Here is a 69,837-nt window from a genome sequence, read left to right on the forward strand (position 1 = left end):
GAGTTAAATATAAATAAGCAACATGGAGTAAAATGAAAATCAAGTCAATTAAAGACTAGGCTTGGCGACTGAAAAAAAAGCGAGTGCCTCCACTGTCATGGTCTTCGGGAGCGGGGGTAGGCCTCTTGGGTTGTCCCTCTCCTCCTCTTCCTCTCAGTTCCCATGCTCCGTTGGCTCTGGACCGGCTCTTTGCTATTTCCCTGTAGGCTGCAAGCAAACACTTGGGGGATCTGCATTTAAACACAGCTAGTGAGCAGAACCCTCCAACCAGACCCAGATGTTGATTATGTGAAACGCCTCCTCCCCCATCCCCTACAAACAGGAAGTGCCACTGGCCTGGGCTCTCAGGTTCACCGGGAGCTCTCTGCCCTTCCAGATGCTGGTGAGACCACTTCGCCGGTCAGCAGAAACGCCCCATGCATTGGTGTCAGAGGCTGACGTGTCAGAACATGACAACCAAAGCTCCTGCGTGGGAATCAAGGGCACCCATCTTCTTCCTGTGGCAGAAGACAGGCTACTCAATTTACAAATCCATTGCCTATTAAAATGAAGACTGAACATGGACATTGTAGCATCTCCGTAAAGACCTGGAGACACTTTGCTGGTTTTGTGTGAATTCAATGCATCAGCATTGCTTGGAGACCATAGCTGGCAGTAGCTGGGCACTCTTAGCAGCACTGGTTAGCTACAGTCAGTGGCATGCACGACCAGATGATTATCACTGAACACTCAACAAAGCTACATTCTTCTTACGGTACAGTAATCTACAGCTGTATTGTTGGAATTGACAGTGATAACAAGAATGTAGTCTGACCTTTCCCAACTCCAGAAGATTACCACCATTCACACATGTGCCAACATGTGCCTCATTTCTGCTGAACCACTATATACACACACAACACACATTTGAATTCAATCATTTTAATCACTGTAATTCTGTCTATTCATAAGTAAACAAAGATATCCGGATTGTTTTGGACAAGATCCAGCAGTTCAAAGTATTTAGTCTTTAAAAAGCTACCTAAAAACATATCAAAACAAAATACATTTACAGATATAGCACCATTCATATGCAATCAGCATAACAATTCTGAAGACGTGTACCTCCAGTTCAGACTTGGATAGCAAACTGGCGCCGTGTATGTGGCTTACATGATATATCACTGTGTTTGTATCACTGCAGAATGCTCCATTTTTCTTAAAACCATCCCACATGGTTTTAATTTGTGTACTTCTAAACAAGTAAATTTTGCTTTTTTAGGAATAATACTTTAGGTCTATAAAATCATCCTATCCTTTTTTTTTTGTCATTTTTAATTATTCTTTTACATTTATTCAATATGCTTTCCATTTGAAATCTGGCATCACTTAGTCTTTCTGAGAACCTTTCATCCAGTGGTCACATGGTCTGTCTCTCTGAGATCTGAGTGAGGGGGACTCCGTGTGTCAGGGGCCTTTATTCGCTGAGCACACTGCCTTCACCTCTGGACAAGGACAACACGTGTCATTCCACGTGCCATTTCAGATGAGAGTGTCCTCCCAAGGTGAAGAGCCATGAGGATGGGTTATGGTAAAGTAAAGGGTGGAAGGGGAGAGTGCTCTAGTCCTACTAGGCCTACAGAATGGACACACACACACACACACACACACACACAAAATCAATATTTGCTGGGATAGAAAAGGCAAAGATTGAACCCTGATCTGTGGCCTTGCACTGAGATGCTTAACGCATACAGGTGGCTCAGTGTGGTTCTCTTTGGCTGTAGACGACAGAGCTGAGCACCTGAGCACAGAGCAGAAATGACCAGAGGACCGGGGGGAAACCCTCTGAGTCAGAGAGACTCTGCTGCCCCAGGCCGCGGCCGATCAGGCTTCATGAGCAGACAACTTATTTGCAACAGGAAATGAGACACAAGAGTGCCCGTGCCATGGCACGAACCGCATAGCCGACACAAGCGGGCAAATCCAGTCGCACATGCGCAAGGTTTCTGAGATTTCATATTTCTGGACTTTCTGATACAGGGGAGGTTTGGCGGAATCACTTTTGGGAACACCGGCCCGTGATAAGTAATGATAAATGGACGCAGGTCTGTCAGAGAGGAATTACGCATGGTAAATTATGTGTCAGACACAGCAGATGGATTGTTACCATTTCCAGTATGCATACTATGAGTCAACCGTCCCACTCACTCAAACACGCACACATAGCGCCCCCTCTGCTGGACACATGAGTGAGGTGCAGTTTGTTAGACATGAGTATAATTCCTCGAGGCCTAAAAAATTAATACATACATACATACATACATACATACATACAAATCTCAGTAAGGAAAATGTTTTTTAAAACAAGGAATATCAAGTTGAGGTCAGTTAACAATCTGATTACTGTTGTTCAATTGTTAACAATAAAGTCAAAAATGGCACAAATGTGCCAAGACTCTTGAGAAGCACCTAAACGCTCACACAAGCATGTCCGCTTGCAATAGTGCTGCAAGTTCTGCAGCAAGGGCTTTGAAGAATCCACACAAGTGAAGAACTCGAAGCTGCCCAGTATGTCAGAATCCACACAAGTGAAGAACTCGTAGCTGCCCAGTATGTCAGAATCCACACGGGTGAAAGACCCTGTAGCTGCCCAGTATGTCAGAAGCCATTTGTGCAGGTGAGTAATGAGCCACATTTATACCCATTTGGATGTTGGGAGCAAAACAGTTGAATACACGAACAGTATGTTAATAGTCAAGACTCGATATATACAGTTACAAACACACTACACTAACAAAGACTGCACACATTGACACGGGTTTAAATACACAGACAAGACAAGGTGCAGGAGTGTGCAGACGTGGCCACAAACATATCCTCCCAAGCCACATGGCGGGCCAAACCCCGTGACTCACGGAAGGCGAGCGTTCCGTGACAAAAGGGAACATAAAATTAGCCTCTAGATTTATTACTAGCCCTCGACGCCGAATTCTGGATTAAAATATGTAATAATCATTACCACATGACAGCAACACTAACCTACAATGCATTCAGTACAAAATAATACATAGATTACATTATACTACATATTGGATGTTTAAAATTGGTTTCACAAGCTCAGCAATCTGTACATACTTTACTCCAAACACAGCTGACGATTACATTCACATCGTGTGGCAGAGCACACCTATCAAGCAATTTTGGCAATAAGTCATCACACACATGTCCCATGATTTAAATAACCCTATCCATCCAACACCATCTTTATGTCTCCTAGGAGACATATCAACCAATATGACAATAGTAAAAAAGGGGGTACTATATATAACATCAATAATTACAAAATAAAAAAAAAGAAATCATGAATTGCAAAACAAAAATAATTAGTAGTGTCACCCAATAGAAAAATCTATTAAGAGACTACATATTGATGGAAAAACTCTCAGAATGAATGAATGAATAACAGAACCACTAATGTACATATACAGTACATGTACATATACAGTTGGACATACAGGTACTCACAGATATACATACATACATAGGTAAATACATACACACACATACATCATTCCCATAATGGTGCAGGTGGCTATTCTATATACATTTCGCATTTGTCTGTTTGTCTCTATCCGTCTTATTTTTTCCCTCCTTCTCCTATTCCCGTTTCCCCCATGTTATTTATGTCTGCTCATATGTTTTATACCGCCCTTATAGTTGGAAACAGTGTGAAGTTATAAGTAAATAATTAATAAACAATAAAGTTCTAAAGTTCCTCCGATGGGGGGAAATAAATTAATGTATTTACTTCTCCAGATTTCTAACTCTGAGAGAAAAAGACATCCTTTCACAAATTACACCTCGTTGTGGAACTCTACTAGGTTTAATTCCAGGCGATTATTTTCAAGTTATAAATAATAATAAAAATAATAATGAAGGAGACATATTGACCAATATGACAATAGACACAAACCGGATACTATATATAACATTACTAATTGCAAAAAAAGAAACCATACTCATGAATTGGAAAACAAAAAATAATATTAGTGTCACCCACTGGAAAAATCTATAATAGACTATATAACAATGGAAAAATTCTCAGAATGAATGAATAACAGAACCACTAATCTAGACCTTTGATAAAAACAATACAGAGCCAGTCCATAAACGAGAAATATCCTATTGTCTGTCTATTTAAACCCCTGTCAGTCTGTGCACTGGGGTTGGTCATTGTCGCTACATGTGTGTTCAATTAGATCTTTGTGGCTGTAATGTTCATTTGTATAGTCCCATGTTAAAGTGAATGTGTCCTCCATTTAGTGTTAATTGTATAGTCATGTTCATTGTAAATGTTGTATGTGAGTGCCACCTTTGTCTTACATGTTTAATGTTAATAAATGTTCTGCACTACCGAGGAAGTCTGTACGTCCTGCCTCGCGCCCTGCGGTACCCGGGACAGAAATGTTACAGAAAATAATTAAATAAATAATTAGCATTCACATAATATTTACATTTTTTAAAAGAACTCTTATTGAACACTTATTGAACTCTCATTGAACACTTTGGTCAGTTGACACCTGCCTGTCGGTGTTGAATTGCTGGTTCATTTTGGAAAACTTTTACAATTCATGTAGTTAGATCATTTCGTTAATTTAAGATTTTATTTTAATACAGTGATTTATATCACAATGGCTCTTTGTAAGACAATTAGGATTGTTCATTTACTACTTTTCACTACGATTTCCAGAGAGGTTGACCGACGTGCCTCACAAAGATGAATCCAAGTGCTCCAGGTTATCCGATGGCCTCGTTGTACGTTGGTGACCTTCATCCAGACGTTACTGAGGCCATGCTATACGAGAAACTGAGCCCTGCTGGCACAATTGTCTCCATCCAGCTTTGCAGGGACATGATGACCAGTCACTCAGTTCGATATGCATACGTGAACTTTCAGCAGCCGGTGGATGCTGAGCATGCTTTGGACACTATGAACTTTAACGTCATCAAAGGCAGGCCTATGTGCATTATGTGGTCCCACAGAGACTTGTCTCTGAGGAAGAGCGGAGTTGGCAACATCTTCCTCAAGAACCTGGACAAGTCTTTTGACAGTGGAGCTCTTTACGACACATTCTCCACCTTTAGAAACATCCTTTCCTGCAAGGTGGTGTGTGATGAGAATGGCTCTAAGGGCTGTGGCTTTGTGCACTTTGAGACCGGCGAGGCTGCGAAGAAAGTCATTGGGAAATAAACGGCATGTTGCTCAATGACCACAAAGTGTTCATTGGCCGCTTCAAGTCTCGCAAGGAGCGTGAGGCTGAGATGGGGCCCAGAAGTTCACCAGTGTGTACATCAAGAACTTTGGAGAGGACATGAACGACAACAAGCTGACAACAAACTGAATGAGATCTTTAGCAAGTTCGGCCCAACGCTGAGCCTTCGCGTCATGACAGACGAAAGCGGCAAGTCCAAGGGCTTTGGCTTTGTGAGCTTCGAGAGGCACGAGGATGCCAAAAGGGCTGTGGATGAGATGAACGGGAAGAAGTTGAATGGGAAGCAGCTGTATGTGGCTCGTGCCCAGAAGAAAGGCGAGAGGCAGACAGAGCTCAAACGCAAGTTTGTGCAGATGAAGCAGGATGGCACGACTCTCTACCAGGGAGTGAACCTGTACATAAAACACCTAGATGAAGGGCTGGACCACGAGCATCTACGTCAGGAGTTCTCTCCATTTGGGACCATCACAAGTGCCAAAGTGATGATGGAGGACGGCCACTCCAAAGGGTTTGGCTTCGTGTGTTTCTCCTCACCGGAGGAGGCCACCGAGGCAATGAAGGAGATGAACGGGTGCATCGTAGGCACCAAGCCGCTGTACGTGGCCCTGGCGCAGCGCAAGAAGGAGCGGCAGGCCCACCTCACCCACCAGTACATGCAGCGCATGGCCAGCGTGAGTGCCGTGCCCAATGCAGTGCTCAACCCCTACCAGCCGCCCCGCTCTCCGGCTACTTCATGGAAGCTGTTCCACAGGCTCAGAACTGGGCTGCCTACTACACGAGCAGCCAACCAACACAGCTCCATCCCACCCCCTTGGGCCACACAGAACGTCCACCCACAGCATTCCCAGAACATGCGGATTGCCATCAGGTCCACCACACCCAAATCACTGGGCCAGGAACCTCTCACTGCCTCCATGCAAGCTGTGGAACCTCCACAGGAGCAGAAGCAGATGCTGGATGATTGTCTGTTCCCCATGATCAAGAACATGCACCCCACCCATGTAGAGAACCCACCCATCACGGGTATGTTCCTGGAGATCGACAGCTCGTAGGTACTGCATATGCTGGAGTCTCCTGAGTCTCTGGACTCTAAGGCAGATGAAGCAGTTGCTGTGCTCTAGGGCCACCAGGCGAAGGAAGCCACTCAAAAATCTGTAATCAGTGTTGCAGTTCCCATGGTGAAGAAGGGAAACCATCAAAACTAAAATAAACACAAAGGATAATGCCAAATTTCCGATTACAAAAAGCAAAATTCATAGTAGGTCAAAATAGGTCTAAATTACATAAAGTCATCAAGGATGTCAATCTGAAATAGATATTCAGATGCAGGTGTGATGTAGCAGGGTATCTGTGTATCATAAAATGGTGGCATCACTAGACCTTCATAAGCAACATCTGAAGTGATATTAATTTATCTATCGCTCTCACAATTAGACCTCTGATAAACAGAATAACACAACAACTGCATAATGCAAGTAGAGCTATCCCTATCACTGCACTGGAAGAAAACACTTATGTTTCCATTTTCCAAACATTTAATCAAACCATCCAGTAATACTGTTATCAAGACCAGAGTTCCCAGCTAATTCATTGCGTAATTACTAATAACTTGGACAATGCTCCTGTAATAGAATCATCAGGAGCAGTATTATTTGGAATAAATGTACAACATAACTCACCAAACATAACACAAACACCTCCTCTGTCAGCCAACAGCATATCCAAAGCCACACCATTTTTGCTAAGCAATTAGTGAGAAGCATAGCTGACAAAGCATCATGGGTGTAATTAATAAACTGTTGTTGTTGTTAATAAATATAGTTAATGCAGGCAACATTCCTATTAATGGTAACCCACCAAAACAAGGACAGCTCAAAACCTGCTTCAATCTGATTTCTAGCCTTAAATTCATCTGGCACTCCCCTAGGAACCCCAATGGCATCTATGTATATTTTATCATCTTAGCTATGTAATACCACAGCATGCTTATGAATAGGATGAGTTTGAATGCCCTGTGCTTTAATCAATAAATTGCTATCTATAGATTTATTTCATGTGTTCTTCAAAACCAAAAATTCTAAGCCATTTAGATAACCCAGTACACTATTTACTTCAATTTAGACAAACAAAATGACAAACAGACGAACACTTTTGACAAACAAAACAAATTACATTTAACATTTATCTCTTTGCATGCTGTTTCCTTTTTACTCTGAGCTCTTTTGTCTTTTAATCTCTCTCTGCGCAGTTTCTTATCTCATAGTTATCATAGTTTTTATCCATAGTTTTTGTATCACTTATTTTCATTTTTATTTCATGGGTTTTAAATACAATTATTTTATTTATATTTATATAACATGTATTTGTCCCACACAGTTATTTTCATTTTCATGTCGCATAGTGATACCCAGACATGTGTACAGTCTCAGATTTGTCTCTCACTCAGCCACTCACACATCCCTCCCATTGGTTGATCCTCTCAGAAAGACACACCTCCTCTCAACTCCTCTACCCATGCTAGAATACACCTTCTGACAAATATGATGTAATGAATTTTGGCCAGAAAGTTCAAAACTTGCCACCTTTTTTCTCCCCAACCAACCAGACCTGTGTATGAGAGGATGTAGGATTTCTTTAATATACTACAGTGTCATATGCTACCATTCTGTATTCTCTTTCTTCATCTGTTCAGTGCCCTTCTCTCTGACACACACACCCACGCTGTAGTCAGAGGTCAGTGACCTCTCTCTCGCTTTCACTCACTTACGCGACTAGACTGACTTCACTGTATAAGTTTTATCACACAAGGGTTTTCTCCAATATCACACGTTGGGCCTTACTACTTCATTACATACCACAACCAAGAAGGGTGGGGGAATTAAATTTGTGACATTTATCCTAAAATGCATATTTTCCCCCATTGAACTTTCCTACTTAAAGGGATGCCTCACTACACCCACTTCATTAATTAGCACACAGCCATAATTGGAAACGAGCCAGCTGAAACTTTGCCAAGACCTTGGAACGAAAATGGACATGGATCAACCGTTATCCATTTTTTATCAACAGGTAGGCAGTGGTCCTATTTATCCATCCATCCTATACGTTATTTTTAGTATACGTTTTAAAAGTTTCTAAAACGGTTGACATGTATTTAGCTATTTGTTTCGCTAAGGGTTTAAATACTTAATCGTGCGTTATTTGATTTAGCTCGGGGCAAATTGCATGCATGTGTTGAAAACGGGTATAGGAATGTTAACATGAATGTACATGGTAACGCGCTCAACTGTACGATTGACTGCGCATGCTCCGCAGGTTTTTTAGTGCTGTGACTGAGAGAAAGAGCACAAGAGAGGAATGTGTTTTTTGTAACTGCGCAATAAAATAAGAGAAGGGTGTTTTCCAGTTCAGGAGTTGATACCCATGTCGAGTGGTTTATTTCTTTTCGCTAACTGTCCACATGGAAAGTGGCCTAGTGTTGTAATATTAATGACAGGTCTAGATAAAACATGCAAGGTCCACAGCCTGTGCTCTCGGGGCCTAACAGGGTTTGACAATTACTAATCTGGTTAGAAAATGAATACGTGAAATCCGCTGGTGAGTCTCTCTTTATCCCCAAGTATTAGCTAAACTAGTGTTAGATAATGTTATTTTAAGGATGTATTTATTTCTGAATTAGCTGGTTGGTAATCTACCCCTGTTGCGTTTTATAACTTGGCTAATTGTATTTTTATCAACAATCAGCACGTATTCTGTACTGCTACAAGCTAACGTAATTATTCTTTGCGAGCTAGCTAGGAAAGGTTATTGTGAAAAGCTGTTAAATGTCTATATTCTGATGATTATTGGTAAATCTCTGATATGACCGCTGTATCATAGAATTGCGGTTATAAGTACGTGAAACATTTGGATCCACTGAAATGTAGACGTATGTACATATAATATATTTGTGATTATGTAAATCATACAGCTATTCTTATTCTCGTGGTTTTCAAGGCATTCAAGGTGTATATTCATTGGTATACAAAATTACGCCGTTTCACATTGTGGAACTACAAATATGGCGGTGTTTTTTCTTCAGCGTAGTATTGACGTAGGAGCTGCACTCATTTGTTTCTTAGTATCTGGCCCCATCTAGTGGTCATTAGCGGTTAGTCTTGAATTGATTTTTATCGTGTAATACTTTGGATATAAATGTTTATATTTTCTATTACAGAACACGATAGTATATAGTCAACTAATTCTAACCTTTTGAGAAAAACTTTAACTTCAAAGTAGGTGAATCTGTTTACTTAAATTGAACCAATCAAATCTCAGTTCATTTACATAACATCAATGCTTTGAGTGCTTTAGATATGAGAACATCATGGTGATCTTTCTGCTCACACATCAGTCAGTCTATAATTCTGTACTATGTGTTTCTATAACTTCCAACTTTCACGAGTTCCTTGAATCTGTGGAGTAAAGTGCCAACCAAGGTTGTTTCTTATTTGTGAACTTTTATACATTTTATGTAATTTATATAACTATCATTTAAGTTTTTCATTACTTCTCATTTGTAGATATAAGGACACAAAAAACAGTTCATATAATGAATGAATTGTTACCAGGTAGTCTTTTGAATTGTAGTCTTTTCTGGAGTGTGTCTTACCAGTTAAAGGACTGCTTTATTTCTAAAAATTTATGCAGTGTGTTAATTTGTCACACCGAGGCAGAAGGGGTGAATCTGATATACCCCTCTTCCATTGTCAATTATTCATCGAGTCCTCCACAGATTTTTCAGAAGACCTCATACAGCTATTGATACGCATACAGAGGTCACTGGGGGTTCTAAGTTACAGCTAAAGAGGTCTAGATCTATACACACTGTTCCACCCGAGGTAATAAAATGTTTTGGGGTAAAGGAAAGGCCAAACGTTATTCTGTATTTTCATAAAGTGATCTAATTATAATAGGCTTTGAAGCTCTCTAACAGGTACAGATTGGTGCAAGACTGCGTTTGAAAGCATAAAGATGAATAATGTTTCTGGGGTATCTTAAGGTCAGAGGCATTTTTGGGTCTGTAAGTGCATTATTATTGGGAAAGATCTCTGTTTTGAAAGATCTGTGGCTAAGTAAGGTTCGTTATCTTACTACAAGGGCAGGGTGATTCAGACCTACAAATTTATCTTGCAGGTGTTTGGTGGTGTGAGTTGAGATCATTGTTTTAAAAAAAGGAAAACCTTCCAATGGGAAATAATGGTGTCAAGCTTCAATTTGCATAATGATGGATCTCAGTTTGCGTATATTGAATAATGTATGTTTGGACATAGTGGTGGAGCTTTCAAACACCAGTATGTAGAGATAGTGTGGCAATCACATAATCACTTCTGAAAACTGTATAAAAATTCGTCTTTGTGTGATTGTTAGACATATTCCTGACTATGTCTCATAGGTTTGGGCTTCTTGTTATTTTATTACTAGTGGTAACTATTATACAACAACCTGACCATCCTCATACTGCATTGAGGGGTGGTGGGGTGAGAGTACAAGATGTTTGGATATGTGGTCATGACGAGTTGTATGTAACTTTGGTAGTGGGATGGACATTGATTACCGATTCCCTTTTCTATATGGCTTCTATCCCTGAGGTTGGATTAAAAAGCACAGTATATTCATCCTGTTCATATGCGTGTACGGTATTGGGTAGCTTTGACGATAAGGTATAAGGATTGGGGATAGCACTATTTGCAATATGCAGTTGTGTTATTCTGTGTATCAGAGGTCTAATTGTGAGAGCGGTTGATAAATCAGTATCACCTCAGATGTTTGTTGCTTATCAAGGTCTAGTGATGCCCTCAGTTTATGATGCACAGATACCCTGCTACATCACACCTGCATCTGAATATCTATTTCAGATTGGCAGAGGTCTTGATACCTTTGATGGCACTGTGTGCATGTCATTAGTGACTGGTGGATGGTCTGGAAGGGAGAGTGCTTTCTTGGTGGGCAAACTGGTATGGAAGATCTAGGCACCGGGCTGACATCACCTGAGTGATGAGTGAGTGAGTGACGATGGTCAGCCGAGGAAACGTGACCGAGGACGGGTAGGATCCTGGGTGTACACTGGGACGACCTAAGGCAGGCACTGCCGCGGTACTGGCTTGAGCTCCTCGTGGCAGCCCGGGTCCACGTATCCCTGTATGGCCCGAACAAATGATTCGTCTGAGGGCTTGTCCTTTGTGCCTCAGTTTCGGAGGTAAGGCCTACGTGTTCAGCAGTCTCATGAATGCAGTGGATGGGTTCTGATAAAGAGGAGCAAGTGGAAATGAGGGATGCGCTTTATCAAGTGTTTTTGTTCATTTTGTTCTTTTTGTTTATTTGTTTCTGAGAGGTTAGTTTGTTCATTTATTTTTGTTCCTTTATATTCACGTATTTTTCAAGTGCAGATGTTATTCAGTTAAAAACCATCCATATATTATGCAATTACAGAAACTGCATGAGAGCTCTCTGGACCTGTTAAGCTTCAGGAGACCTCAGTGTAAGATATATTAATAATATTATTTTTTATATGTAATTTTTTTTTTTCTTTTATTGCCTTGGTGAAGCTGACTTGCAGGTTTACTTATTCTTCCATGGGACCCGCAACACTGGTTACAGATTTTTGAGTGGCTTCCTTCGCCTGGTGGGCCTGGAGCACAGCGACTGCTTCATCCGCCTTAGAGAGACTCAGGAGACTCCAGCGTATGCAGTAGCTCCGAGTTGTCAATCTCTAGGAACATGCCCGTGATTTTCCCTGCAAGGGTGGGGTGCATGTTCTGGATCTTGGGGAACAGACGATCACCCAGCATCTGCTTCTGCTCCTGTGGAGGTTCCGCAGCCAGCATGGAGGCACTGAGAGGTTCCTGGCCCAGTGATTTGGGTGCGGTGGACCTGATGGCACTCAGCATGTTCTGGGAATGCTGTGGGTGGACGTTCTGTGTGGCCCAAGGGGGTGGAATGGAGCTGTGTTGGTTGGCTACTCGTGTAGTAGGCAGCCCAGTTCTGAGCCTGTGGAACAGCTTCCACGAAGTAGCCGGAGAGCGGGGCGGCTGGTAGGGGTTGAGCACTGCGTTGGGCACGGCATTCACGCTGGCCATGCGCTGCATGTACTGGTGGGTGAGGTGGGCCTACCGCTCCTCCTTGCGCTGCGCCAGGGCCACGTACAGCGGCTTGGTGCCTACGATGCACCCATTCATCTCCTTTACTGCCTCGGTGGCCTCCTCCGGCGAGGAGAAACACACGAAGCCAAACCCTTTGGAGTGGTCGTCCTCGAACTCCCGACGTAGATGCTCGTTGTCCAGCACATCATCTAGGAGTTTTACGTACAGGTTCGCTCCCTGGTAGCGAGTCGTGTCGTCCTGCTTCATTTTGTTTGCCTCTTGCCTTTCTTCTGGACATGACCCACATACACCTTCCCGTCCATCTCCTCCCTTTAGGCATCCTCGTGCCTCTCGAAGCTCACAAAGCCAAAGCCCTTGGACTTGCCGCTCTTGTCTGTTATGATGCGAATGCTCAGCATTGAGCCGAACTTGCTGAAGATCTCATTCAGCTTGTTGTCATCCATGTCCTCGTCAAAGTTCTTGATGTACACACTGGTGAACTCCTTGGCCCTGGGCCCCATCTCAGCCTTACGCTCCTTGCGAGACTTGAAGTGGCCAATGAACACTTTGTGGTCATTGAGCAACATGCCGTTTATTTCCCAATGACTTTCTTCGCAGCCTCGCCGGTCTCAAAGTGCACAAAGCCACAGCCCTTAGAGCCATTCTCATCACACACCACCTTGCAGGAAAGGATGTTTCCAAAGGTGGAGAATGTGTCGTAAAGAGCTCCACTGTCAAAAGACTTGTCCAGGTTCTTGAGGAAGATGTTGCCAACTCCGCTCTTCCTCAGAGACAAGTCTCTGTGGGACCACATAATGCACATAGGCCTGCCTTTGATGACGTTAGTTCATAGTGTTCAAAGCACGCTCAGCATCTGCCGGCTCCTGAAAGTTCGCGTATGCATATCCAACTGAGTGACTGGTCATCATGTCCCTGCAAAGCCGGACGGAGACAATTGTGCCAGCAAGGCTCAGTTTCTCGTATAGCATGGCCTCAGTAACGTCTGGATGAAGGTCACCCATGTACAACGAGGCCATCGGATAACATGAAGCACTTGGATTCATCTTTGTAAGGGACATCAGTGAACCTTTCTGGAAATCGTAGTAAAAAGTAGTAAATGAACAAAATAAAATCTTAAATAATTTAACTAAACTACACGAATTATAAAACAGTTTTCCTAAATGAACCAGCAGTTTAACAGAGCCAGGCAAGTGTTGACTGACTAAAGCGATCAAAGGAACACTTTAGCTTTAGAACAGAGATACATGACAAATTGGTTGTTACATAAGAGTTCTTTTAACAATGTTTAATTTTAAATATTATCTAAATGCTAACTATTTATTTAATTATCTAAACTGATAGCATTAATAGTGTGAATGAGAGGCTTTAACAACGCCTTACATTTCAAAATATTACCTAGTTAAAGCATTTTCCAGAAATCGTCCATATGCTGGTCACACTGGATCATTTACTGCATGTCTTAAAATAAATTATCTTAGTTTGATAAATGTAGCAACATTAATTTTCTTTAGCCTAATGCTAGGCAACATAAAACATTAAAGTTAGGTAATGGGATGAAAGCAGTTTACCTTGGAGAAGGCATATGTTCTTTGACGTTAAAAATACTCACCTGGAATTAAACCTAGTAGAGTTCCAAAACGAGGTGCAAAAGACGTCTCTCTTCTCAGAGTTTTAAATCTGGAAAAATAAATACATAAATTACTTTTTTTAATATGTAGGTTAGAAATCCAAGTATAAAGAGCATATATATTATCTGTGCTAATTAATGAATGTATCACAAGTAAACATTTAGTAGGCCTCAAAAATATAACTCGTATGTAAACCAAATCTAAATATTTTTTACAGTAAATTACATGTGATATATTGAAGATTTAAATATTTGTGGCCGCTACCACCACCCCACCTCGTTGGGAACTTTTAGAACTTCATTATTATTTTTATTATTATTTATAACTTGAAAATAATCGCCTGGAATTAAACCTAGTAGAGTTCCACAACGACGTTTAATTTGTAAAAGGATGTCTTTTTCTCTCAGAGTTAGAAATCTGGAGAAGTAAATACATTAATTTATTTCCCCCCATCGGAGGAACTTTAGAACTTTATTGTTTATTAATTATTTACTTATAACTTCACACTGTTTCCAACTATAAGGGCGGTATAAAACATATGAGCAGACATAAATAACATGGGGGAAACGGGAATAGGAGAAAGGGAAAAAATAAGACGGATAGAGACAAACAGACAAATGCGAAATGTATATAGAATAGCCACCTGCACCATTATGGGAATGATGTATGTGTGTGTATGTATTTACCTATGTATGTATGTATATCTGTGAGTACCTGTATGTCCAACTGTATATGTACATGTACTGTATATGTACATTAGTGGTTCTGTTATTCATTCATTCATTCTGAGAGTTTTTCCATCAATATGTAGTCTCTTAATAGATTTTTCTATTGGGTGACACTACTAATTATTTTTGTTTTGCAATTCATGATTTCTTTTTTTTTTATTTTGTAATTATTGATGTTATATATAGTACCCCCTTTTTTACTATTGTCATATTGGTTGATATGTCTCCTAGGAGACATAAAGATGGTGTTGGATGGATAGGGTTATTTAAATCATGGGACATGTGTGTGATGACTTATTGCCAAAATTGCTTGATAGGTGTGCTCTGCCACACGATGTGAATGTAATCGTCAGCTGTGTTTGGAGTAAAGTATGTACAGATTGCTGAGCTTGTGAAACCAATTTTAAACATCCAATGTGTAGTATAATGTAATCTATGTATTATTTTGTACTGAATGCATTGTAGGTTAGTGTTGCTGTCATGTGGTAATGATTATTACACATTTTAATCCAGAATTTGGCATCGGGGGCTAGTAATAAATCTTCCTCCCATTGTCTCGATGGGAGAGTAATTATGCAATTTTATTTCGCTATTATTTTGTATAGCTTGGATAATAGTTTTTGTATTAGGAATGTTTATAAATTCTGATTTGGATGTAGGTAAGTTTAGCGTATTTGAATTAATTTTTTAACCACTGTCAAACTGTTGAAACTTGGAGGTTTTTGATTTGTTTGACTGATAAATGGTGGGTCTGCTATTTTTATGTCTCTCCATATTCTGTCTTATACACTGGATTGTATCCATTTTATTACATATTGTAGTTTATTTGCAATATAATAATGGAAACAACTGGGGGCCTCAATGCCACTGTGTGACTTTTGAATTCTGTAATGCTGAGTTTGATTCTAGGTGATTTTATTTTTCCAGTAGAATCCAGTTATGATGGCAGCCAAAGATTTAAACCAGGTTGGCGGGGGCTGCATCAGAATCATTGAAAAATATTACCTAAAATAATTTATCATTTTAATTGGCGCTATTCTTACCTGTGTAAGGGGCAATTTGTCCATCGATGAAGTTCGTCACTTATTGTTTTAATAGCTTGATTGATATCAAGTTTGAATATCTCTGACAACTGGGGGGGAGGGAGAATTTAGTACCCAGATATGTATTGTGTTTGTAATACATGGGGAATGGGGAATGCTTTAATTGCATCACAGTTTTCTCATGTTTAAAGGGATGATGGTAGATTTTGTAAAACTGATAGAATATTGGAGAAAACCACAGAATGGAACATCACTGTGAAACATCCTGATTGCCACCCTGGGCATCATGAACTGTACAACATGACCCTCAGATAATGTTCTCTGACAGAAAACTATAATCTGCATATTATTACTTTCTCCACCAGTTCATTAGATGAGATGGCATTAAGTAAGACCCTTTCTATTTTTAACATAATTGATAAAAACAGACAAAAAAACTCCAGAAAGCGAGACAGAGAAAGGAATCCAAACTTTAAAAAGGTGCTGCCCTCTTGAGTTACAACAGTAGCTTGTTGAAATTATTACAGATGCCTGATCCACATAGGGATTGTGTCAGTGTTTAACTGGTCAGTATTTCATTTGGTATACAGTTTAAGCAGACTATGGTTAAAAAGAACATCACAACAATAAAGCAAACACCAATATAATCTTGAACCACCCATTCCACATGAAACATTAGATTACTGGGACAAAATCAGACTAACAGAACAACTTTTTAACCAACAGTGCAGGTGCACTTTTAGTTTTTTTGGGTCATCTGTATTTTAATCCACTAAAGCTTCTCACTTGATCTAACATTACATTTAAGACCGATGCCCTGTTATGTCTCTCAGAAGATTCCACTGATTAAGCTGCTACTTACCCATCCTGATCTCTGTACACTTTAGTGATGTCTTTGCTGCCAACAAACCTATATTAATTCATCAGATAGTAACCAAATGCTTCTTAGCGGCAGAGCACATAAATCATTCAAATTCAGGGTTCTTCACCTGTGTGGAAGTGGTTCTGGACCACAGATAGATAGCGCTCCCATGAACAGTGCAAGTTTCTGCTGTGGCTATGAGTCCTGCTTTAAAGTGCAAAGCTCGAACTTGAAGTCAGGAAAACCAGCAAAAAATGAATGCATGACCTATGTATGTGAATAACCTAGACAGGCACCTGTACATCGCTGCTGCCTGTAAAGTCAATTGAATTGACGTTAGTTTTTTCCCCGACTAGGTTTGCCGCAGAGTAAGAAGGTTTGATCGGATAATTACATATCCATACAATAACGTTACTTAGACGAATAAACCAAACTTGAAACTTGAAACCAACTGTATAAAGAGGATTTTTTTAATTTTAAAAAAAGTTAGCTAGTTTAATCAAAACAAGCCCTATTAAATTACCCCATTAAATGACCTAAACTTCCAGTTGCATATTTCAAAAATAATAGTAAGACTAAATTAAATATGCTTTATATGCTACAGTAAAGATGAAATAAATTGCCTAAGGTCTAAGAGTGCCAAAGCTAACTTGCAGTATTCTTTAATTAAAAAGATTTAATTGCAGAGATACATATGGTAATTTGTTTTTTAAGTATTCAAAGATGTACAATTATCATATTTAATTGAATGTGAAAGTTACGGATTACAATGGCAAGTACAGAATATCAAAACTACCACAAATAGCACCCCAAGGCATTAAAAAGATCATTCATTATTCACAATGGATTAGGTTTGTGTCATCACAGCATTTATAATCTCAAATTTAAACAAATAGCCTGTTATCCATCATTGTAGATCAGTTTCCAGTTTTGTTTGATATGAGGTTTTAAATTAAACAAAGACATTTTATAGGTGTTTTGGTCAGTACTTTGCAAGTGAAGTGGTTCCTTAGCATAACATCTATACCAATACTTCCTTATACAACATGAAACTCAAGTAAACATTTGTAAAAAAAAATAATAAAATCTCATTTTACTCACTTCTGATTTTGAAAGAATCTTTAACTGTACTGAAGTAACATTTCCATGTTAGCAAAACGCTTAGTCTTTATAGTCAAACCCACAGGATGAATATGTCCCTACATGTCAAGCTATGAATGGCAGGAATATTACACATATATGAGTATGGAAGTCCATCTTAAACTGTTGTTCTAATCCACAGTTAAAACCTTCATTAGACCTGCTACATTAAAAATGAATAGTTCAGTGCCTCATCACAGCACAGACATCTTTAATAAAGAAAACTTCACTACCAAAGATTGTTAAATAACTCCAAATCGTTTTGCCACCTTGAACTCTGAAATAATGTGAATGGCAAGTCATACCACATTAAGCAAGACCCTGATCATCTTTTGTTTTGTGGCTTTTCTAACGGCTCACTTATATCCTGATGGTGATTGCGAACATGAACCCTGACGTGATTGAACTGAGTGAACCGTTTGCCACAGATTGAACAGCCGTAGGGTTTCTCCCCTGTGTGGATTCTTTCATGTTCCTTAAGATGGCCTTTTTGATGGAAGCCCTTACCACAAAAATGACAGCGGAAACGTCTTAATTTTTGGTGCACAATCATATGGTTCTTCAGGGTCACACGATTTTTAAAATGCCTGCCACAGATCTGGCAATAAAAAGGAATTGGCACACCTTCATGAATAACCAAATGTGATGCTAGCAAAGACGACTCTTTAAATGATTCCTTACAATAGGGACAGTAATGATCTTCTGTACCTTCTTTTGTCCCTCTCTCACAACCTCCACTCCTGCTTTCATTTTTCATTGCATTTGAGTTTAAGTTGTCAGGAGTGCGCTGAGCATCACAAGGTACCAAATTGATTGTGAGATAAGAGTTCATCTGTAGGCCTTCATTGTCCTTCGTTATCGCAGGGAAGGTCCGAGTGACCTTCTCAGCATCGATTTTCTTCGGGGAGGGGTTGAGTCGTGTCGGTGCCTCTGGCAATAGCTCTGCCTCTTCATCATCATCTGGCTCAAGTGTGCTAAGCTCTAATTTCACTCGTATTAATGAAGTGTCATGTGGCTCATAGTCAGAGTTCTGCTGTCCAAGAGCAGGTCCTTCTGGATGGCTGGTCTGTGCATCTAAAATGGATGAAAAAAAAACATACATTTAAAAAATAATAATAATTTAAATCAATCAACTGTGATTTCGCAGGGCTAAGCACGGACGAGCTGAACCCCAAATGATGTCCAAACTGAAACGTCTGTCCGAGACCTCTAAGGGACACGGAAGATGACCGGGCACCAACACTCCCCCCAAATGTGACTTCTCTTATCCAGCATCCCAAAAGCACTTTAGCTATTGCTGGCACTTGCATTGCAGCCCTGTGGGTATAAGGCAACTCATCCAGTGTTTTACATTGTTCGGCAGGCTGCCACACTCACTGCTACAGCTTCAATAAACACCTTCACCTTCTGTCTTCTCCCCAGCCGACAGTCCCCACAACAGGCTGGCAGTACAGACCAGGACAGACTAGCTAGCCCACCTCAGACAGCTGGCTGACTAGCTATCCTAGCAAGCCACAAGCGAAAAATAAATCCAACGCTGCGAGATATGCGGGCTTCTTTTGTCAGAGTTAACCAAAGTTTGCCCGGCTAATTAAAACCAGTAACTAAAATCTGTAACACAACTGGCACTGAAAAGGAGCTCGTTCTGTTTTTAGCCCGAAACAGCTAAGATAAGATAAGACATCTAGCATTACCCGTTCCCGAGTCTCCTTTGTTGGCGCTAGCTTCCGCCAACATGCTCCTCAGATTACGATTTTCCTCTTTGGTGCGTTTGATCTCATCCTGTTGCTCCAGCAGGATTGTCTGCACAAACTGAAGAATGTCTCCAGCGATGCTGGTGAAGCGATTATTGAGGAAGGAGTGAAACGCTTCAAGCGCAGCCATGCCGCACGCTCACGCCGCCAAACTTGATTTTTTCTTTTTTTTTTTGCGTTTAGAAAACGTCGATTTCTTCCATTACCGCCACCTACAGGGATTTCTATATTTTCACAATCTACGCCGTCAGAATACGGAGACAACCACGTAAATTACACATAATACATGACAGTTAAAACAAAATAGATACTATACAACAGGTTACTATACGTTTTATTATTAGTTTTTATTAGTTATGCAATTATCATGTGCAAATGTATTGGCCAGCCAAAATAATCAAAACATGAAACAAAAGCAGTCCCGCATCTGACAGTAAAGTCCATGACCAGGAACTTGGCAAAGGACAGAGCATGACTTAAAACCATGAAATTTCAGACAGTAAAAAGGAGCGTACATATTTAGTAGGCCCAACAGGACAGATTCAGAATCCCTAGTACAGACTAAGTAAGCACTAAAAAATATTGCGCGTACCCCTTTTTTTCACAGACTTGCTAATAACTGTAGCTGACTGACCTCTGTGATGATTCTGAATGTGCACCTTGACCTGATTCGTCCAAATGAAGCTCATTCCACATGCCGAGCAGCTATACCGTTTATCACCAGTATGAGTCCTCTCGTGGTCCTTTAAATGATTCTTCAGTTTGAATGTTTTTCCACAAACGCTGCAGTGAAAGGGTCTCTCTGTAGTATGAGCTTTAAGGTGAGCTTTGAGTATGCGTGCACAAGCATAACACTTCCCACACAAGTCACAGCGATACACCTTTTCCTCTTGCCATGCAGTCACGTGTTTATTTGTTGATGAAGCACTTCCGAACGTCTCATCGCAGCCGAACATTTTTTTAGATAAATGGTTTTGTGAATGCTCTGGCACACTGGACAGTTTCTCATATATTTGTTTACCGTTCATAGTATTCAAATGCTTTCTTTGCAAACTTTGGATCACAGCTGCGGATAAGTCTTTGTTATCGTAATGTCTAGCTTCAGAGTCACATGGCTCTGATTGTAGTGAGATAAAGGGATTTGCATGTAAATCACAACCATTTCTTTCATCTGTGTCCAAAGTAGTGAATGTCCCTGACTCCACTGCGTCCTGATCATAAGCATGTTTTCCTACACTCAACTGCTGGTGGGGCACCTTTTCTTCTTCTGCTATGGTGGCAAGCTCCAGCTTCACTTGTATTAGTGAAGATTTTGAATCCTGTGGCCCCTGGCAGGGGATTTGCTGTTCAAGAGCTCCATCTGCATGGCTAGTCTGTGTGTCTAAAGAGGTGGACAAAATAATAGCAACACAAAATGAAAACGAAATCACATTCTAAATTAAAGGAATTGGAAAAATAAAGAAAAGAGGACAAATTTCCTAATAATTACCAAATGTGTCTTAAAAAAAGAGAAAAAAAACAACAACAACACACACACAGGACAAAGAACCTTCTCAAGCTACATGACATTAAATATATACCACTGCAACCTAAAAAAAAGAATGCATGCTTAAACACTTGGACAAATGGTTTTATTCTATTACAATTACTCTGATTCAAACCTTCAATAAATACTAATTTGCTTTAAATATATACTAAATGTATTGAGAAAAAATAAACTTTGCCTTCCTGGTATAATCATTTATAACACTGGACATTCACATCCATCATTCACATCCAATATTTGTTGCTTTTAGTGATGATGTCATTATAATGCAAACATGTCCTTTTTTTCCTGACAAATAACAGAACCACTGAATAGGGATGCCAACTGCTTGTCTACAGACCTGCAAGTGGCTCACTGTAAATTTGGAGAGAAGTGCTTTATTTCAACTGAATAGGTCCCCTTTTTTTACGAGCTCCCTTATTTTAGCTTTTTCAGTTTTCTGTCCCTCTAATAATTGCAGTTGATCACGATGATGATTGCGAATGTGTGACTTGAGGGGAGTTGACTGAACAAAGCCCTTCCCACACAATGGACAAGTATATGGTTTTTCTCCAGTGTGGATTCTCTCGTGTTCATTACAGTGACCTTTCTGACTGAAGCCCTTCCCACAGAACTTGCAGCAATATGGTTTCTCTCCTGTATGAGTTCTAAGATGGACAGTAAGTGATTTTGGGTACCTAAATGATTTCCCGCACAGCTTACAGCGGTACAGTCTACCCTGTTTGAGTAAAACCTTTTTGTGCGTCGTTAAGCAGTTACAATCTGTGAAAGGCTTACCACAAACCTTACAATCAAACAGTCCATCTGTATGATTCTGCAGATGTAATGTGAGACAAGTCAAGTCATCAAATGTTTCCTCACAATGAGGACAAAGACAGGGGCCCTGAGTCACTTCTACATTTCTGACAGGCTCTCCACTCGGGCCAACATTCTGCACTGCAGCTGAGGCATCAGGGCAGACGAGTTGGGAGCCACAACATTCTAATTTGACTGTGATCATTTTGTTCGTGTGCAAGCCATCATCCTCCTTTTTCTGAACAGCTGCTTTAACTGAGAAACACTTTAAGTCCTCACCATGGGCACTCTTTGCACAGGGAGAAATCCTTGTAGGTACTTCATTCAGTTGTGTGTCAGCTTCTTGCTTCATCGTGGCAAGCTCCAGCTGTATTAGTGAGGGATCTGAGACCAGTGGACCTTGATTGAAGTTCTGATTCTCAGAAACGACTCCATCAGCATCACTTGCGTGTACATCTTAAGGTAAACACAGAACACAAGTGAAAGAGGGGAAAGGACCGATACCTTGAGTAGAGAGAAGAGACAAAGAAAAAGACGACAGTTCAAGTGATTTTTACAGTTATGATATGCTCGTATCCACAAATCTCAGTGAAATATTCTATCGAGAGGATGCAACTTATTTTAGGAGATTTTGACTCTAGACGAATGACACTGAAATTAGCTAGAGAGCTCGCACATTAAAGGCTATGAGGTTGCCTCGCCGGTTGTCCGGGTACCTCCAGCCAGGCAAATTAAATGCATTAGTTTTCTGTGAAGATACCGAGCTCACCGAACACTTTTATTCTCATTCTTATTCTGCTAAGAACTTTGTTATTAGCTAGATAACTAGCAAGTGTACTGACACTAACGTTAGCCTAACACGCCTCAAACTCACACACCACGGGCTAGTTCGCGAGCCAGCCAGGAATAACCAAGAATAAACAACATAAATGTAAATAACCTCCACCGAACGCTCGAGCTATTAGCTTGCTGGCTACACAAGTTAGTTAGCAAGATTTGGCCCTTTTACAGCGTTCATGTTGGCCAGCTAGCCCCGATAAACGTTACCGAGACAAAGGGGGCAGGGGAAGCCAAAGCTTTAAACGTTTTACACGGTTATGCAGCAGTTTTGTAAAGCTTCAGCTACCTGCTGGGCTCGTCTCCATGCTAACGGCCTTCATTTCAGCCAGCATGCGCATAAGACGACGGTTTTCTTGTTTAGTTCGCTCAACCTCTTGCTGGTACCCAGATACCGCGTCTTTAACTGCGTCGAATATCTCCCCAGCAGCCGCCATCAATCGGTTAACGAAAAAAGAATTCAAGTACTCCATTTTAGTCATTCTTGTATAAAAAAAAAATAAAATAAAAAATCCGACGATACTTAGCACCAGACACCAAGTCCTCAACGGATTCTTCTTCTGCGCAACCGCAGTACAGCGACTTAAAAGCGCACTGCCACCTGCTGGAAACGTAGGTGTACAGCACTGACCACTTAAGCAAACCCTTAAAAACATATTTTTAGAAGGTAGTGATTTTTTCAGTATATCCTGCAATAAATTATGACGTGCCTAAAAACCGTACCGTTATTTTATCAGTAGATTTAGTACATTGATTATCAATAAAATATGCATTGATAGTTTTGTTTTAGCAACTTTGTATAACAATTCCACTCAGCTTGATTGAACTTATTTACGAATATATCTTTCAACCTGGTAACCGAAATTAAGAAAAAAAAGTACATTTTCCCTTATTTAGCTCATCCCATTTCCAACGATTAAATAGTTAAATAGTTAAAAAATGTAATATTTTTGTTGTTCTAGCTTCAAATTCATACAAAAATTGAGGGATTCCTGTCCATTTGGCAACACTGATATATTCATACTTATGGAATTTACCTGACACTAGTCAAATACTGAGCTACCACTATACTTTTTTCACTGACACATCAGAAGGTCCCAAAGATAAAGTAGAAAATATGGTTCAGTACGTGGGGAAGAAGCATCATCATTAATCATGAATGTTTTATTTTATAACTGATGACATAAGATTACACAGGACAAAATATGTAAGTGAAATACTTCCATTTGATATCTAAATGATTTGAAAAGTGATTCAACTTACAGTCTACTGTATATTAATTTATTGAAGCATTGTAATTTCTCTTTTGTTTTCTGACTATTTAGGGACCTCTACATAAGTTTTTCCTTGTGACAGGATCACCAGTGTAGATAGATAAAGCACTACTTGTAATGTCCAATTAAGTATCAGCACATGCAGAAAAGAGTGCACACCACTTGATTTGCCACATAACTATGCAGACATGCATACAATTCCATGAAAGTTTATCACCAGTATGAGTCCTCCAAGAAAGTTTAACCTCGCACAGAAACTGCAGACTGATCATATATTTGTAAACAAAACAAGAATCGACACCTTTTAAATCAACCGTCATCCACTACTATAGCTCTTTTGACTGTTGTTATTTAGCCTGATGATTATTACGAATGTGTTTCCTGACTTGACTTGACTGAATAAAACATTTTCCACAAACTGGACAGATAAAAGGCTTTTCACCAGTGTGAATTCTCTCATGGTCCTTCAAATGACCTTTCTGATTAAAACGTCTCCCACAGAATTTACAGTGAAACGGTCTCTCTCCTGTGTGAGTCCTGCGGTGTACTTCAAGCACTTGTGCATAACTGTAGCACTTTCCACAAAAGTCACAACAATATGGTCTTGGCCTCTCTTTCTGATGGACTGCTCTATGTTGTTTCAACTGGCCACGGTTCCTGAAAGGTTTTCCACAATACTCACAGACAAAAGCTCTTTCAGGGGGCTGATTTTGCAAATGAGTTTTGGCTTGAGAAAAACCGTCTGATTCCATGTTACACCGAGAAGAGGGACCTTGACCATCTGTTAAACCTACTAAATGATTCTCAGGTGTGCCTTCACCTTGCATTTTACAGGCTGGGTCATCAGAACAGATGTCCTGTGAGTCCAATGGCTCCAATTTGACTGTAACTCCTGAATTGTTATAAGGATCACCATCGTCTTCTTTATCGTGTACAGTCTTCACTGGCCAGCGGTATGGTGCCCCGTTAGAGCACGTAGAGGGAGAAGTGCGTGACAGTGGATCATTGAATAGCTCCTGTGACTCAGAATCCTGCTGCAAGGTGCAAAACTCCACCTTTACGTTAATTACTGAGGACTCCGAATCCAGTGGTCCTTGACTTAGGTTTGCTGCTTCATGTACTGCTCGACTGTTCCTGTGATGATCTGTAAGGAATGTGTGGAGAATAACTATAATTTACAAACCACATGACTAAAGATAGCATACTGGATAACTGTTTCCTTTAGCTAAAATTCGTTAGGTAGCTAAATGTCTGTAAATGCAAAAAGTGCTTCGTGCTGTTCAACTTAAGAGTTAACAATAAACGTCGCAGCTTTGCCAGCTTTACCCGCTCCAGCGCTGCTCAGCGTTTCCAGAAGCACTTTCTTCAGGTGATGCTTTTCTTGTTTGGCACGATCGATTTCTTCCTGGTACTCGGCAATGGTGTCCTTAACTACTTGGAAGATTTCTCCAGCCACTGCTAATAACCGCTCAGTGAAAAATGCACTTAAAAACTCAAATTTGGCCATTTTAGCGTGAGAATCCAAAATTAGCGAGAGAACGCTTTCTTCTTCTCTTCAGTTTACTGTCAGCGGGGTCGAATTCAACAAGTTACCGCCACCCAGCGACGGAAAACAAAATGTCATACATTTCTGGTGTAGCGCAATTTATTTTAATGTTCATTTACGGGTATCAGTAGCACTTGTGTTAATGGTCTGGTGTTTAAACTTTAATTATACTTTTCCAGTTTTGATACCAAAACCCTTCTGGTTCTTTTATAACATAATTGCAGCAAAACTAGCATAGTCTTACCACATGTGAATACTGTTAGTGTCCATCTTTAATCACATCCTGCATTGTTAAATTGAAAATGTACCAAGATTATTCTACAGACACTGTCAGCTATATAGATTCTGTATAGATAGGCCACATTTTCAGTGTATTTACCAACAACCCCATAACAAACATTAAACACCACAAATCCAAAAGCAGACAAAATATGAACTCAATAAGTGTTTTTATTACAAATTGACAAAATTGATTAATTAATTTCCACAGCCTGCAGATATGGAGATTAAATACAATCAAAACAGTGGAAAAAGGTGAAATGCAATACACATTACATTACTTTTCAATAGCAACATGAAGAATAAATGCCAGAATGAAAGGCAAAGCATCTATTGCATTTCAGTCAAGAACAATATGGTATTTGTGCCATAGTAAAAGGTAATCATTGTCCAATCATGGCCCACTGCCGATTTGGCGGTGGAAGATGAAGATTAAGGCACCCTCGTTGCTTCCTGCATGAGTGACATTTGATGTGCCCTCAGTTTCTTGGACATTAAGAGTCTTGCAATAGATCTCCCAGTCAGTTTATTTTTGACATTTCTGCAATACAAAATAGCGAAAAATGGGTCACATCGATGCAAACTGAATATTCCAAGAGATAAGATTTGGTAATCCATGACCATCAAAACTACTTGTGGCCGTTATGGCCCCATACCATGGGCTATGCCCCAAATTCAGAAGCAGGCTGCGAATGGACAAGAATTGCATTTTATTGTGGCACAAGTAGCTACCACACTGTTCTTGACTGAAATGCAACAATATGTATTGTGTTTTGTTTTGGCATGTTCACAGCAGCATACAGTGGAATGCAACAGTGTTATGAGTTGATTACATTTCAAGGTGGTCTGCATTGACACAATTCGGCATTTCATTTTTTTCATATTCATTTTGGCACATTTTCTCTCATTACACTGTCTAAACACAATCTTATGTGTGCATTGCATTCCACTTGATTACATTTCAAGTTGCATTGTATTCAGTTCTAACCCAAATTCATGCATGTACTGTTTTTTCAATAAAGTGGTCAGATGATATAAAAACAATATACTAGAGGCTTTGCTTTTCATTCTACCACTCAGTCAGCATGCTGCTATTGAAAAGTAATGTCATGTATGCCTTTCATTTCACCTTTCTCCACTGTTATGACGACATTTCAATTTGGCACGAATTTCTCTCCATATAGGCACAAGCGCACTGCTTCCTAAAAGCATATATTTTCACTGAGTAATGTTTGGCATTGCTGGAACTTTAAAGCACAGACCTTTCAATTTCCCGAAAATAATTTTGTTTGATTATAATTTTCTAGTGCAGGCTAAATAAAATAAATTGATATTTTGCGATAACTAGAAAAAAAACCTGATATCAGTAAAAACGTTTTCTTGAGATCATGAGAAAAATAAGATGTGATGTGGAGAAAACACCTAACATCTAAACAACATGTGGAAAAAATCTAATTAGAAGAAAAATACCAGTTATCTTCCCCGAGTCTTAAAGCATTCAGTAGTTAGTGATCACAAGCACATCATAAAAACTCTGTGCACCAATATAAGCTATGGAGTCTAAGATCACATTCGCCTACTGCAGCAATATGAGTAATTTCAAGTAGGAATAAGCAGTACCAATAAATCTATCAACAACTGATGTAGCTCTTACCACAGCAGTGCCCTTGCTATGGTCTATCTGGGACACAATTATGTAGCCTCAAGCAGACTTGCTACATCACAACAGAACAATTGACAGTTAGAATACACGTAGGCTGTGGCATGGTTCATGTTCGGCCAGATTTCGACTTACTCTTTAATTTAAAGCCCAGTCAGGCTTGTGTTTTCAGACAGCATCTGAAGAATGGTTTTCAGAACAGTAGAAGATAGCTCTGGTCCAGACTGCTTACCTGAACCATGCAGTCTCATTTCAGAAACATGACAGATATTAAAAAAGCAAAGATAATAATCTTTGTATTATTTTTTAAAAATATCACATTACAATGAGTTGACCAAAAGCTAATACACTCTGCACAAATTAAGTTCTAACTTAGGTTCTTTAATCATAGTTACAGGAAGGAAGAAGACTATTTGGAGTGTGTGGTGTTCCACTTATGAACAACCGGTTTAGAATGATATGGAAAGAAGACAATGTTTCAGGTCAATCTTGAATTTGTATAACAATAACTTTTTTTTTTCTTTTTTTTTTACAAAGTGTCTTTTACATTTGTCTGGCTATCTCATATAAAACGCTTGCTGTGCTCTAGAAATGCATTAAAAACATTAAGGGCAATGAAACATTTATGAAGACATTTATGGTTCAAGTAAAATTGTTAACAATTGTTAAAACATTGCTGGCCAAAGGGAAACTATTAGAATGGCTTGTACATTTGATGTAGTTTCAGCATGTCGTATGTACATAATTACTTGTAATTATTTATTGTTTTATAACAGTCGCTACTTGATCACGATGGAGCCGAAGGTGCTCCTTTCCCTGACTCAACCAAGTGAAACGCTTCCCACAGGCTGAGCAGCTGTAAATTTTTTCTCCAGTGTGGATTCTTTCGTGCCCCTTTACATGACCCTTTTGATTGAAAGTCTTCTCACAAAACTTGCAGTGATATGGTCTCTCCCCTGTATGGGTTCTAAGGTGGATTTTGAGTACATGAGGATAACTGTAGCACTTTCCACACAACTCGCAACGATAAGGTCTCTCTTTCTGGTGCACTATCATGTGCGTCTTCAAGAGTCGATCACTTCTGAATGGCTTGCCACAGATTTGACAATAAAACAGTCTATCTGTACTGTATAAGTTTGATGCTAAGTGGGTAAAATCATTCCATGGCCCCACACACTGAGACGAAGACTGGGGATCTGGTTCATCTTTCACTACTACCAACTGATTCTCACATCCACTTTCGGACGGTATTACAGTAGAATTGGAGCCATCAGAGCACATGACCTGAGAGTTCAGTGGCTCTACTCTTCCTGCTGAGTTTGCTACTGAATGGTCACCCTTGCTTTCCTCAACATCCTGAGTTTGAACAAAATAAGAGTGACGTGTCTGCTCACTACAAGCAGTCATTGCACATGGAGAGGGGCATGAAGAGAGATCATTGAATGCCTCTTGTGGGTTGGTGTCCTGCTGCACAGTGCTAAGTTCCAGCTTCACTTGTAGGACCGAGGTGTCGGAGTCAAGCCTTGTGTGCTGAGGGGGATCGCCATCTGCACGGTACTGGAGTGAATCTGTCGGGAACATACGGTGAATTAAATCCGCATGCATTAAAATAGTACATCGTTACCATAAAATATGGTTTGTGGAGCAAGAATACTGACAGAGACGGAGAGATTAGCTGGAAATGGATTTATATTAAAGGGAACAATGGGAACGTCAAGTTTCTTTAAGCAATTTTCTCGTTATTGACAACTTTACCCTTCGAATACTTATTCATTAATGCCATTTATGTAAGTAAACTAGTGGCATTCAACCTCCGACATATAGGGTTAACCTATCGACCACAACGCAGTAAAAGGATTTGAAAAGGACTTACTTGGGACATTATTTATGCTAACATCTGCTAGCATTTTTCTCAGATAAATATTTTCCTGTTTGGAGCGATCTATTTCTTCTTGGTATTCGGAAAAAGTGTCTTTAACCGCTTGAAAAATTTCTCCAGCGGCAAAAATCAACCGTTCACAGAAAAATGAATTCAAAGACTCCAGTTTAGTCATTTTGGCAGCATAAGTCATTGCACAACACTGCTGCTTCTTCCATGAAAACGCATCTTAGACTGCAATCGTTTTGCTTATCGCCACCTACTGGACATGCGTGGAAAAGCATAAAATGTATTTTTGCCCTAAAACCAACATTATATAAAAACCTTATCAAATTTAGCAGCCTCAGACACAACAGAAATAACCGAGATTGATTATAGATGAAAACATGTTCCAGTGCCTTTTTGGAAACTGGTGTCACGGCACCATATCTTGCATGATGTGAGTGTATAAAAATGAATTCTGCCTGTCACGAACATAAACTGTATATATAGTCTTTAGTATTTACAGTATATTTTGTATATAGTCTATGGTCACGATGGGACGAAGGGAAGGGTGTTCTTTTGCTCACGCCGCACTGTAAACGTGAACGTCACGCCATTCACGTAGCTTTATCCACCGATAGCAATATTTGGGCTTCCCAACAGAGTGGCAGTTGGGTGTATTTTGTGTATTTGAGGCCAATTTCCATCAGAAGAGTTCTTATTACGAAAACAAAACGTCCTCGAGAAACGGAACAGCGCTGAACTAGCATACTATTGACATCGACATTTATTTACTAGGGATAATTATAGCGAGCTAATCATCATGCGAAAAAAAAATTAATAGGCAGGGAGAATATAGTTTTATTAGTCACTCATAAAAACCACGTTCCTCTGTGGCTGGCAGATTTTTAAATAGTTATCCACAAAAAATAAATAAAATAAAGACAGCATCTAAAAAGAGAAATAGACTAAAAAACAAACTAAAATACAGTAATAAAGTTCAGGCACACTAAAAGGCTGCTTACAAATTGTTTAACTTTTTTAGCAAATAAAATAAACAAAAACCTCTGGAAAAAAGAGTTTAACTTATTTTTCTTAAAACTCTAGCCAACTGACCAGGGTGACTCCGAAGGTGCTCCTTTCCCTGACTCAACCAGGTGAAACGCTTCCCACAGGCTGAGCAGCTGTATATTTTTTCCCCAGTGTGGATCCTTTCATGCCCCTTTAAGTGGCCTTTCTGACTGAATGTCTTGTTACAAAACCTACACTTGTACGGTCTTTCTCCTGTATGAGTTCTAAGGTGTATTTTCAGTGCATGGGTGGTACTGTAGTACTTTCCACACAGTTCACAATGATTTGATCTTTTTTTCTGATGCAATGCCAAATGTGTTTTCAAGACCTGCTCATTTTTGAAAGGTTTGCCACACAGTTCACAGAAAAACAACCTATCAGTAGGATGACTGTGTAAACCAGACTTCATATGAGAAAAATCAATTATTGATTCATTATACTGGGAAGAGAGATGGGAGTCTGGTTCATTTTTCATAGCTAGAAAACAACTCTCACCTCCACTTCGTATCACAGTTTGAGGAATATCCGAGTGACGGCATGTCGGCTTCCATGTTTCTCGTTCACTTGGAACTGCAGAGTGAAGGGCTCGACTGTCATGATTTTTATTCGGAACACTGAGAGTTTTAACTGAGGAGGGAGGACACCTCTGACTATGAGCAGTCCTTAGAAATGGAGTAGTGTATAAAGAAGCTTCACGTAACTGCTTTTGTGGGATGGCATTCTCCCCTACAGCGGACATTTCCAGCTTGACTTGTGTTAGTAAGGAATCCGATTCCTGAGGCGCTTGGAGGGGGTCTTGCTGTTCTGGAGGACTTCCCAGCGCATCTGTCAAGAATACAAAATAAAAAACATTTTAAGGTATCTGATGTGTGTTTAAATGTTCTTAGGCTGGGTTTTCTGGTTATTGAGTTGCTTGCTTGAGGGGCTTCTGTCCTCAGACTGTTTTCCTAACGAAATGTACCTGATAGCTTGACTATAGCTCACAACACTATGCATGTAGTACACAAAAAAATATTTAGGTTTTGGGATACTCTGAAGTATGTTTTATATTTAGGGTTGGGGTAAAACCAAATGCATTTTATGCTGGATTTTGATCACAACTGTAGTGGCCAAAAAGTAGTGTCATTTTTGTTTTCATTCAAAACAGAATTTCCACATCACCGCTACAAATTTTAATGTGCTCCCATCCTCACTGCTTTTGGCCTTCATATAGACAATGGGACTAATATTGTCTGTAATCCAAATGCTATCTGACTGGAAACAAGTAGCCACATATGGTGTCTCTGAATTGTGGTAGGTGTGTGTGTCCATGTTTGCGTATCTTGCGATAGATTGGCATCCTCTTTAGGTTTAGTTGCCCTTGTACCATGTCGTTGGTATAGGGTCTTGCCCCAAACAACCCTGAACTGGATTAAGTGGCTTATTAGATGAATTATTTTGGCCAGTGTAAAAAAATCATATATATGAGGGACATCTAGTTTGATGCACACAGCCACCCTAAGGTCAAGTAACACACACATCACTATATGAAGACTATCAGATTGGTGGCAGAAAACCAACCGACCAAATAAACAATCAGAAAGAGTGACTAGTGCACTTTGTTTTCCCCAAAATCTAATTTTATTTTAAATGCAATCATAGCGGTATGATGTAAACATGTGCCCAGGAGTTTACATAGCTGTGGTGGCATGCTTTTTTTTTGTATCAATTCTTTTAGACTTTTGCCATATGCCTTCTTAGGTTAGTGGTGTTCATCAATATATTAAAAGATGCAGATGGAGAACTAAACTAAATCAAGAAAAAGGCTTTATTTGATTATTATTCTGTATTTCTGAAGGGATTTCTTAAAATGGCTTTAAGGAATATACATCCCTTGCCCACAGGAGAAGTCTAAACTGTATTGGCAATAACATGGAACACTTTACACTGACATCTCATTTAATAATAAAAAAGACGCTGCATTAAACAGTTAGCATTTATGAAACACAATCATCATCAAAACATGTTAAAGCACCATTTGTTAAACACTAGACCAATTTTCCTAGTAACAATATAGCATACAGAAACAGAACCACTTGCTATAAAATCAGACCTTCAATTATGGTACATGCAACCTGTCAATATCTGGGCCTCATCATTTAGATGGTGCAAATGTAACAAATCCAGATGTCATTGCGGAATTCTTGACAGTCGAGAGCATTGCTGTTTAGGAGGTCAGTTTAACACAGTTTTTAACACAGTTTTTAACACATTTTGAACACTTTATTTTGCTTAAAGATCTTTGCAATTCAGCACTGTCCGAAGATAGATCTCTCTCTCTCTCTCACACACACACACACAATATATATATATATATATATATATATATATATATATATATATATATATATATATATATATATATATATATATATGAGAGAGAGAGAGAGAAGATATATATAGATTTTATGTATATATATATATATATATATATATATATATATATATATATATATATATATATATATATATATATATATACATATACATACACACACACAAACACACACACACACACACACACACAGATTAATCTAATGATCTGACAAAGAAAACAAGTTGGACAAGCCTAACCAGATCTTACTAGGAGTTTTCCAGTATAATTTTGCTATAATAAAACTACTTAATTGAGCAGTAAAAGCTATTTGAAAATAAACTCCAATTTCACACCCACCTAATCCCCTTGTTTTCTGACAATCTTCGCAATATGATCACGGTGCTCTTGGACATGAGCTTTTGCCTGATTCCACCAAGTAAAACTCAGCCCACATGCCGAGCAGTTGTAGATTTTTTCACCAGTGTGAGTCCTTTCATGGTCCTTCATATGAGATTTCTGTCTGAAAGCCTTATCACAGAATCTGCAGTTATATGGTCTCTCACCTGTATGAATTCTGTAGTGGACTCTAACTGCATGCTGATTAACAAATCTCTTCCCACACAACTCACAGCAGTAAGCATTTAGTGCTTTTTGCTTGGATTCGCCATATTTTGCACATTTTTTGACAGCCGAAGAGGTTTGCTTAATATGATGATTCTGAATGTGCAATTTGACATGATCCGTCCTGATGAAACATTTCCCACAAATTGAGCAGCAGTGAGGTTTTTCACCAGTGTGGATCCTTTCATGGTCCTTTACATGACCTTTGTGACCAAAGGTCTTGCCACAGAATTTGCAGTGATATGGTTTCTCTCCAGTATGAGTCCTGAGGTGCAATTTGAGTGCATATGGGTAAGTGAAACATTTCCCACAAAATTCACAGTGGTGTGGTTTTTCTTCATGATACTTTACTATATGTTTCTTCAACAGCACGTCATTATTGAAGTGTTTACCACAAAGCTCACAGTAAATTAATACTTCTGTCGTGAGGCTTTCCAAATTAAATGATTGAGAAACATCAGCAGATGAGCTGTTAAAGTGAGATGAAGGCTCACATTCATCTTTTATAACTTTCAAATGAGTATTGCTGCATCCATTTTGGACTTCACTTGCGTGTGACTTATCAGAGCAAATGACTAAGGGGTCACAACGTTCTAGTTTTATTGCAGCATAAGAGTCCATACACAAATCAGCATCACCCTTCCGTTCAGAGTCATTTGTTTTACCTGAGAAAACATGAGGTGGCCCTTGACCTCTGGTAGCAAGTACAGAGTCGCATGTAGACGCAGTGGGTAGCTGTTCTGCCTCCGGATCCTGAGGAACACTGCTAAGCTCCAGCTTCACTTGTATCACCGAGGTCTCCAAATCCGAGTCCGGCGGCCCCTGGTAGGATTCTTCACGCTCAGGCGGAGATCCATCAGGCTTCTTATTCGGCGCATCTGGACGTAATGTAAAAAAAAAGTGTACACAAACATCGCAGTTAGCTAGCTAGCATACCGTTTTGGCTGTCAGACGTCCTGAGTCGTACAAGGAGAAGAATTTGAACCTACAGGACCCGAGCCTGTGAGGAAAACTGGACACATCTAGACCTTACGCTAGGAAACGTAGTTAGCTATCCTAGCTATTAGCTAGGATAGCCAGCTAGCGGTGACCTAGCTAAGAAAACAGCTACATACTGGTCGAAGTTTTGTTCGTCGATTTTAAATTAAACTTGACCGATAATCGGAAACATCACACGCCGTCAAGGCAGCGTTTATCGGATTTAATCACGACGTGACACCACGGAGCCAGGCGGTCCAGGCTAGCCGTCTACCTGCTCCCTCGGCCGTTAGCAGTTTCCTCAGGTGCACGTTCTCCTGTCGCGAGCGCTCGAGCTCTTCCTGGAAGGCCGCGAGCGAGTCTGCAACCACCTGAAATATTTCCCCAGCTATGGCCGCCAGCCGTTCGTGTATGAACACATTCAGAGTGTCAAACTGACTGGTTTTGGTTTTAGAAGCCATGGCGACGTATTCCACGGGTTTGGACCACTAGGTTTAGTCTGGCTTCTGAATCGGACGAGCCTGTTGGTGCGTGATGCGAAACATGGCGGATGCTATGACGTCGTCTACATCCGATAATCCAGTCCAATCCCTAATCCGTCATATTAAAGCGATCCTACCGCAAAGACTCATCCTAATCCGTCAGATTAAAGCGAGCCTACCACAAAGACTCGTCCTAATCCGTCATATTAAAGCGAGCCTACCACAAGGACTCATCCTACTCCGTCAGATTAAAGAGCCTACCACAGACTCATCCTAATAAATCAGATTAAAGTGAGCCTACCACAAAGACTCATCCTAATACGTCAGATTAAAGCGAACCTACAATGCCTCCTCCTAATCCGTCAGATTAAAGCAAGCCTGCCACAAGGACTCCTCCTAATCCGTCAGATTAAAGCGAGCCTACCACAACAACACATCCTTACACATTTGGCAAGCATCTTGCTTTAGGATGACTGGAGCAAATTTGTACGATAGAAAAAGTAAGCACACCTGAAGATGTCTTTTAAATGTTTTAATAATGATAATCTGAACCTAGTAGTATCACAACACACATGCAGCTGGTGCATGTAAAGTGTCTTGAACTAAACTGCAGTGGCGCTGCTGAATCACCATTACTGCTTTATGACATGCTGTATAAAGCATTATATAAATACATTTTTATTTGAAAATTATTTTCTGACTGTTTTGAAAATTACCCCAATGCAGGAGTGGTAGGGTTACTTTTTAAAAGTATTCAGTTATAAACTACTGATTATCTAATAAAATGTATCTGTAACTTAATCCAAAATGTCTAATGTAACATAATCGGATCCCTTATTTTTTGATTACTTTTTAACCCATTCATTTCTAAAGGGTTTCAGAACACCTCGTTTCCATACAGCATGGCCACCAACAGGATCTTGTAATTTTTTTTTTTTATTATTCAGCCACATGAATGACATCATCCATACAAACATGCCCCTTGTCTAGCTGTCCACCACTGCTGAGAAAGCCCTTTAGTGCAGAATACCCAATACACTCCTGCCAATGTGTGAACACCCCAGATAGGTATAGAATGTTTGGCATCGGTGAGAACGAAGTTCTTTCTATAGACTCTATAGTGCTTTGTTGGAAAACACTGATTAAAATACTCTTCCACGATAGCGTATGGAATCGTCTACGTTTTAGATTCTTATTTGAAAGATATCACTTCCGTTAGAAGCAGAATAGCACTCGACTGAGAAGGGAAGCGGATCGTAATCCGGGTTTATCCCCCCCCCCCGCTTTATAACTAGTTTAAACTGGAGTGTTACCTACGATTGCTAGTAACGATTGTTATATAACATTAGAGGGGAAAAACAAACAAGGTCAATGACTAGCTGTCTGAACTACATTAAATCTGTAATTTATCATCAACAGAAGAAAACTTTAATTTAAATCAAGATAACCAACACGTATAATGAAACAAACACACAGATGCGAACACAAATCTCATAACACTGAAAAAGACCCGTGTTCACTATAAATAAATCTAATATCTACATGAAATAAATACCATGTTCATTGTCAAGATGTTAGCACTCAAACTGTCATGTGCATTAATGTAAGCAAAGAAAGGCATGTACCTCACCAGAAAGATTTCACAAATGCACATCTTTTCAAGTCACACATTGAGAAGGAATGAGGTCAAAACACACCCCACCCTGGGTAAGCACACAACACATAGTGCATATTTTAGAAGTAACGTTAGTGCAGCTATTGGGCAAAATTATACCCGACAGAAATAGCCTAAATGTGGCTAAGTTCAAAGTGTCAAATTTGACAACATGACATGTCACCCAAAATGCATAAAAAGGCCTAAGCAACCTGGGTGTAGAAGGGCATGCATGCCATGATCAGAGTTTCAGCATGACTAATGTTTTGGCTTCTCCTTAATTTCTATAAAAGAGAAAAAAGGGGATAGTCATTGGACATTCGGAAAACTCAATCATTAAACTTTGATTTCACAAAACAACCAACCAGAAAATGATGCATCAAATATAATGCAAATCACCACATATAGTAGAAATCTGTAATTCTATCTCCTCTTCAAAAAAAAAAAAAAAAAAAAAAAAAGGTAAAAGGTAAATGTTAGTGTACATAGCACTTGTTCTAAGTGCTTGTTTTCAAATAAACCAATAAAATTTTTTCCAAACACTTTGATGTGCACAGAAAGGAGGTAAGAGACCTATCAGGGGACAAATTAAATACTAAACTAATAGCTGTTAAAAGTATCATTTGTATTGCTGACTTTTGATAATACTAGCCACTTGATCTGGATGATAATTCTGAATGTGTACTTTGACCTGGTAAGTTCGATTGAAACATTTCCCACACACTGAACAGCTGTAAGGTTTTTCACCTGTGTGAATTCTCTCGTGTTCTTTCACATGAGCTTTCTGATTAAAAGTCTTCATGCAGAACTTGCAGGGATATGGCCTCTCTCCCGTGTGAGTTCTGAGATGTATTTTGAGTCCATGTGAAGCACTGTAGCACTTTCCACACAGATCACAGCAAAATGTTCTTTCCTTATGCACCAAAATGTGTGTCTTCACATCCCCATCACTTCTTAATGACTCGCCACAAGCCTTAAAGTTAAATACTCTTTCTGCAGTGGGACATTGCAAATGAGATGTTACATGAGAAACGTCACACTGGGAGCCTGATTCATCTTCAGTAACCCTGAATTGACTCTGACACACACTTCCAGTTTGGACTTCACAGGAGTTCACCTCATCCATGCACAGCGACTGTGAGTCACATCGTTCCAATTTAACTGTGACATGGGAGTCCAAACATACGGCCTCGTCCTCGTCCACAATTTTGTGGCCATCTACTTCCTGAGCCTTGTCAGCGTTTTCTGGGCCACGGCAAGCAGGTGTGTCCCTCAGCGGAAACTGTGGTTCACCAGCCTGTTGCGCTGTGCTGAGCTCTAGCTTTACTTGTATAACTGAAGCCTCCGAGTCCAGTGGCACAAGAGGAAGTGCATGTGGTGGGCTGGCCTCCACTTCTGTAGCTCGGTTACTTGATGAAAACGAAACTGTGGGAGGTCACAACACTGTTCAACTGAACCCAAACTATACATAACTATTTAACAATGAGAGCATATTTAGCTTTATAGAGCTATTTAACTATAAAAATGTAAAGTTAACACATACCACCTCTGTCATTATAGACATTAACAACGAAATGGAGGTTACAACGTTAACATGGACATTTGAGCAAACGACTTACCTGCTCCACTGCTGAGGCTAACTTCTGCTAGCATTTTTCTCAGATGAAAATTCTCCTGTTGGGAACGATTTATTTCATCTTGGTACTCACAGAGCGTGTCCTTAACTGCTTGAAATATCTCTGCAGCGACGGCCATCAAGCGTTCACAAAAAAATGAATTTAGCATCTCCAACTGAGTCATTTTTTCTTTGCAAGCCATGGTAAAATCGGTCTGGGACGTCTTCTTCCTTAGGTTTGAACAGGAGAAATCAACGAGGTGAGAACACTACTACCACCTATCAGAGAGTTATTAGTATTGCTCTTATTTTTAAATGTGAATTTCCTCACTTTAAAGAGCCGTCAGAAATCATGTGACCAGTCTCACGTTAATTATAATTCATTTATTTTCACATATTATGATGATGGCAATTCCTTAAAACAATGTTGTTGGTTTTTTTACTTTAAACTTTAATCTCTTTTACTGTTATTTTGCTCGTTTGTTTTTAATGAATCATTTCTTTTTATTATTCAGCCTTTGTAACTAATGAGCCACTCTGCACCTTGAATGGGGGTTGTAAAAATTGGATAGTCAAGATATTGTTATTAAAAATACAGCATGTATTATTTTAAGATTTTTATTATTTAGATTATTTTTATTTTAAACTTTGTATTTAAGATGTCTATTATTATGCACTTCCTACAGCACCCAGTCACTTTACAGTTGACAATAAACTTTGATTACTTTAATCTGAACACATTGTTTGTTTCTCTAACAATATACTTATATACTATATATTTAATATACTAAGGTTTATTACCAGCCATCAAAGGGCACATGTAAAATAGGAATCCACCTACACTATTGCACTCTGCCTACTCTCTTGCCTACTGTCCTAGGCTTAATGATTGTTCCAGCCACTGTATAATTTGTGTATTTGTTGTGTTTGAGTTGCTACTCTGTTGACTGCATTTATTTGCATTTCAAATATAGCACCTTATTCTCAAGAAACTATATTTTTTATGCACTCAACATGGGATGAGAGGTAATGGCAACTGACAGTCTCTAAGGTCTAATTTTAGCCATGATGCAATTTTTAATGTAATATTATTATATTTCTGTTTTGAAAAGCACTTTAGTGTTACCTGGAGGAAAAGTGCTATATAAATAAAAGCTAATTAATATAATTTATGTTATGTCAATAGAAAGCAATGTAATAAAAATAAATAAAAGGCAATAATTTTCTGCTTTGAATATCATTTATTGGGAAAAAAATGCATTCTACAAGTTCTGAGCATTTGTCATTAAATTTACCTAAAATTTACCTATATTTCAAAAAGAAGAAAAAGAATAGACAGTACATTAAAAATGTTTAGCATATTTAAAATTTTCATTAAAGTATACAGAATTGTATTTCAGTGCTTTAAAAAACTGTAGTCAAGATTTTAAAGTAATATAGATGGATCCAGAATAAAAAAGATCCCTGTGATTTTCTGCAGTTGCACTCTCATTTTGAGGCTGTGCAGCAGTTACTGTTAGTAAGCAGATTAGGAGAAGCAAAAGCCACCAATGTCTCTGACATTTGCTTGGCATAAAAGGTAACTAAACAATAATCACACGTGAATAAGGAATTAGTGTTTGTCATATGACCAATACTATAGTAGGGATACTAAGGATTAGCTATACAGATATGGTTTGGTAAACAATCAGTTTTAGTTTGTACCTGCAGACAATCTCTTAACTCTTAACAGCATCTAACTCTTAAAGCAACGTCTGGAGTGGAGAAAACAAAACTGAAAGCAACAATAATGTTGGAATTTTTAACATACTGTAAGTGTTCTTGCAGCAAACCCTCTTTGTTCATTTACTGGTTCAGCAGAAACTGTGATTGTTCACGATGATGATTTCGAATGTGTATCTTTACGGGATTCGATCTGGTAAAACACTTCCTGCACACTGGACAGCTGAAAGGTTTTTCACCAGTGTGGATCCTCTCATGCTCTTTCAAATGACTTTTCAGCTTAAAACGCTTTTCACAATAACCACAAGCAAAGGGTCTCTCACCTGTATGACTTATGAGATGCACATTCAGTACTTTGGCACAACTATATGATTTTCCACACAACCTGCAGCGATAGGGCCTCTCTTTCTGGTGCACTATCATGTGTGTCTTCAAGGTACCTTTTTTCTTGAAGGACTTACCACACACCTCACAGCTAAACATGTCCACATGACTCTGCAGGTGGGATGCTAGATGAGAAACCTCATCAAATGCCCTGCCACAGTAGGAGTCCTGTCCAAGCCTCGCTTGGTCAGTTGCAGCATCATTCAGTATTTCAGCTGTGCTTGTGCTATCAGAATATATCGCGTGGGATGCACACGGCTCTACTTTGACTGTGACTGCCGAGTTCGTGTGCAGACTGTTGTCCTCCATGTCGTCCAGGACAACAGTCTTGTCAGAGAAACACTGGGTGGGCACCGGACCATGAATAGCCTTTGCAACATTAGACGTGTACATTTGCGGTTCGCTGGAAGCCTGCTGCGGTTCACACTCCTGCTCCAAAGTGGCAAACTCCAGCTTCACTTGTATTAATGAGTGTTCCGAGTCCAGAGGTCCCTGGTTTGAGTTGTGCTGATCTCCATCTGCGTCGATCATCTGAGCACCTGTGGTGGAGGTAACACAGAGCTAACTCACCTTTACGAAACGCAATACAAGCATGTACATTCAGCATATACATCCATGGAAGGCACAGAAATGATGGGACTGATTCAAATAGTGGTGGTCAGAACAAAAGTATGTTTTTACGAACAACGGGTAAAACGCAACTCAGTTTTGTCTTTAATTATATGACAGCAAATGAGGTAACGTTAGCTGGTCGGACGCTACTGTACCTTGTCTTTGCTGAGCGATATTACCGTCGATTTCAGCAAGGGTTTCTCTTAGACAGCGATTTTCGTGTCTGATTCGTTCTATCTCGCCTTGATATTCAGTAACGGTATCTTTAAAGACTTGAAATATTTCTCCAGCAACTGTCATTAGGCGTTCGGTCAAAAAAGTGTTTAAATACTCCAAACTGTTCATTTTGCAGACTATGTGTACACGAATAATTCTCCTTACTTGTCTTCTCTTCGGTTCGATGGATTATAGCGATTATGGGATAGTAAATGGTGTTGGCGCCCCCTTCTGACCCGGAGATGCAATAACCAGCTCTCGTTTAATACTCCAGTACAGGTGTGTCAAATTCAAATACACAGTGGGCCAAAATTAAAAACTTGGACAAAGTTGCAGGCCAGCCTTCATATTAATTGAAAAAAGGTCTACAATTGAGGAAGTTTTTCCTTCTCATCAGATATAACCATGAACCTTTTCATATGGAAACAAACTTAAGTTGTGCTTAAACATTGAATCTGGAACAAGCAAAGCTTAATACTGTAAACAAATGTGAAATCAAATGTCAAATAAAAGACATCTGTGGCATTCATTTCTTAAATAATGAAATAAAAATCTTATGCCTCTTTCTCTATTTGTGGACTTCTGTGTTAATTTCAAAGGTAACCTCGCCCCCCCAGGCTAACAACAACAACAACAACAACAACAACAACAACAATAATAATAATTTTCTTCAATGAAAATCCGACCATTCAAGTCCATGCCTTGGAGTAGCAAGGAAAAGTGCATAAAGAAAACATTCATTCAAGCTCAGTTTGCTGCACTCTGATCGACTCTGATGCACACTGGTCCAAGCCAGATACCTGGCATCTCTTCACACTGGTCCAAGCCAGATACTCTGAGCTGAGGAAATCCTCAGGTTTGAGTGAAGGTTTTCATCAGTGAGACGACTCCCGTGTGATGTTTTGTTCATCTTCATCAAGGAGGATGGTTGCTCACACAGATATATGCTGCCGAACATAGAAAGCATTGGAGCAGCTTGGGTATGGAGCTGAGTCAGGGGTGTAACGTGGAAACTGTGCAGCGCCCACAGCATGATACTTGGATTTCAGTGTGTCACTACCCTGGAGTACAATCAGCTCTATTTGGAGGATAGTTGGTGCGCCTTCCACATCAGCTGCAAACGGATTACTAAGCAGTGCAAACCTACATTTCTCGACATCAAAGTCGACAAATCGCCAGGTAAACTCTTCGCTGAGCCCACTGAGTTTTTCAGCAAACTGTGCACTTGGAAACACGGTGGTAGAGATCTGCAATTTTATGGTTTGGCAGCAAGGAAAATGACCCAGGCTTCCTTGCAGCATCTGAGTGTCCCACAGGTACAATTTGGCTTTAAAAGCCCTCACTGCAGCTCACTTGTCTGTGATGACACAGAGGAGAGGGAGCCTGCGGGTCCTGACTGATGCGCCAACGCACCAGCACAGCATTCCGGGATTTGTAGTATTAGCGGTGCATGTGCTGTCTACAGGTGGCTCAGCTCTAGCACACATTTGGTATTTTCATGGGAGCCAAATATAATTACACTGCGGGCCAGATTTGCCCTGAGGGCCTGAGTTTGTTCTATGCTCTAGTATAACTACAGAATGTCCGCCTGCTGGGGTATGTACATTTATGTACTCCTGTTTATTTCCATCTTAACAAAGTGGTGCTTTAATAAAAACAACAAACAACAACAAAAACAACAATAATTAAAGTACAATAAAGTATTTCAGCTCTGCTAGAAATGGTTCCAGGTTGGCTGCCACGTCAGTTATGAATAGGCTAAGAGCATAACTTGTATGACACTTGAATACCCCAGCCTAACAATTCAGCTTGAACGTAGCTTGGTTATAGTTTTACCTTCTAGACTACAGAACACTGCAAAAACAATCCCGCCCATTACTAACTAGAGTTCACAGCAAAGAGCAGTGAAAACACTTGATTTTCCACTGGGTCTCCACCAGCAGCTGATGTCATCAGGACAATATACCCTAATTAGGAACATAATGGATAACTAGTTAAGTTTAGAGTCTATTCTCAGGAGTGAGAGCCAACAGTGAAGAGACTGTCTAGTTTCAGTTATGGAGGTACATTACAGTTTTGTTGCTTATATTCATTATTTCCATGAAGCATTATGGATTCTGTAGCTTAAAGTAGAAAATGGTTGCTGTCAGGAGTAATGATGTAGTGTCCCAGTGCTTTCCCATCTCATGATCTTTAATGATATATAATTAAACATTTGATTTTACGTTTGTTTAAATAAATATTTACTTATCTAATGCATGATTCATTGTTGCCTCAGTTTGATAAGACAAGTTTCAACATACATAATCTTGAATGGAAAACATGAGTAAATTATCTCACACACACACACACACACACACACACACACACACACACACACACACACACACACAAACAAACACACACACACACACACACACACACACACACACACACACACACACACACGCACACACAGAGCTGCCTATACTTTAAATGGTTTTACTTCTGTCCATTGGTTCAGATATATCATTTATGTGTGGAAAAAGTGATTAAAAGCTAATTAAACCCACTACTCTACCATTTTTATAGCATTAGTCTATAATGGGATGCATTCAAATGCATTAAAATGAATCAATGCGCAAGATTATCTTTCTGTCTCTAAATTCCTATTTTTCTTTTTACATGTTCAGTACTTTTACAATGAACCATGAAAAGTAAACAGACTTTTGCCTTTTTAAAATCACTTCGAACTTCATTTTACTCATGTTTTTAGATGAATATTTCATCTGATCATCAAAAGATTTAGTTCTTTGTATTTATATATAATTTCTCTGAAATTGACTTTTGGATTCACTTTTGAATTCACATTCTGATTGCTAAATGAGTACATGTTAAAATAATATAGTTATTTTTATTAATTTGACAGTGTTTTTACTCCATATTACATTTATTACATTATATTACATTTATAGCAACTAGCTGATGCTTTTATACAAAGCAACTTACAATTATATGTTAGGTTATATGTTAGGTTAATTCATTTTTGTAGTTTCTTTAATTAAATATAACATATATTAAAATTTATTTGTAACCTTCCAGTATTTAACATATTTGTTAAAATGTCAGCTTTACTCCCTTAGCTCAAGGGCAAATGAAGATTATCTTTTAAACAATGAGATATATCTGCAAACTTATCTTTGTTCAAACTTTGTTTTTCCAAAGTGCTGATGGATATCAAATTTGTAACTGGGCAAATGTACATGAAAGAGAATGGAACAAGACAAGCACTCTAGTGAAGAGTATATAAAGAAGAACCTGCCCACGGTTTATTGCACATAGGCAATATGGGCAAGCTGCTGATCTGCGTTGGTAAGACAGAATTCCCACTTGCTTTTCTGTCTTTTCCTTTTCCATTTCTGACAATTTCTTGCAATGTAAACTATAATAGGATGCAATAGGATATGTATAATTTGATAAATGCTTGGCCTTTTTGTCCAATGATGAAAGAACAAGACAATCTAGTACAAATATCCTTAGCGCTGGTACATAAGTGAAACCTTACCTTAACCTTGCTTTAAAGAATGATATTTTATTCTGTGTTTTCTTATTCAGCTAACCAGTATTCCTTTACTGTATAATAGCTAGGCTGGTGTATGACAAGAACATTTAAAAGGCACAATGTTTTCGTCGTGTCATTGGTTACTGCATTGGCTACATGCAGTATGAGACAGTTAACATATCACAAAGCATATTTTAACAATATGTGTTAGAATTCATTTCTGTGTCCAAGGATGTTGTAATGTAGATGATCTCATTTTAATCTCCAGGACTGGCTCTCCTGCTGCATGCACAGCTAGGTAAGATCGCCTTTAAAAAATATCCTTCAACTATTCGTCAATTTTACTTCTTGTTACCTTTGTTGCAGCAAGTAAACAATATTCAGCATCTTAACCTCTTCAGTTCCAGGCTTATTGTTTATTTATTAATTCTGACATTTTATTCAGCAGATACTGTAAATTATCTATCAATTACATTACAACTAATATGAAAGTCATATAGTTACAAGAGTTAGGAATGAGAGTCTTGAGATCATAGACTGTATGGTCTGGACTCACTGCTTGTTCAGTTGTAGTTTTTTTTCCCCTGGTTGTAGTTCTTTCATGCTGTGAGTTGATAATAACTCGCCGTTTTTCCTTATGTCACCTAGGATCCTCTTACTTGCTCTCATGTTACTTCACCAACTGGGGGCAGTACAGACCAGGAGCGGGGAAATACTTCCCCACCAACGTTGACCCTTGCCTGTGTGACCATCTAATCTATGCCTTTGCTGGCATGAACAACAATGCGATCGCGACTTATGAGTGGGATGATGTAAAGCTCTATGGAGAGTTCCAGGCCCTGAAAAACCAGTACTCACATTTACTTTGCTTTGATTTGATATCAAACAATTAAGATGCAACTGATTTTCTGACCAATTCTTAACTGCATAAATATAAAGTCATTTTAAGAGCTTTTTCATCTTAAATAAATTTTTTTTTGTTCACCACCAAATGTGGAGAATTACATATCCCTTTGTATTATCAACAGGAACAACAACTTAAAGACACTTCTGGCTATTGGCGGTTGGAACTTCGGGACTGCCAAGTATGTAAAACCTTTATTACGATCAGATCCAGCTTGTGTAAAAAGCAACTCATGACACTGGCTTGCTGTTACTCTCTCTCTCTTTCTGTCTCTCAGGTTCTCCGCAATGGTGTCCACCTCAGGTAACCGCCAGAACTTCATCAGCTCTGTGATCAAGTTCCTGAGGCAGTATGAGTTTGACGGTCTGGACATTGACTGGGAGTACCCTGGTTCCCGTGGAAGCCCTCCTCAGGACAAGCAGCTCTTTACCATCTTAATGCAGGTAGCCACAGCTATTATGACACAATGTACAAAATCCCAGCATCAGTGCATATGGCTTAGAGCTTTAGCTGAACTCATTCATACATCTGAAAACCTGTTCGTTGACCTCGGCCTTCTGCTAATTTGGATATTATTGTGAGATTCTGATGAGCTTCACATAGACACGCCCATTTGACACTGCTGTATGGGTCTTTATATGATAGGAAATTATGGCTGCTTTCGTGGCTGAGGGTAAGCAGACCAATCGCCCACGTCTTATGCTGACTGCTGCCGTCTCTGCTGGCAAGAGCACCATTGAGTCTGGATACCAGATTGCACAGATTGGCGAGTTCGTATTCGGTCCTGTGGTTTTGACAGACAAACAATGCATTTTGCTACACATTCTTTACAAAGTCCCTCTACTCTACATACAGGATTCTTGACTACTTCCATGTCATGACCTATGACTTCCATGGCTCTTGGGAGCAGCAGACTGGGGAGAACAGCCCTCTGTACAAAGGACCAGCAGATCAGGGATCCTACATCTACTTCAACGTGGTATGTGTACCTCCAAGCCCTTAAACAGGCCACTCTAGTTTATGCCTGATTCCCAGCATCTTTTGTACTGCCTATCTTCATTCAGGACTATGCCATGAACTACTGGAAGAGCAATGGAGCTCCTGCTCAGAAGCTACTTGTTGGCTTCCCGACCTACGGACACACCTTCATGCTGGCCAGTGCTTCTAACACTGGTGTTGGAGCTCCTGCTAGTGGACCTGGTCCTTCTGGACCTTATACCAGACAGTCTGGATTCTGGGCCTATTATGAGGTGAAGCACTTAGAAAGAGAATACCAGTGAATCTCAAAAAGCCAAAAACATGGAAGTTAGGTCAATTAGCTATCCTAGTAAATTGTCCTGGTGTGTGTATGTGTTTGTCTGTGTGCCAGTGATTGTGTGTTCATTCATTCTTCTCTTCTTAGATCTGCACTTTCCTGGCTCAAGGAGCAACTCAGGAATGGGATGTACCTCAGCAGGTGCCTTATGCATACAACAGCCAGAAAGTCTGGGTGGGTTATGACAACATCAAGAGCTTCCAGATCAAGGTAAGACTCTTTCTGAGGCTTGATGTGCTAGTAATATTAATATAATTATAATTATAATCAATTATATTAATAATTATTTTAATTCTAATATATTCATTATTAATTAATATAGATTTTCATTGAATTGGCTTTCAAAAAGATTTTTTGGCTATGAGTATCATATTCTTGCAAATTAGTTGAAATATGTTTTTGTCCTCAGATATTTTACAATGGCCCAAGTCCACATGTAGAGTGTATAGACACCAGTGTAGTTCCTTAATTTTCCTGCAGATTGACTGGCTGAAGAAAAACAACTTTGGAGGCGCCATGGTGTGGTCTCTGGACCTGGATGACTTCTCTGGTACCTTCTGCAAGCAGGGCAAATACCCTCTGATCAACACCCTGAAGAGCGGACTGGGAACTGGCCAAAGTGAGTCACATACAGTACAACACACGCGCACACACACACACACACACACACACACACACACACACACACACACACACACACACACACACACACACACACACACACACACACACACAAACAAACAAACAAACAAACATCATCTAGCCATATATTTAATAGAAACCAAGGCAGTGGGAGCTGTTAACTCATCTGGTGGTCATCTCACTTTCACCCCCATTTGCAGGCTGCACATCCCGTACCCAACCCCTGCCCCCAGTCACACCCACCAAGTCCCCACCTCCACCTCCTGCTGGTGGTGGCAGCAGCAGTGGAGGCAGTAGCAGTGGAGGCAGCCCGAGCGGAGGCAGTGGTTTCTGTGCCGGCAAGGCTAATGGACTGTACCCCAGCGCCACCAGCAAGAACCAGTTCTACAACTGCAACCAGGGCAAGACCTACATCGAGCACTGTGCTGTCGGCTTGGTCTTCGATACCAGCTGCTCATGCTGTAACTGGTCTTAAACTCATAGCTAATGCTTGCACGCTGCTCTTGGCGTTGATTCCACTGGTTGTTCTTCAAACATGTAAATCTCTGTTCCAGAATAAAGAAAAGTCAGCAAAGTAATCCTGATGTCTGTTGTTATCAACTAAACATCGTTAAAATAAGCAAAACAAAACTAAAAACATTTGTCTGCATTTTAAAGAGCCTTTCAGACCCGAAAGTACATCATACGTCACAGAGATCTCATTCAGTGAGAGTGAGTAAATTGTGTTGTTTTTTTTTTAATTACAAATCCCTAATAATCTGTGATAATTTATGTATCTTTGTGCCGATTATTCGAAACTGGCATTTACCAAAAATGGTATGTAACAAATATACAGAAAAAAAACCAAACCAAAAATTGAAAGAAATGCAAAAGACCCAGAAACACTGAATTATAAACCATCTCAGGACAAAACAAATACAACCATGAGGAACTGAACTGAAGCCAGAAATAATATACATCCTAAACAATGTACAAAAATGAAATATGTTATTATTGGCTCTCCTTAAAACAGTATAGATCCTCAGGAAGCTTAAGTATCAGAGTACGCGCTAGTTCCTGCCAGTAAGATTAAGTGTTTGTTATAGCCATTCATCCAATAAACCAGTAATAAGTACTCTCTGAGTGTTTAGAGCATTTGTGCTTGAATGTTTGTCTTTGCTTTAAACTGTATAAAACTTTACAGATTCAAATGCATGTTATGCTAATAATGTTAGCATATCTTTATAAGTAAACTGTGCAAATGTTCCTTTCCAGCATGTACTCAAGTGTATTCAACCCTACTGGAAACAATAATGAGGACTGTATGGTTTACAGTATTATAAATTTTACATCTTCAAAATGTAAAACAACAAACCCCTCAAATTTACTAAGAAGAATATCTTACAATCTGTTATTGGTTTTGTTTGAAATCACATAGACATCTATTTTGTTCAGTCCACCTTGGCAGTAACGATCACCCCTGTGGCATTCCAGGTAGGGACCCCAGTCTTCTGTGGGCAAGCATACTGATCTGACACGCTGTGAGGAGAAAGGCATAAAACCAGAGCAGAGGCACATAAGACATTGTAATGAAATGTTACATGTTTTAATACGTCCCACTTCCTATTCAGCTATGTGTTCCCACCGCCCACCTGCCAGGGGCTTCCGCTGGCTTTTGCCAGCTTCCAGACGGCCACCACTGGGATCCACAAGAGGCAGAACGCAGTCATGCACCAGCCCAGGGCAATGGACCACTGTGGGTATTCAACAGAGCCATACGTTGGAGCCGTGAAAGTGTGCAGCGACCACCCAATAATGACCTGCAGAGGCAATACACAGTTCTTGAATGTGGTCTGTTCACAAGTGAAAATTGTCAACACTATTACTTTATGGGTCATTATTTCCGAATTTGAAGTGAAATGTTGGGCTTATGGTGCACGCACAAAGAGAACGACAGGAGTAATGAAGAACCAGCAAGCCCGCCACCACAACCAGAAGAGGGCGCTCTTGGTACCAATCATCATCTCAATGTCCTTGATAAACCGGTTCCCACCTGAAAACAAAAATCTAGCTCAGACATATAACAGGCTAGCGTGTCAATCAGACATCAAACAACACTTAAAGTCATAAACTGATCATATATGGAGTAGAAGCTGAACAACATAGTCATATACTGACCGTATATCCAGGAAAGGCCGCAGACTTCCAGCAGACCAGCCACCAGCAGGATCCATCCAGCACAGAAGGTATCTATAAGATTCACCCAGTATATACCTGCCTTTAAAGAGAGTATTTTTCTAATGATTGATTGATTCAGTTTATTTCATGTCCTCTGATGTGCATTTTGAAAAAGCAAATTTTCCTTGTTTAGCAAACCCAACACTATCTATTCTTCTTCAGATTATTTTAAAACTAAATTAACACAGAACAAAATGTGATAGACATATTTCTACACGCAGTGAGTCGAATAAGTGATGGCAAAGGATGTACCCCAGTGACACACGGCAAGCCAAGCAGAAAAAGGACCACGCAGATGACCACAGTGATGAGGCCCCGTTTGGACTTCAGCATTGCTGGATAGGCATCCTGCAGACATGTCGTGATAACCTCTGCCAGACAGACACCATGCAAGTGAAACATTGGAAAGGGGCCATTGATCTTCTGAAGAAAGCTTTTTCCTCTAGGGATAAAATAGCTGCAGGTTGATTTAGACAGGCCACACAATGGGCTTTGAAAAGTTTGTATATGCTTTAAGAAACCATGTGTTTATTAGATGATGAATGCACTTAAATATAAGGAATATCTCCAGCTCCTTGAGATATGCTGTGAGTCTAGTACATAGATGCACATATGGTGTATAATCATTATACCTAGTGCGTTAGTAATTCCTCATTAAGGAAATTTTAATTCAATAAAGATATTTTAGACATATTTTGTTACCTATTGTCTTTGTGCCTTCTCAGATAATCTTACCTATTCCAGCAAACTGGGAATCCAGACCGAGAGTTATGAGCATGAAAAAGAACAGGATGGACCACAGGGGTGAGATAGGGAGCTTGGAGAGAGCATCAGGGTACGCAATAAACGCCAGACCAAAGCCTTACAGAGGAGAGTCAGCACTCCATTAGTGTTGGGGAACTCAGAGATCAGTACATAGACAACCTCACACTGACAAAAATGTTTATAATACTCATCACATCACATTGTTGGTCGTCATAAACAAATATTTCCTTTTGTATGTTTTCATATATAATATAAGATGGATTCTTGGAAAGTTGAACTGTCAAGTGAATTTTCCCAACTAACAGCAGTTCAGGTCCCAAAAGTAGAAGCTGATCTTGTGCCTTTTGCTGGTTTCAGTTATTAATTTTATCTGCTGGGTTAAGCTAATTAAAGAATCAGGAAGTAGGAACTAATTTCTGGGGAGGATTTAAACTTTTTTCTGAACCTGAACTTCACACCTGGTAATAAGAAAAAAATTCAGCATTTATCCAGCATACACATGTCTTAAGTGTCAGATATAATTATACTGGGTCATGATCACCTCTTGTTTCATTGACATTGTGGATTTGTTAACGTGTGTTAAAATATCTAACATTTCTCTATACTTGATACATCAAAAGAGCTTACCAGCTTGTGCCACTTCTGAAACTGGTCTCCCATAAACATGTGCCATGTGACCAAGGACGGAGAATATTGCAAAGCCAGCAAAGATGCTGGTACTGCAGTTTGTGATGCACACTATGATGGAGTCTTTATAGCAGTTGTTATGAAATTTGTTATATGAAGCCAGTGCTGTTAAACCTCCCCATGCAATACACAGTGAGAAGAATATCTGAGTGGCTGCATCCTTCCAAACCTACGTAGGGAAATGAAGCAAATAAAGACAAATTTGGTGAGTCAAGTGAATCAGGGAAAAGAGGCATGTGGTGAAGAACCTGCACAGTAAGGATAATTGAAGTTTGAGACTTGAGTCTTACCTCGGCGTCAGCCAGTTTGGTAAGGTTCGATTGAGAGCCAATGTAGTACTCAATGCCATCTCTTGCACCCTCTAGTGTAACTCCACGAATCAGAAGGATTATCAGGACAGCATATGGAAATGTGGCCGTGAAATACACCACCTGGTCACACACACACGTAGATGTGTGTAGATGTTTGGTAACACTCACCTCCCACCTATTCAATCAAACACTCTTAGCACAATAACTGATATTTTAAGTGTTTGATGTTTCTCTGTCTTCACATCCAGCTGTCAGGCTGAAGGAAAAGCAAATTTGACTGCTGAAGGTGTGGTGTTTGGTGTGATGGGGATCACTCACTTTGCCAGAGGACTCGATGCCTCTGAAGAGAGCTGCTGCAATCAGTATCCATGCAAGCAACAGAGAGAGTGCCAAGTGCCACACCACCGGCCCCGTATCATCTATACTGCTGGTGCGCTGGAGGACTACCAGGCTAAAGCACAAAGTGCTCACAGTCATTTTAATGACCCCCCACCACCAATAAATACATATGATAGTAATATGATATTTGTATTAAAGCTCTTAAAAGATTAAGGCATTAAAGATAAGGTAATGGTTTACTGAAAATCTATAAAATTCCAGATCTGCTTTTGTCCAGATATTTATTTTGTCTACTCAATGTAATGATGGATGGGACATGAGAATAATACTTGATGATATCATTAGGAAAAAGAAACAGACAAGCAGCTACACACACACACACACACACATCTTGCAGACACACACACACACCTTACAGACACACATACACACACACACACACACACACACACACACATGAACACTTATTTAATACTAAACACTTACTCCCAATACAGCTCACTGGGGCTCTGTAATGGCAAACTATTTTGGAACTCTTCTGGACAGATCTGATTTACATCAGCCATCGCACTCTTATTTACAGCTGTAAAACTCCCATTGTAAGCAGACATATTGCAGTGTTCTGCTGAGACAAATAAAGTAAATAATTCATAATGTATTAAACGGACCATATCATTTTATATTTGTCCAGTGGCATAATAGAGCTTGACCATGATTACAGGTCATATGTACAGGTGTAAAAGTAAAGAGTAGCCTCATATGATCACAATTTGCTAGGTGTTCTTATCATTCAACAATTCCAGGAATTTCTCCAGGAGTGTAGTTTGCTCATGGTACATTAGAAGTGGCACAACTTACACTGGTCAATAATAATTTAACTTCATACAAAAAGATTCCTGTTTGTAATGTATTTTTGCATGCTTAATCCAAATATGTTTTCTCTATCACTCATCATTTTTTGAGTATTCCAGTGCACTCACATGACACCATATATTATGTGGAAAAGCAGCACTAAGGAAAGTTCCCCTCTGTGTTGGCAGACCACTGCTGAACACTGAAGGGGGATGCTTATGAGGCCAAATATAGTAAAACTCATACAATAAACTTTTTGGAAGTGCATTTGTACATAACCTAAGGATAATAACAACCTTATTTATAAAAAGGAGTATATATGTAATGTAAAAATGCAGTTTCCCTGTTACTTAAAAACCATACATGAAAAAAAATTAAAAACAGAATGGAATGTATCATAAAAAGTACTACAATATGCATCTATTTTGAACTTTGAACTTTCGCACTGTTTTTTTTGTTTGTTTGTTTTTTTGTTTTTTTTTGCTCATTCTACATTTGCACATGCTAGATTAAAAGTAGAACAAATTCCTTTTGGTGTGCAAACAAAATATTGTTTATAAATCTTGGAATCTATGACAGTCTGTCATATTTGGCATTTCAGTAACTGGTTGAAGAAGAGACTGTCAAACCACTACAGTGAAACATTACACATTGGCAAAGATATGGCCAAGGATACACTACAGTGCACACTATTTATAAATATTGCATCTTGCATAACCTTTTATAGATTTGTTTCATATGGAATTTCAGGCTGAAGAAGAGCTTGTCAAACCTCTGGCAGTGATGTTGCAGTCCATTACAGACCAGCTGGTGCATTCACTCCATGGCAGTGGGAACTGAAATGAGGCAAACAGGTAGTAGATGCTGTATGCGATGATGATGTTGTAGTAGACGGACACAAACGTATTAACCAGCATCATAGTAATGCCAACACCTGCAACAGATATGCATAACCATTGAAAATGCACTCAGCCTTTCTATCATGTTGGGACTGTACTGGATTATACACGCCTGCCTTTGTATTACTTGCAACACAGTGAGGGCTACCTTTGTTATGCACTTCAGTAACAAGAAATTAAGATTAAGATCTAAATACTACATATGCTTTTTCAGATAAAGTACAAAAACATATCCTAGATTAAACATCACAAATGTTTTCATATCACTTATCGCTGTATTAAAACTACACGGCATAGTGTTTCTAGGAACATACTGATTGTGAACGCTGAGGTCTGTAGATTCAGACCTCACTCCGAGTCACCTTGCAGTATTGGCACTGCTTTCCACACGTTAATGGGTCCTTGGCTGCAGAACTGGCCAAAGGAACTCTCCATGAAGAAGATCGGCATCCCTGCCACAGCCAGCATGATCACGTAGGGGATCAGGAAGGCCCCTTAGAACAGATCAGCCAGGGCACGTTAGGAATGCCCAAGTATAGTACAACGAAGTGCTTTATGAGCATTTTACAATTTTAGACGTCTATTAAAATGATGTGGTACATAATAAATATATTGACACACTGAATAGTGAGTACTAATATGGAAAGGTAATTACCTCCTCCATGTTGGTATGTTAAATATGGGAATCGCCATACGTTTCCCAGACCAACCGCATATCCAATCATTGACAGCAGATATTCTCTCTTATTGCTCCAGTTCCCTCTGTCTGCTTTCTCTTCCCCACTCCCAAGACGAGAGTCTGGGTTTTTACCAGCATTGTTCTCCTAAAGCAATTAAATATTACAGATTTACTCTATAACACATGATGAAACACCTGAACACTAAGAAAAGCTGACCAGATTTAAATGTTTTCAAACTTGTAATTGCAAGTGAACAAGAAAAAACCTGTGTAGACACAAATTATAGCTCTTACCACATCAGGTGCACTAGGGCTTTTGAGCACTAAGTCTGAGATGTTCTTCAGCCCAAGCTGCCTCATGGCTTAGTTGTATGTTGTGAAGCAGCACGCTTGTGAGTGAAAACTGTCTGCAGCCATGTCATCTTATACTCAGACCTCTCTCCCTCCCCCATAGAGTGTTGTCCTGTCTTGACAAATCCATTAACAGGAAACTAACACGAAGATGCAGCTGTTTTAAAGATGAAGCTTTTAAAACAACCTAAACTTTAACTTTGAAGTTAAAATAAACACAGATGATTTTTGATCACTTTGATTGTTTCAGAGTGTGTGGAAGCCAAAGAACAGAGTTGGAAGTAACTGAACTGTGCACATTACAAATGTGTTAAAACAGTTTGCTTTCACTTGGAAACACTGTTTTCACATGAAATATGTCTTAGATAGTGTTCTCTTATCATTCTGTACATGTTGGCTGAAAACACTATCCCTTGCACTGAAACAGTGCAAAACACTTAAACAGTGTTTTAGGCTCATGATGCTAGGAAACGTTGTTTAGAGTATATGGAAACAAAAGAACAAAGTTGCAAGTAACTGCATTGTGCACATTGCAAACATGTTAAAACAGCCTGTTTTCACTTGGAAACACTGTTTTCGCACGAAATAGAAACACTTAGAAAGTGTTCTCATCATTCTGTGCATGATGGTTAAAACACTATGTTTTGCACCAAAACACTGTTTTAGGTGCTTAGGATGCTGGGAAATGCTGTTTAAGAGCATGTGGAAGCCAAAGAACAGAGTTCACCATTGCATCATTTTTACCCTACAGTGCAAATATTGAAAGTATGCAGAGTTTGCAATGTTATCTTTTCACGGCTGCTCTAATCCAAAGAGAAGTGTTTTGGCCACTTAATTTTTCTCCTCTAAATTTGAGGACGGCATAATGTTAGAACATAAAAGACAAATCAGGATAAATGAATAATTTAAAATAAAGTAAAATAAATAAATAAAAGGCAATATGTTGTTCAGTTACCCTGAGTGGAATTATGTGATTTGAGGTCCCTTTCTGAAATTTATTTATTTATTTATTTTTGTGAGTAATGTATGGCATAGCAGAAATGGGAGACTCTTTGAATTGACTATATATTGATCTGTACATTTAGACATTATACTCTTAAATGATACCATTGCCAATACATAGTGTTATTAATAGCTGTATTGAAAAACAACTAAAACCGTTATGGGTGTGAACCTTGAAATTCAGTATTGTTACCCTGCAAATAATAATAATAGTTGTTCATGCATGCACGCATACTATCTGATGACCAAATAATATGAGACTGATATAGTTAGTCATGAGCCATACATGACATGACACTGGATTAGTAAAGTTATTATTAAAGCAATTACCAGGTGTCATCTGGTTCAGAGAAAAATACTGTTTTCTTCAGCAAGACTCTGTGATTTTGTCTGACACTGAAACCTGTGAGAGAAACAAAGGATGAAGCAATAAAAGAATTCTTGTTTGGAAGAATGAGTCTTCACACCAGTTACCTCATACACTCCATGGTCACAGGTACTCTGCACGCAGACTGAACCTCCCCTTTGACTCAGTTACACTGCAGAAAGTATTTCTCCATGAAATATCTCCATTTTAGTCCAATAGACTATGTTTAGTCCTTGGACTTGAGCATGAATGTTATGGAGGATCCAGCAGGGGAATCACTAGTCCAGGCTTAGCCGTCCAGAGTTAGCCTGCTGTTCCTCTACCATGAACCAGTTTTCATTACACTCAGCTCTATGTACTCATTCACCTCTTCATTTTAAGCCTGTATAACTTTGTGGAATGATGCATGACAAGGTGTTATTAAAGAGCTCCTTCTTAAAAGCACATATGGCCTGAGATAATAAAAGAGTGTTAACAGGCAAAAGATGCCTATCATTGTGTTAGACATATTAATAAAGTAAAACATAAAGAAGTATAGAGAGTCTTTGTCTTTTTGGAATGATTTGCATACAGGGCTTCTGTAGAAGCCTCTGCAGGCTTCAGCAAAGAATCCTGGGTAGGCTTTGGTAGACCTCAGGGCAAGATATATGACCTCTCCACCAGGCTCAGGACCGTATAGAAAAACTATCTTCTTTAGGACAAGGTCAAGTGAAGTGGTGGTAATGGGTTACAACTGGTGTGGGTGTTGAATGTCAGTTTGCATATGTTGACTAATGTATGGTTTGGATGTAATGGTGGCAAATGCTAGTATGTAAAAACACTAGTATGTAAAACGGTGGGGTGAATGCATAATCAATTCTGACCAATGCATAAAACTATGGGTTCTTTGTTTGGTTGCTGAACATTCTCCAGAGGGTGCCTCAATAATGCTTGTTAACGTTAACTTGCAATAAAAGATGGAACAGCTATTCTAATTCTGAAGTCTGCATCTTCATTTTATATTTAAAGGTTTAACTTTACAACTAGCTGACTGGGGATTTAGGAACGAATATTTTGCTGGCCCATACTACGGGTACCTTTGGTTGTACACCCACACCGTTATCAGCGCCAACTGATGGATGACTTAAAAGCTGCATTTTTATGTGTTTGAGGGTTGAAATTTCCAAAAGTGTGCATTTTGAAGGTAAGCAAACACCTTTTAAAAGTTCTGCATAGATGGAAATTTCAGACCTTGCTAATTTCAGAAATTTCAGAAATTTCAGCTCACAGTTTTGTAGAGGTTAGGTCTAGGGGTTATAGAAAATGCAGACTGAGTGTTGGTGAATAACAATAGACTGTTAAACCTTATAAAAATTGTATAAAAAGTAAAATGGCTGGGGTACAAAAAATGAAAATAATGTGAGAAAACGTTTTATAAAAATGAAAATAATGGTGTGAAAAACCCATGTTATAAAAATGAAACAAGTGATAGAAAAAAACCTGGCTCAATAAAAACAGTTAACAATGAGATGAGAAAATGTGCAGAGAGATACATGAAAAGGCTCAGAGCCAAAAGGAAAAAGCACGCAGATGGACAAATGTTAAATGTAGTTCGTTTTGTTTGTCTAAAGTCTTTGTCTGTTTGTCGTTGTTTCTGTCTAAAAGTGAAGTAAATGGTGTATTAGGTAATCTAAACGTCTTAGAATGGTCGGGTTTTGAAGAACACATGAAATAAACTTATGGATAGTAATTACTGATTGAAACATAGGGAAGTTGAACTTATTACTGGTTTGAGAGACTTCAGTAGGGATACGTCTTGGGTAGTCAGAACTGGTGAATGCCAAACTGGCTATTGATCGAGTGGCACAACTTAAATGACAAAGAATCTGCTTTTCCTCACTTATGATTAAGGGAGCAATTGTGCTACTGCTGGTAGTGTTTTACTTATTGTTGTTTAGCCAGCAATCATTTAAAGAAAAAAGGAAGCGGGAAGTGAAAGAAGACTAGCTATATTATTACTGGCAGCCAGAATGAATTAATTGAGCCCAGGATATTGCCGGGAATTGCCTAAGATGAAAGACGTGACGGTGAAGAAAACAGTGGCGGTTTTAAATTGGAATGTGACGGCTGTTTATAACCCTAGACATTGCAGAGATAATCAGCTTCAGGAACATCGAGATTGGGAATAATAGGATAAAGCTGATTGGCAAACCAGAGACTTTGGTTTATAATGTATAAGGGTGCTAGTGTGTATAGACAAAGGTCTGTAGTACATGTTTTTGGTAAAGAGGAAAATTGAGGATACAAAGGAAAGTAATTGCTTGGGGGTGAATGTTGTTAGGTAGATAAGATAAGATAGTAAGGGGTGATCAGCTGTATGACATTTTATCATCAGATATAAACTATTAAGCAGCTGTATTACGTAGTTTTAGAGAAGGAAATTCTGAGTGGAACATGTTAAGATTATTTTAAATATGTCTTCTTAATTAGTGATATACATTATGATGTTAAAATGTGGAAAATGTACAATACTGTCCCTGGTATGTTAGATGTAAAGTGGCAATTTCTTACAAATGAATAGCTTAGTATCTGATATTCAAGGGGGTGGTTACTAATTTAGTATAGTTTAATAGTTAAGGAAATGATTTACGTTTAAGTGCTACGTTTAAGTAATGGCAAAAGCAGAGCATGGCTGTTGGAAAATATAATGTTATAAAAAATAAATTGTAATGAAGCTGGCCCGAGTGCGGGGCAGGACGCACAGACTTCCTCATCGATGAAACATGTTTATTAACATAAAACATACATGACACATACATGACTGTACATTTAACATTAAATGAAGACTTATACACATTAACACAAATTACACAAACCAATGTTACTGCTACAGAGCTAGGTGTTAACACACATAGCGACAATGACCAACAAAGGGAGCACATGGACAGAGACACATTAAAGAGACACAATGACACTTAACAGCAAACCCTATACACGTGTGTGTAATCCTGGAGGGCGTGGTTACAAAACAGATGAACACAGTACCTGTGTGGATCCCCCTGCACGCAGCGGGCCATACCATGTGACTTATGAAGGCGGAGCAGTCCATGACAATAAAATTTGAAATGATGGACATATTTTAAGATAATAACAAGCAACGAAGTGTGGAGTGTAAAATGCATGAGTACTAATATTGTATTTTAGCAGGCTAATACTGTAGAAGAGAACTGCAGAAGGGAGAGGAGAGTCAGAGTTCTAAGGAAAGAAGTGCAGTCAGGGAGGAGAGAAAGTGAGCTTCTTCTCACACACACACACACACACACACACACACACACACACACACACACACACACACACACGACTCCTCCCAGCTGAGGAATCACCTTATACTCACACACACAGCCCTCCCAACTGACAGAAGAGCCAGACACACGCACAGCTCCATCCAGCTGATAGAGAGGAACAGCAACACCTAATAGATACTAGAAGTCATTAGAAAATAAGATTATTTAAATAAATAAAAATATTTTATTGCTTATTTTTGTTTTATTCCATTCATTTATTTTATCATTCCACTCCATCATTTCATCAAATACAATTATGGGGAATAAATCAGTAAAGCAGAAAATTGAAGAAGGAACAACACTCCTTAGCTTAATTTTATTAGCGGGAATAGGAACTAAGAAAGAATTGAAATGTCTTATGAAGAAATGGAACAAAGTGACAAACAAGAAAGAAATGCAATGGCCAACGAGAGGATCCTCTGATGAAGAATTATGTCAAATAATTAGAGACACAAATGTGAAAATTATAATAAGAGCTCAGTTAGTTAAAAAACAACAGGAATTAACAATACTGCAAGCCTTTGAAAAACATGCAAAGCAATTGTTTTCAACTGGAATACAAGCAGAAGAGTGAAGCAGAGTGAAGCAGAGGAGAAATGTGAACAGTATTTACAACAACAGAAACAGATACCACCACCATATACCCCAAGACAGGGAGCTACATCAAACCTATATCTGGTACCTACTACAAGAGAATGGACTGAAGCAGAAGGACAGATGGAAGGGAAAGTGAAGATAAGGGCTACTGATGAAGAACGGAATGGAGACTTGCTGAGAGAAGGAATCCTAACACCAGACTCAACAAGAAGTGGACCACCTTCCTTGATCAGGGTAGAGACTGAATATTCAGCCAGAAGTAAAGGAAATCCCTTTATAGTTCCAAATGCAGGGCTTAACCAAAGCAGTCTATCGACTATTTCAGAAGGTAAGATAAAAGAAAAGTCTCCACCAGCTCAGTTAAAGACTCCATACTGGGAAAATGAGTTAATACGAAAACTACAATCAGAATCAAGGAGTGAGCCATACAAAGAAGGCCCATTTCACTGACAAATGAAAGGAGATATAATAATAGTCAGAATAGTCAGAAGAGCAGCCAGAAAGAGTTGAAAGAAATGGAAGAGCAAGTGAAGAAAAGAGACATGAAAGTATGTTGAGAGGTGGATAAAGTGAAAGCTCATCATTAAGAACAAAGAGGACAAGAAGTTCAAAGACAGCATGGAAGAGAAAAAGAGCTTCAAGAACTCAGAGCATTCTTAACAACGGAAGAGAAAAGGCAAAAGAAAGTTATGAAAGAAACTGATGTCCAAATACAGGAAGAAAACTTAATGGAATTTATTGAAGAATATAGTGAAAGTGAAAGTGAGGATGAACAACCACCCAGATGATCTGCAAGATTAGCACAGAACTATCCAGTTAGAGAATGTGCACTATTATAATAAGGACACAAATGCACATATGTACCATGGCATGTATGGATTTAAAAGGACTGATTGAGCAACTGCCAAACTTCAATAGTGGAGATCAAAGATGGATTACAACCTTTGAAGAATGCACAGCAGGGCATCAGTTGGCTAATGGAGATATAAAAGATATCTTGTCACAAACAGTTGGAAAAGGAAGGATGGAAAATATTTTCTCAATGGCACAAATGGAGAACCACATCAAGAATGGATGGGACGATACTCCGTTCGACCCTCGCATAAACAAGATGTGGGATGCAATCAGACAAGAATTCCCATTAAAGATGGATCCCAGTCAGGTAGAAAAAATGAAACTGAAGTCAGGAACATGTGTCAATGAATACATCAACACCTTTCAAAGAAAGTGGCTGGAGGAAACAGGGTCATCATGGAATCAAAATGAAACCAATCAAAGACTCTTTCAAACGATGCTCAAGAAAAACCTGTCTCAAGAAGTGTAAGGTGCATAGGAAGACTTTGTAGGTTTAACTGAAAAAGAAAGAGAAGAAAAAATAGGATGCAACAACTATAACTGCTGTAATAGTTAAGCAACAAATTGAGAACCCAGCAGTGCCCCATCCAAGTGACACCATCTCTCAAGCTGCAATGACAAAAAGGTAGAGGATGAGGAGGAGTGCAAAGACCCGTCAACATGCCACCAAATGGTGTGTACCAGCAAGATAGAAATCAACAAGTTCAACAATTATTAGAAGGTCAGCAAGATCAGAGACCTCAGATATATTGCTGGACATGTGGGCAACCTGGACATATAAGCCGCACATGCCCCATTGAAGGATGGTATTGAAGGTGCCCAGGGGACCTAAGGGAGGAGCACTTGCAATTGATAACTTCAACCTCATCGGTAGGGGAGCCCAAAGTGCAAGTTGCAATTAACAGTCAGGAAAGATTTCTGTTCCTGGTAGATACAGGTGTCATGCACTCAGTGATTGGACCAGAAGGTGCTCACCTCCCCTGTCCAATCAGCAGCTCAGGACACAAAGTTTCTCTCGGAACACAAACATTAAAACTTGCTAAGCTGCTAGAGCTGACCATTGGTACACAAAATCTAACAATGACATTCCAGATGTGTCACTGATAACTACAAAAGATGGACAAGCAAAAGACCTGGGACCAAGTGGAATTTCCAGGCTAGTGACTAGAAATCTTACAGGTCAAGCAATACTGGCTGAACACTCAGAAGATTCTGACTAAAAATTTCCATTAGATTTTTATAATCTATGGCAACGGCTGGTAAGCAGTCATCCAACTCCAACCTACGTTGACAATACAGTAAGGGTGTGAGACAAGTACTGCCCATACTGCTCTGCTGACTACCAGAGCTGCGTTGAACTTGTCATTGAACAATAACTGTGCTTCCGTGGCATCCATTTCATCATCCAGGACTGTTTGGTATTAGAGGTTCCATTTGTGTAATGGTCTTGACTGTTTTTGTTATTGCAACGCCCGTCGTTTTTACCAACAACTGGATAAGGTTAAGTAGGGAAGATGTGCATACATGTGTCAATCACACACCTATGATAGGATTAAGAGGCACTAGTATATCACATTTGATCAGTTCTACAGTAGTAACAGGACTAGGACAGAATAAATGGTGTGTTATTCACTCTCTATAAAACTTACTTGAAGTCTGATAATGTATGGCTGTCTTATGCCAGTTATACAGCCCAGACCATAACAACAGATAATTGTATTGTGTAGATCCCAGCCAATGATATGGTCTCTTCCCTTTAATTCCACTGACTGTATTGATCATAAACCTTGTCCATTATGGTGTTTAGTGTACAGAGGTAGCTCACACTTTGTTAAAACCATGAAAATATGTCATCCTGTCAAAAGTTTATTATACAATATAACACTATTCTTTCCCCAGAGCCATACCGCATCATTGATGGAAATCGAACTGATGTGAGAGCAGTATAGACCAACTCAACTATATTTCCTGATTGTTTTATTCTACAGGAGGATCTGGTCACAGTATGTGAAAATTTCACAGGTTTGTGTAAAAGCATTTTGGTTGTGAATCATGCCAGTCGAATGTTTTAGGGTTCTCGTTATTTTAATGCTAGTGGTCACTTAATAGTTATACAACAAACTGACTAAACTCTTAGTATGTTGAGGGGTGATAGTACCAGATATTGTTTGGGTATGTGGTCATGACGAGCTGAATGTAACATTGGTAGTGGGATAGACAAGTCTTTGTACAAGGGTGATGTGAGTAGTTCCCTTTTCTATTATCTCTGTCCCTGAGAGTGCACTGAAAGGACACAATAATCATCCTATCATAAGTGTGCTGCGGTATTACATAGCTAAGATGATCAAATATACATAGATGCCATTGGGGTTCCTATAAGGCCAGAAATCAGATTAAAGCAGGTTTTGAGTTTTCCTTGTTTTGGTGGGTTAACATTAATAAGAAGGTTGACTGGATTAACTATATTTATTATAACCAAAAATGGTTTATTAATTACACCCATGATACTTTGTCAGCTGTGGCGGAACAATTACAAGCTTCCTCATTAATGGCTTGGCAAAGGTGTGACTTTGGATATGCTGTTGGCTGAAAGAGGTGATGTTTGTGTTTGGTTTGGTGAATCACGTTGTACATTTATTCCAAACAATATGGCACCTGATGGTTCTATTACAAGAGCACTGTCCAAATTAGAGTCATTGTGCAATGAATTAGCTGAGAACTCTGGTATTGATAACAGTATTCCTGGATGGTTTGATTCAATGTTTGGAAAATGGAAACATATAATTTTAATTCATTTGCATTATGCGGGTGTTGTGTTATTCCATGTATCAGAGGTCTAGTTTTGAGAGTGGTTGATAAATCAGTATCATCTCAGATGTTTGTTGTTTATCAAGGTATAGTGATGCTACCACTATATGATATGCAGGTACCTTGCTACATCACATATCCATTTCAGGTTGTCAAAGGTCTTGAAACTCTTGATGATTCTGTGTAATTTTGACCCATTTTATGCTCTAAATTGAGCTTTTGTGCTTATGTTATTCAGTTAAAAACCATCTATATATTATGTAATTATAGGAAAAGCAGAAACTGCATAAGATTGCATTTGACTAGAAGTTAAGACTGTAATAAGCTTAGCATTAGTAAATGGAACAGATGTACTTTTAGGTATTCCTATATAACTGTTCTCTTGGTGTTCTCTTGACATCAGTGTTGACACTACCAATAACAGACATAACAGTGTTGCTACATACAATATTACATTTTGCCATGAAGTATATTACACATATTGGGATAAGTGTAATTATACAAACCCTACGAATAGACTCTATATGTGGTTAAACTCTTGTTAGAACATTTGAAAAGAGTAGCATAAAAAATAGCAGATTGGTCCATGACATAAAGTCATGAAAGGGGGGAAATGAAGTAATAAAAGAGTGTTAACAGGCAAAAGATGCCTATCATTGCGTTAGACATATTAATAAAGTAAAACATAAAGGAGTATAGAGAGTCTTTGTCCTTTTAGAATGAATTGCATACAGGGCCTCTGTAGAGGGCTCTATAGGCTTCAGCAAAGCATCCTGGGTAGGCTTTAGTGGAGCTCAGGGTAAAATATATGACCTCTCCACCAGGCTCAGGATGGTACAGAAAAACAATCTTCTTTAGGACAAAGTTAAGAGAAGTCTTCTCTTGGAATGTGGTGGTAACGTGTTACAACTGGTGTGGTTGTTGAATGTCAGTTTGCATATGTTGACTAATGTATGGTTTGGATGTAATGCAAACACTATTATGTAAAACGGTGGGGTGAATGCATAATCAATTCTGACCAGTGTATAAAAATGTGGGTTCTTTGTTCGGTTGTTGGACATTCTCCGGAAGGTGCCTCAATAATGCTTGATAACGTTAACTTGCAGTAAAAGATGGACCAGCTATTCTGAATTCTGAAGTCTGCATCTTCATTTTATATTTGAATGTTTAACTTTACAACTAGCTGACCGGGGATTTAGGAATGACAGGCCTCAAACCCCAAATGTTGACATGAAGCCAAAGGTAATGGCTGACCACTGTGTTAGACATTTTGCTTCATGTGTAAGAATAATGCAAGTGTAGAATAAAAGCAACAGTGAACCATGGCTCAGTCCCCAAGCCTCACAGTTCACTTCCCCAACTGACAAGAGACTCATCACATTCTCCATACAGTCAATCAGTGAATAGGTGTTGGTCACATGGATTACGTCGCTGTCCTATCAGAGCAGCTTCCTTCTCACCCAGTATAGGGAGTATAGTAGAGCCCATTAAAATGTTCATATCTTAAGGCAGTTGTGGTCGGGGGTCTGTTTCCTTTGCATCATATTAGGCATGCACGTATCGAAACACTTTGTTGTTGTAACGCTGTTGGCCTGAGAGCAGCAGGGGCTAGACGCACAGACTCTCTTGACGGTGAATGACGTTTATTAACATTAAACTTAGACAACATAGGTGGCACTCACATAAGACATCTATGGTGAACATGATTACACATCAACATTGAACAAAGAACACATACACATTATTGGTGAGTACACAGACTAACGTTACGGCTACAGCGATGTTGACATAGAGCATCTTTAACACATAAGTAGCTACACAGCTACAATGACCAACACAGGTGCACACACGGACAGGGGTTTAAATAGACAAACTAACATTAAACCTTGTGCACATGTGTGCAATCCCAGGGGTACACATGTGAATCCTCCTGCACGCGGCGGACCGTACCACATGACTTGTGGACGGAGGAGCAGTCCGTGACAGTTGTCAGTTATTTTAACACATCATGGAGCAGATGCAATTTAAATACCCTTGGAACATATTGTAAAATATTATTAATCTTTGTATGATACTAAACTAGACTGTTATGTTTTTAAATTACGTAATTTTTTATTTTGAATTTGTTTTTTTTAAATGGGCAAATAGCAGCCAGGTTGCCTCATCAGTCCTTGCTAAGAACAATCTGGATGTTCTCCAAAGATTGTGAGATTGGCATAATGGCATAATGGCACAAAAGAGAATCATACGCCCATATATGTGTCACGGAACGCGCCTCTTCCACTGGTCATGTGGTATGGCTCACCACATGCAGTGGGAGTTCTTTGTTAACTGTATCGTTTGTAACCACACCCACTTTAAGCACATACCTGTAATCATGCCCACATTGTTAAGCGCACACCTGCATCGGTTTAGTTGTGTCATGTTTTTAGTTATTTAAACCCTTGTCAGGGTGTACATGATTGTCATTGTTCCTGTTCGAGTTCATGTTTGTGCCTCTGTCTACCATCTCCATGCCTGTGTTTGTGTTCACCACTTGTGTTACCTGTGAGTGCCAATGTCGTGAATGTTTATCAATAAACCTCTGTCTCTATGGAGCGATTCTGTATGTCCTGCTCCTTGCCCCGTGGCATTCGGGCCGTTACAAGAGGCATGAACCTCCCGATGAGAATTTTGCAAATAATTCTGGATTCCCAGCAATGAACGGTTTTTATGTTTTCTATCAAGATGAAAATGAGACTTGAAACACAAATGACTAGGTCTGTTGATAGTGAAAAACTGCATGGACTTCACTGCAAAATAACATCATCACCTCGACTACCTTTGAGTGTTTTCTGTGATCATGACTGTATAGCCTATTTTGGATAAAGCTTACGGGAACTTTATGTAAGCTTTACCCAACATTATGACCTCCCATTATACATCAGAAGGTGAAGAATTATGGCACAATAATTCAGTCATTTACCTGACTTCAGGACATAATTCTAAGGGCAAATATTATACATGTATATAGTGTGCTGCCTGGAAAAAAATATTATTTCGAAGGAAAACGCCGAGTGAAGTTCTCTGTGGCTTTTATACCTGCCTCTTTTAAAAGCACTACATCACTTTCCTCATATTTTCCTTTTCATAGGCCATGTGCATCCATGTTGAATAAGTGTTAATAGGTGATAGCCAAACCGATTAAATAAATACATTTAATTAATGATGTTTTACTTTTAATCTTCCACTGCAAAGATGCTGTTCATATGCTCACAATCTTTGACTTCTACAGAGTTTTAAAGTTTAGTTTTAGAGAAGAGGTGACTAAGCAAGATATTTTTTCTTAACCATGTTTTACATTTATTAACCCAGGTAAAAGGTCTCCAGCCCTGAAAAAAAGATCAGGACTTTAGTCTTCCTTAATATACTGCATGCAATACATTTGCTCTTAGAATACTCAACAAGTATTTCAAGTTATTCATAGACAAGGAACAGTATGTTAATAGTTTGACATGTCAAATAGCACATGTTTGCTAGGTGTGCCTGTAGGTGAGATTTTCCCTGGCCCACAAGCACAATAAATACTCACAGCATTTTTGTTCAACCACTAGTCCTGAGCTCATGTGAGCCCAGGCAGAGTACACTTAGAGTAAACCAAAATCAACTGACCATCAACCATTAAATGTGACCAACTAACCATAGTGTTGAAAACAGCATTAGGTGGAGACAGCCAGACAAAAAAATACGTGCAAAGACAAAGAGACCTCTGTACACACACACACACACACACACACACACACACACACACACACACACACACACATATACAGACACACACACACACATACACACACACACACACACACACACACACACACTTGCAAGAATAAACTAAAGGTACAAGAAAGTATTTCAAAGGAAAAAACTGATAAATATACCTTTGTCTAACACGTTCAGTTCCCATCAGTCTAGTGCTCCTGACCTTTATTTAGGTTCTCTCCATCTTGCCTCTTTTCGAAAAATTTGCACACAGGAAACACATCAACAAAACACAACTTTTAACTTCCACCCCTGACATCAACATTACACATTGAAAATATTACCAATAAACAACAACAACAACAACAGTTAGCTAAGATTGCATATGCTGCAGAACAGTTATACAGAAGACAAACAGAAGAGAAATAGACAGGGCTGGCCTCTGCTGGCTGACTGAAGGCATTACAGGACTATGTTTGCGGCAAGGCGCAGGCAGAGAGTAGAATCAGAGGGCAGGTCACTATGAGTGATCTCGTTGCCTTCCAAACGCAAGACCTTCAGCTTGGAGAAGTTCATCACATCCACCGTGCTGCAGAAGCTGCCCAGGGTAAACTCTGTAAGAAAACAGGGAAATCAGCCCAGTCACTACTCTGAATCATATTACTAAAATAATAACTTAGTGAAGATGGTGCTACAAGTTCATACTTTCCTGATTGGCATACATGATTCATACACAAAAATACAATTCTCAGGATTATTATTACGGAATGTTAAAGCGAGTTGGCACAACTGAGCCTTGAGTTTGCTTAATTGGCTCTTAAGAGAGATGAGCTTCAGTGCCAAACAACAGAGGGCAGTGCATGCGTTTTGCTGTCTGTGCTTTTTTTCACTGCTGTACTACTTACATATGCAGATACAACAAGATGGAGAATCTGACCAAATACATCTGGGACAGGATTATAAAAAAATGTATCAGAGCATTTCTTTGTTTCAGACAACTTCAGGTTGAATCTGGCAAAGTGGGATAGTTATGAGCTCAGTGGAGATTTTTGCTCCCAAATTTCCTGTACAGGAATTTACTTATGAAACACCGCTAGGGCAGAGAGACAGAAGAACCTTTTAACACTAACAATCCTCATGAGACATCATTAGAGGGCTGAATCTAGGAATCCATTGGTCTTCCTAGAAAAGCCCTTGTCTACTTCATAGGAGGAATTTGCAAACAGCTGTACCTTTGATTTGATTGGCCTGTAGGTAGAGGTGCTCCAGACTAGTGCTGACCTGAGGGATTCGCTCCAGCTTGTTGAACGAGAGATCCAGCTCTATCAGTCCACTGACATTGAAGGTGCTGGGTGGGATTCCTTTATTCGTGAGCTCATTGTGGGACAAGCGCACGTACTGCAGGTTAGAGAAGTGGCTGAGGAAGTTTCTCGGCACAGTGTCGATGGCATTGAAGCCCAGGTAGAGCTGGTGCAACATAGCGGGCAGGCCATCAGGGACCTTCTTCAGCTGGTTGTTGCTGATATCGAGCAGAGTGAGGGACCTGAGGCCCTTGAAAGAGCTGCCTAGATCCTGGATGGCATTGTTGCTGAGCAACAGCACGGTCAGGTTCTCCATGCCCTCGAATGAGTTGGGTGCCACTGTGTCAATGTTGTTGTGGTTGAGGCGGAGGTCATGCAGGCTGGGGGGCAGGCTGGCAGGCACGCTTTTCAGGTTGTTGCCACTCAGGTAGAGGCGGTGCAGGGATGCCAGGTTGCTGAAAGCCTTCTTTCCCACAGTACTGATATTGTTCTCATGCAGCATAACCCACACCAGGTTGGTGGCATTGCCGAAGGCATCATCCAGCACCGCGGTGATCTGGTTGTGCTGCAGGTAGACGTACTTCATGCGAGATGGGATGTAAGGCACCTGTTTCATGCCCCGGTTGTCGCAGTACATGGCAATGGGGAAGGTCGGTGGACAGTCACACTCTGCTGCACAGTCTCCCCCGGTGGTGTCAGCAGTCAGGGCTGCCATGGAATGCAGAGTGTAGATCCAGAAGAACGGATCTCTTTCCTGGGCCAGTGTGAGGTACACAAGACCCACAACCAGGAGGATGGCTGCAAGGCGCATAGTGAGAAGGATCTGGAGCTGCAGGAGGATGATCACATTTACTTTCATGAACTTGACTTATGCTACAGATATGCAAAGAAACCAACAAAAGAAATGAAAAATGTACAGAGAAAACAGAAAAGGAGGGAACAAAACATCAAAAAAACCTAACAAAAACTGTAAGAGAAATATGCACAAAACTTTTAAATGAGAATTTAATACAATATCAACACAAAATATTTATATAATGGAGCTCAATATGAGTGAAAATTTGAAAGAAAAGTCTAGAATTCAGCAATGTTAAATTCAGTACTCTTAAATTCAGTATATATGTTGACATGCAAACTAAACAAAGACACACTATTCTCCTCTTTACTGTTATTTTGTTAAATGTCAAGATGTAATAAATTAAATAAGGGGAGACCACCATCACTGCAAAATATTTAAATTTCCATTTTATATTCAAGTTGAACTAAAGTGAGGAAAAAAC

At 39.4% G+C, this 69,837-nt stretch overlaps 7 protein-coding genes and 2 pseudogenes across 16 annotated transcripts in view; 2 read left to right on the top strand and 7 right to left on the bottom strand.

The window, feature by feature from the left end:
- Positions 1-4,759: 4,759 nt before the first annotated feature.
- Positions 4,760-6,460, top strand: LOC113579154 (annotated as a pseudogene).
- Positions 6,461-11,859: 5,399 nt separating this feature from the next.
- On the bottom strand, positions 11,860-13,440 carry LOC113579155 (annotated as a pseudogene).
- A 4,065-nt stretch (positions 13,441-17,505) lies between these two features.
- Positions 17,506-23,282, bottom strand: LOC113579165 (zinc finger protein 2 homolog). 4 transcript variants are annotated; one of them, XM_035520629.1, is made up of 3 exons: positions 23,020-23,282; positions 22,173-22,349; positions 17,506-18,872 (listed from the first exon to the last, which is right to left on the bottom strand). In XM_035520629.1, the coding sequence occupies exons 1-3, from the start codon at positions 23,210-23,212 to the stop codon at positions 18,124-18,126; spliced, it is 1,119 nt and encodes a 372-aa protein (XP_035376522.1). In that variant the 5' UTR covers positions 23,213-23,282; the 3' UTR covers positions 17,506-18,123. The 4 variants fall into 4 exon arrangements, with proteins under 4 accessions (XP_035376522.1, XP_026868721.2, XP_026868716.2 ...); XM_027012915.2 differs by lacking the exon at positions 17,506-18,872 and adding an exon at positions 19,885-20,933; XM_027012920.2 differs by lacking the exons at positions 22,173-22,349; positions 23,020-23,282 and adding an exon at positions 19,493-19,690.
- Positions 23,283-23,865: 583 nt separating this feature from the next.
- LOC118240392 (zinc finger protein 420-like) lies at positions 23,866-25,548 on the bottom strand. The gene is made up of 2 exons (XM_035520631.1): positions 25,331-25,548; positions 23,866-25,148 (listed from the first exon to the last, which is right to left on the bottom strand). Exons 1-2 carry the CDS (start codon positions 25,509-25,511, stop codon positions 24,352-24,354), a joined length of 978 nt encoding a protein of 325 aa, XP_035376524.1. The 5' UTR covers positions 25,512-25,548; the 3' UTR covers positions 23,866-24,351.
- Positions 25,549-27,849: 2,301 nt separating this feature from the next.
- LOC113579163 (B-cell CLL/lymphoma 6 member B protein-like) lies at positions 27,850-38,350 on the bottom strand. 3 transcript variants are annotated; one of them, XM_027012911.2, is made up of 4 exons: positions 34,651-34,962; positions 34,064-34,276; positions 30,917-31,246; positions 27,850-29,057 (listed from the first exon to the last, which is right to left on the bottom strand). In XM_027012911.2, exons 1-4 carry the CDS (start codon positions 34,835-34,837, stop codon positions 28,249-28,251), a joined length of 1,539 nt encoding a protein of 512 aa, XP_026868712.2. In that variant the 5' UTR covers positions 34,838-34,962; the 3' UTR covers positions 27,850-28,248. The 3 variants fall into 3 exon arrangements, with proteins under 3 accessions (XP_026868712.2, XP_035376520.1, XP_035376521.1); XM_035520627.1 differs by lacking the exon at positions 34,651-34,962 and adding an exon at positions 38,132-38,350 and having other exon boundaries at positions 28,974-29,057; positions 31,123-31,246; XM_035520628.1 differs by lacking the exons at positions 27,850-29,057; positions 30,917-31,246; positions 34,651-34,962 and adding exons at positions 32,963-33,663; positions 38,132-38,350.
- A 1,463-nt stretch (positions 38,351-39,813) lies between these two features.
- On the bottom strand, positions 39,814-41,239 carry LOC113579167 (zinc finger protein 85-like). Of its 2 annotated transcripts, XM_027012918.2 has the most exons (3): positions 41,001-41,239; positions 40,173-40,772; positions 39,814-39,901 (listed from the first exon to the last, which is right to left on the bottom strand). In XM_027012918.2, exons 1-3 carry the CDS (start codon positions 41,188-41,190, stop codon positions 39,870-39,872), a joined length of 822 nt encoding a protein of 273 aa, XP_026868719.2. In that variant the 5' UTR covers positions 41,191-41,239; the 3' UTR covers positions 39,814-39,869. The 2 variants fall into 2 exon arrangements, with proteins under 2 accessions (XP_026868719.2, XP_026868718.2); XM_027012917.2 differs by lacking the exon at positions 39,814-39,901 and having other exon boundaries at positions 39,948-40,772.
- On the top strand, positions 40,692-48,041 carry LOC113579164 (acidic mammalian chitinase-like). Of its 3 annotated transcripts, XM_027012913.2 has the most exons (13): positions 41,279-41,340; positions 41,661-42,240; positions 44,266-44,412; positions 44,871-44,900; positions 45,251-45,452; positions 45,631-45,687; positions 45,784-45,949; positions 46,152-46,276; positions 46,362-46,485; positions 46,571-46,756; positions 46,909-47,031; positions 47,302-47,440; positions 47,664-48,041. In XM_027012913.2, exons 3-13 carry the CDS (start codon positions 44,388-44,390, stop codon positions 47,936-47,938), a joined length of 1,452 nt encoding a protein of 483 aa, XP_026868714.2. In that variant the 5' UTR covers positions 41,279-41,340; positions 41,661-42,240; positions 44,266-44,387; the 3' UTR covers positions 47,939-48,041. The 3 variants fall into 3 exon arrangements, with proteins under 3 accessions (XP_026868713.2, XP_026868714.2, XP_026868715.2); XM_027012912.2 differs by lacking the exons at positions 41,279-41,340; positions 41,661-42,240 and adding an exon at positions 40,692-40,783; XM_027012914.2 differs by lacking the exons at positions 41,279-41,340; positions 41,661-42,240 and adding an exon at positions 43,089-43,124.
- Positions 48,042-48,843: 802 nt separating this feature from the next.
- Positions 48,844-54,351, bottom strand: slc6a14 (solute carrier family 6 member 14). The gene is made up of 13 exons (XM_027012927.2): positions 54,189-54,351; positions 53,896-54,027; positions 53,407-53,568; positions 52,269-52,404; positions 51,762-51,894; positions 51,423-51,563; positions 51,073-51,301; positions 50,416-50,541; positions 49,933-50,051; positions 49,621-49,720; positions 49,386-49,495; positions 49,095-49,262; positions 48,844-48,981 (listed from the first exon to the last, which is right to left on the bottom strand). Exons 1-13 carry the CDS (start codon positions 54,256-54,258, stop codon positions 48,844-48,846), a joined length of 1,764 nt encoding a protein of 587 aa, XP_026868728.2. The 5' UTR covers positions 54,259-54,351.
- A 12,195-nt stretch (positions 54,352-66,546) lies between these two features.
- Positions 66,547-69,837, bottom strand: part of fmoda (fibromodulin a) — a 3,532-nt gene continuing 241 nt past the window's right edge. The window contains exons 2-4 of one of the 2 annotated variants that reach the window (XR_003410842.2): positions 68,489-69,386; positions 67,436-67,870; positions 66,547-66,886 (exon numbers count right to left, since the gene is read on the bottom strand). Coding sequence is in view for 1 of the 2 variants with exons in the window: in XM_027012926.2 (XP_026868727.2) it covers positions 67,719-67,870; positions 68,489-69,368 (1,032 nt within the window). In the remaining variant the exon portion in view is untranslated. Of the gene's footprint in view, positions 67,871-68,488; positions 69,387-69,837 lie in introns of both variants that reach the window. The other variant, XM_027012926.2, reaches the window with a different exon arrangement.

Source organism: Electrophorus electricus, chromosome 20, assembly GCF_013358815.1.
Source record: "Electrophorus electricus isolate fEleEle1 chromosome 20, fEleEle1.pri, whole genome shotgun sequence".
NCBI classification, from domain to species: domain Eukaryota; kingdom Metazoa; phylum Chordata; class Actinopteri; order Gymnotiformes; family Gymnotidae; genus Electrophorus; species Electrophorus electricus.

Bases quoted from the DNA above. Each gene is read 5' to 3' on its own strand.
- LOC113579167 (XM_027012917.2), bottom strand. From the start codon at position 41,190: ATGAACAGTTTGGAGTATTTAAACACTTTTTTGACCGAACGCCTAATG. The intron at 40,773-41,000 runs GTACAGTAGCGT...CCTCCACCACAG, and splicing joins TATCGCTCAGCAAAGACAAG to GTGCTCAGATGATCGACGCA.
- LOC113579165 (XM_027012915.2), bottom strand. From the start codon at position 23,212: ATGACTAAAATGGAGTACTTGAATTCTTTTTTCGTTAACCGATTGATG. The intron at 22,350-23,019 runs GTAGCTGAAGCT...GTTTACCTTAAG, and splicing joins CATGGAGACGAGCCCAGCAG to ATGTACACGCAAGTGATGCT. The intron at 20,934-22,172 runs GTGAGGACTTAA...CCACCTCTTTAG, and splicing joins CTGTGCAAAGAGTGCCCATG to ACACACAGACTAGCCATGCA.
- LOC113579164 (XM_027012912.2), top strand. From the start codon at position 44,388: ATGGGCAAGCTGCTGATCTGCGTTG. The intron at 45,950-46,151 runs GTAGCCACAGCT...TTTATATGATAG, and splicing joins TCTTTACCATCTTAATGCAG to GAAATTATGGCTGCTTTCGT. The intron at 46,277-46,361 runs GTTCGTATTCGG...CTCTACATACAG, and splicing joins CAGATTGCACAGATTGGCGA to GATTCTTGACTACTTCCATG.
- LOC118240392 (XM_035520631.1), bottom strand. From the start codon at position 25,511: ATGGCCAAATTTGAGTTTTTAAGTGCATTTTTCACTGAGCGGTTATTA. The intron at 25,149-25,330 runs GTAAAGCTGGCA...CATTCCTTACAG, and splicing joins GCTGAGCAGCGCTGGAGCGG to ATCATCACAGGAACAGTCGA.
- slc6a14 (XM_027012927.2), bottom strand. From the start codon at position 54,258: ATGATTGGATATGCGGTTGGTCTGGGAAACGTATGGCGATTCCCATAT. The intron at 51,564-51,761 runs GTGAGTGATCCC...GTGTGTGACCAG, and splicing joins GCATCGAGTCCTCTGGCAAA to GTGGTGTATTTCACGGCCAC. The intron at 50,542-51,072 runs GTAAGCTCTTTT...CTCCTCTGTAAG, and splicing joins TTCAGAAGTGGCACAAGCTG to GCTTTGGTCTGGCGTTTATT.
- LOC113579163 (XM_027012911.2), bottom strand. From the start codon at position 34,837: ATGGCTTCTAAAACCAAAACCAGTCAGTTTGACACTCTGAATGTGTTC. The intron at 31,247-34,063 runs GTAAAACAAATG...TATTCTTGACAG, and splicing joins GCCACCTCATGTTTTCTCAG to ATGCGCTGGGAAGTCCTCCA. The intron at 29,058-30,916 runs GTGAGAGTTGTT...TGTTCCCGACAG, and splicing joins AACTGTGATACGAAGTGGAG to ATTCACTCCAGTACCGTGCA.